The following is a 69,894-nucleotide window of genomic DNA, read 5'->3' as shown; positions in this document are numbered from 1 at the left end:
TCCCTGTCTCTCATGGACATCCAGCCACGAATGTGCTCGAACCATGATCCATAGGGCACTGTGGGGCAGGCACAGGGATGCAGGTTACACACTGCAAAAACAGGACTGAGCCATCTGTGTCACTCTACACACACTGACAGCTTGATTCACATATTATTGATCAATGCTGCTCAAACTAGGTAATGAAATAGAGAGGGGAACCTTTCCTGAATTCATTCTATGAAACTAGTCGCATACTGATACCCAACTGGGAAACACAGATCAAGTAAGAAAACAACAGACCAATATTCCTGGTGAACACAGATACAGAACAGCTTATTAAAATTTAGCAAATCCTATTCAGCATTAAGATTATACACAGGACATGTTGTGTTCACACTTTAAGACTGTACGTCATGAGATGCTGATTTCAATCCAGGGATGTAAGGTTGGTCAACACAGGCAAATCCATAAATGTTCACCACATCAATAGAATTTGCCTTGACGGAGGAACTTGGCTGAGCATCATGAGGGCTGTGTGTGACAAACCCCAAGCCAACATCATGCTATTCAGGGGGAAAACTGGAAGCATCTCTCCTAACATCAGGAACAAGGCAAGGATGTCCACTTTCACCACTGCCATTCAATAGGGCTCTAGAGACTCGAGCCAGAGGTGTTGGCAGAGAAGGGAATCGAAACCTCACCAGTGGGAAAGAAAGAAGCCTCGTTATCACTGTTTGCAGGTGATAGGAGGCTCTGCTGTGAACACCCAAGAACCTTTCCCCAAAAACTCCTAGAAATGATCAATTGAGGAAAATAGCAACATACAAAATCAACATGCAAAAAAAAAAAAAAAAAAAACAAGCACTTTTCTTCATCACGAGAATGAATCTGCTGAGGAAGAATCCAAGAATGCAATTCCATTCACAAAGGTTTCAACAAATACCCAGGTAGAGGAATGTGATGGTGCAAACCTGTATGCCAGATACTTAGGAGGCTGAGGCAGGAGGATCGAGAGTTCAAAGCCAGCCTCAGCAACTTAGGGAGGCCCTCTCTCTAGATAAAGTATGAAAAGGGGCTGTGGATGTGGCTCAGTCATAGAGCACTTGACTAGCTGCTGCAGAGCCCTGGGTCTAATCTCCAGTGCCAAAGAATAATAATAATAATAATGCTGAAGTTATCATGTTTTAAAGTCTATCCAGTCTCAAATCATACTGAAGAGGTATAGTAACAAAAAAGTGTGCTAATATCAAAACATTCACTTAGATCGGTAGATTAGAAGAGAAGACTCAGAGACAGATCCACACAGATGGAGTCAAATGTTCCTCAAGAAAGGCACCAAAAGCAAATGTTGGAGAAAACAATGCCTATTTAATAAATGGTGCTTGGAAAACTGAATATGTGTGGTTTGAAGGATGAAGCTAAATCCTGAAGAAAAATCAACTCAGGAATTAGACAATAAACACTGTAACTACTACTTGAAATCATAGTCCTATCCTCCGACCTGTAGATGCAAGCGTTACTTCTATAAGACTCCTAGTGTTCAGGAAAGAAAACCAAGAGTTGATAAATGGAGAGGCTCAAGTTAAAAGCTTCCACAATGCAGGACCAATGTGATTCTGCAACCTGTATACTCAGAAAAATGAGAAATCATATCCCATATGATTTAAATGTATGACATGTCAGGTATTGTACTGTCATGAGTAAATAATTTTTTTTAAAAAAAGAAGGTTATACACACCAGAGACGAGACAGAGAGAATAGGCTCACAGAAGGGAGCAAAACTTTTTCCAGCAAATTTTCTAGGATTAACATTCAGAACTTAAAAAGAACTCAAAATAAGTTCATTATTATTATTTCTTTCTTCTAATTAGTTATACATACAGCAGAATGCATTTTGATTCATTGTACACAAACAGAACACAACTTTTCATTTCCCTGGTTTGCATGATGTGGAGTCGCACCACATCTGCACTCACAGATGGACTTAGGGTAATGATGTCCATCTCATTCCACCATCTTTCCTGCCCCCATGTCTCCTCCCCTGCTTTGCCCAATCAAATTCCTGTCTTCTTCCCCTGAACACCGCCCTTGCCCCTTTTGGTTCAGCATCTACTTATCAGAGAGAACATTTGGACTTTACTTTTCAGCATGAGCTTACTTTGCATAGCATGATATTCTAAACCTCCATCCATTTACCTGCAAATGCTATGATTTTATTCTCTCTTAATGCTGAGTAACATTCCATTGTGTATAAGTGCCACAGCTTCTTTATTTATTCATCTATTTAAGGGCATCTAGTTTGCTTCCAAGTTTACCTATTGTGAATTGAGCTGGTACAAATACTGATGTGGCTGTGTCACTATAGTCTGCTGATTTTAAGTCCTTTGGGTAAAGACCAAGGAGTGGAATAGCTGGGTCAAATGTGGTTCTATGCCAAGTCTTCTAAGGAATCTCCATACTGCTTTCCAGAGTGGTTGCACCAATTTGCAGTGCCACCAGCAATGTATGAGTGTGCCCTGTACCCTAACCACATCCTTACCACCCTTTTTGTTGCTTGTATTTTTGAAAATTGCCATTATGACTGGAGTGAGATGAAATCTTAGGGTAGGTTTAATTTGCATTTCTCTGTTACTGGAGATGTTGAATATTTTTTCAGGTATTTGTTGATTGGTTGTAAATCTTCTTCTGACAAGTGCCTGTTTGGTTTCTTAGCCCATTTATTGATTGGGATAAGACCAAAAATATTAACACCAAAAACCAAATAATCAAGTCAACAGATGGGAAATCACAAACATTTCTCAAAAGAAGAAATACAATGGCCAACAATTTTATGAAAAAAATTTCAATGTCTTTAACAACCAGAGAAAAGCAAATAGAAACTACACGGAGATCATGTCTCTCTCCAGTTACAATGGCAATCATCAAGAACACAAATAGGAATAAACACGGCAGAGATTGAGTGTAAGGAGCACTTACACACTATTGGGATTGGAAATTAGTACAACAGCATGGAAATCAGTATGAAGTTTCAGGAAAAGACTAGGAATGGAGCCGGCATGTGCCCTAATCATAGAGCTCCTTGGGATTCATCAAAACAAATTCAGCACACTACAGCAACACATGCACCCCAGGTGGACAGCAGTTCAACTCCCAGCAGCTGAGCTCTGGGACCAGCCTTGGTGTCCACTGACTGATGAATGGATATAGAGAATGTGGTTCATACACATAATGGATTTTACTCTGTCATAAAGAAGGACTAAATTTTGTCATTTTCAGGAAAATGGATGAAACTGGAGACCAGCATGCTGATTGAAACAAGTCAGACTCACTGAGTCAAGGGTTGTCTGCTTTCTCTCATATGTGGAAAATACGAAGAAGAAGAATAAAATAGGTATACCACAAAACAAGAGAAAGACCAGCAGAGTCCAGGACAGAGACATATACGCTAAGAACACTCACCATTTCCTTGGATGAACCATTGAAAATACTGTTCCAGTGACTCTGGATTCTTACATTGTTGTGTCATACTCCAATGATAATAACCTGACACAAGAACATCTTTGGGATTTCTCATGATATATATCACCTTAAATTAGGGAAAACGAGAAAATGATAAATCACTCTCTGTCAGTCATTTCCCACCTTGATCTTGATCTTTCCCTGGGAAGTTCTTACTTAATCTTTATTAAAAAAAGTTGGGTTCCTTTAATAAATTAGTTATAGCGGTCATTCACCAAATACACATTTTATAATTATCAATTTACATATAACAGCCGACAGCATTACAATTCTTAATTTGTTAGATCTTGGATATCCATGATCTGTGCTGATAACCCATCAGCCAAGGGGAGGCTGGAGAGGCTGCTGATCACAGAGCACAGTGACGTGCAGAGGGCTGGCATTATTGCCTAGCTAGCCACGACTCTTAGCAGTCCCCTGGATGTGAGCATTCATCAGTGTATGCAGGTGTGCTCCCTACATACAGGCAACACTGACTTGGGTGCTTCCTCGTACCCAGCAGGAGGCTGTGATTGAGGGAGTATTGGCGGACATCTGTAAGAGCTGAACGCTGGGACACTCTAGTGTAGATGTAGTTATGATTCTGGTTACACACGGAATGTGGTTTTCTAAGATTCTGACTTTAGACAGTCATATTACCCCTGAATTCATGTGAGGTTAATCTGCAGAATGGTCCACATCCTTGCACACAAGTGTGGTCTGGTTGTGGCCACTGGGAATCGCAGTCTCACCAATCTACCCAGTGAGCACTCACCCCAGCAAGATCTACAGAGTTACCTAGGCACATTGAAGGGGAAAGCATGGGCTGAACATTAGGCACTGACCTTGGCTTTGGAAGTGAATAGAGACTTGGGGAAGAGTTGGAAGGGGAGGTGAGAGGTCATGAGCCGTGGACCTTCACTCTCATTTAAACATTTGTAACCCCCATCAGATTCTATCCAGGGTGAGCGTTCCCAGATGGGCACAGATCGAATCCACTTGGTATCACCATGGGAGTAAATCAGGCAAAGAATTTCAACCAACCAGTGGGTTCCTAGAGAAGGAAGGGAAAGTGACAGTCACTCACTTCAACCTGGCTTGTGAACAAAATTATGATAAAATACATAACATGCACTTTACCATCTGCCCATTTTAAGCATGCCATCGGGTGGTGCTGAGCAGTGTTCAGCATGTTCCTGCTGTTGCTCAGCCAATGTCCAGAAGCTTTTTGTCTTGAAAAACTGAAACTCTCTGCTTCTTAACAACATTTCCCTACTAATTCCATCTTTCAGGCCCTGGAACCCACCATGGGCTCTCTGTTTCTGTGAACTTGAATACACTTTGCCCCATGGATTCATATAGTATTTGTCCTTTTGTGCCCAACAGACTGCACTTAGCATGAGGCCCAGTATTGACCTATATTGTAGAAGGAGTCAGCCTGTCGTCCTGGTTAAGGCTGAATCTTACTCCATTGTATCAAATCCCCACATTTTGTTTACGTATTAAACAACCAGTGGATTTTTGGTAGCTTCCAACCCTTGGCTCTTGGTTGAGATCCTTCTAATATGTCCCAACTTCCCTAGTCTTTCCAATCTCGTGTCCCTTCAAATGTCATTGACCCCAATCCTCGCCCAGTTTGCAGTGCTCCTGCCCCCAGCCCCTCTCCTGTAGGTGCATGACACATGTCCTTTCAATCCCTTGAATTTTCCAGGCTCTTTCTGATTCCCAGGCTCTGTCCATGCCGACCCTCCTGCTCTACAGTACCCTCCACCACAGGACCTCCATTCCGACTTTTCCTTCCTGTTCAGCTGGTATTTCACCAGGAGGGCTTCACAGGCCACCCTCTTCCACCCCCTTCTCCTGTGCCACCACACAAAACGATTCACTCCTGTATCTCCCTCTCATACCTCAGATGACCCCTGCTGAGCACTTAGTCACTCTGTCCTAGTCTGGATGCAAGTGGCCTGGGGCACTGCCCCTTCTTCCCTAAAGCAGGGGTCCCTGGCATGGAGAGGGCAGGCCATCCATCTGCTGAGTAAGCGAGGAACGCAGCCATCGTCTTTCCCATTGATGGTCCCTGTCCTGTCTCCTTACCTGATTTGGGGTAGGTCACCAATACTGTGTCTTCATCCTTTATCACAAACTGAGCACCTGCTTCTTTCAAAACTTCAGAACTAAAACCAACCACAGGGAAACGTATCCCTTCAAACCACAAGTAGCCATCTGTCATGGTGATGAGCTCTCTGTGCGAGGTGCAGGGGTTCCAGCTGTATCCACCATTGGATGTTGAGGGAGGTACCGGGAGACTGGACTTTGAAGTAAAGTCAAAAGAATCATTAACTTTTCTAGTTGTCAAATTAACTGGGTGATTAAACAAAATTGTGACCAGTGATCAAAATTTCTTTGCATTGAGCAATTTTGGACTCATTCATGGATCCTCAGGATCAGGATGTGAGCGTGAGTTCATGGGTGGGACCCCATAGCAAGTGCTGCAATGGATGGGCCTGATGGATCCGTGGGGCCTGAAGAAAGCCTTTTTTGTGTGTTTATATGTGTTTTGAAGAGTTTTCAAAATAGAAATTTTACATGAAATCAATAGATACAGTGTAAAAATAATAGCTGGAAGGACTTTGTGGAAATGTGGATGGAAGACTCTTGACTCTAAAGGACAAGAACCTGCTTTAGAGTCAGCAGACAGAGGGGTGGACTGTCACTGACTCCAGGGCCCAGTCCTCCCTTTCCTCCTGATTAACCTGTGGGAGTGGGTTGCCTGCTGTCAGGATTTAGGGACTGAGATGAGAGAATTTTCATATCTACCACATCAAAGATCCATCGAAGCTCTGTTTCGTCCTTGGTCGAGCACTCTCAGTGCCCAGGGGACTCAGGGACCAACAGCTTCTCATAGTCAAGAACCCGCCCATCCAGGGGGCCCATAATAGTGACCTACTGATCCCAGGAATGTGAAAGATGCACCTCCATTTCTGTCTGTTCCCATGGGCTTCTGTCAGCTACAAGGAAAACCAGCTGATCAATGACGTAAACCCCGCATTGAAGGCAACGGGGTTTCACGTAGATGTTGATGATCAGGAACAAAAACACTTTCCACTTTTCCTGCTGATTCCTGGGGGAAACAATAGACTGGGCACTTGTGTGTTGAACTAGGAGGTTGGACACTGAATCTAGATCTATGTGGCCACACACTGCTGTGTGCTTCCTGGGGAGAATGACCAACAGTCGGGCACGGGTATTCGTCTGGCTGAAGGCAGAGAGGAACTGAGTCAGGCAAAGCTGCAGGGGCACATGTGCTCTGGACAGACAGAACACTGGGCACATCGAGACCAAGGAGCTACCTTTTATAAAAGGGAAACTGTTTCCTGAGTTTTGTTTTATTACTAGTATTACCAAGAAATTCTAGAGAGTTATGGCCATCACGTGACCCTGTGAGTGCTCAGTAGTTGTGGAGTGGTGACATGTGTCTAAGGCACTGAGCACACTTAATACGTGTCGCCAGTTACACCGTCCACCAATCCCATGAGTTGAATGAGGAGGTGTGGACACCTCCCAGGTGACAGAGTAAAATGGTGAGCTTTCTGATGGTTTAGTGGTGCACTGTGGTGACACGTAATAGTTGGCTTCATTTTGACACAATCATACGCACATGGGATGTCATTTGCTCCACTTCCGTCCCCAGTGGCTGTGATGTTCCTCCCCCACTTTTCCCTCTCTATCCACTAGTATTTATGTACTTATGCTTTACAGAGATGCGTTAAGGTGGAGCCCACTGTGCTGTATTTATAATGCACACTGCATGATTTTGTCCATTCTGCTCTCCATTTTCTCACCTCCGGTCCCTCCTACCCCCTCAGTCTTTTTCTTCTTCTCCACTGATATTCCCTCTATATTTATGATACCAGAGCACCTGCCACACACACTTCTCACCTTTACTTTTTTCTTGGTTCTCCATATGAGTCAAAACTTCTCACCCTTCCCTTAATCAGTTGGCTTATTTCACTCAGCCTGACGTTCTCCAGTTCCTTCTATTTCCTGGAAAAGCCATAATTTCATCTTTTGTTATGACTTAGTAATACTCCTCTGTGCGTATACACCACATTTCCTTAATCTGTTTACCTGTTGATGGGTACCTGGGCTAGTTCCAAAACTGGGTTCTTGTGAGTTCTGCTGGTATATACGTTGATGTGGCTGCATCACTACAGTGTTCTGACTTAGAGATGGATAAATGCCAAGGAGTGGGATTGCTGGGTCACATGGGGTTCCATTCCTGGTCTTTGGGGGAATCTCCATAGTTCTTTCCTGAGTGGTTGTACTAAGTGCAGTTCCACCCACCAAGTGTGAGTGTGCCCTTTCCCCACGTCCTCCCCAGCATTTATTATTTGTGTAAATGAAGATTGTCTTTCTCAGCAGAGTGAGATGAAATCTCAATGTCGTTTCGGTTTCCAATTCTGTGATTGCTAGGGATGCTGAACATTTTTTTATATATCTGTTGTCCATTTATATTTGCTCTTCTCAGAAGTGTCCTTTCAGTTCTTTTGGTAAAATGGTTACTTTATTGGAATGAGTCCCTGTGTCAGCAGTGTGGTGACACTTACATAGAGTTCCTCTGAAGCACCCTCTGCCTACAATTGTCACCAGGAGTGACACAGTCATGCTCTCTGCTGGATCCCACTGTGTCACCCGAGTCCATTCTCAGTTCTGAACTTCAGTCCATGCCCTGCCTGGACCAGTGCATGTCTGAGGGACAGCAGAGTCCAGCACCCACTGGCCTACTGTGATCTCTGTGCGGCAGCACCCTTGTTCCTGGTGATAACCAAGTTCCTGTTCTATAAATGGAGAACGCTGGGTGACCCCTGAGTCACTGCTGCGCTGGCCACAGTTATCCCCAGTGCCCTCGAGTGCAGGCTGTGTATGGTCTGCAGTTGTCCCTGGGGGCACGGGAGGCTCTGACTGTACGGCTACAATCTGTCCTTCCTGTCTAGTCCCTCTGCTGGGACTCTCCAAACATGTCACCCAGGAGTTTCCACAATGTAGTGCTACAAACCACCATGAAATGACTGTTAGGATTCCAAGGAGGAATCCCTATGCACCAGCTTGATCAATAGCAGCGTTTATTTGGGAACTCAAGTGTGGGCTGAAGGGTCCCTTGAGTGACAGATAGAGAAAAATATTCCATCTGGGCAGGTGAGGGGTGGTGCCCCTCCTCTGGGAACACACTTGGGGCAGCAGACCCTGGTGGTGAGCCTGCCGACTCCCAGGGTTTCTTCTGCTCTCCGTCTTCTAGTTTCTCCACCTTTTTTAAAGCTGGATTTTATCAAAGGCTTTTTCTGCTTGTGGGGTGATGTGTAATTCTTGTCCTTAATTCTGCTCTGAGAGGAATTACGCTTACTGATTTATGTATGTTGAATCGACTCTGCATCCCTCGGGGAATCCCACTTGACCAAGGTGCCCCACCTTCTTGATCTGTTTTGAATGCACTTTGTTAATAGTCCATTATGTATTTTTTGGTGTCTATGTTTAGAGAGAAATGGGTCTGTGGTTTTCTTCCCTTTTTCTATGTCTGGTTTGTATATAAGAAGGATATCAGCTTCCCAGAACAAATTTGGGTTCCCTCCCTTTCTATTCCATGGAATGATTTGAGGAAGAAGAATGTAAGATTTTATTTCAGCAATCGGTAGAATTTAGCTGAGAACTCAGCTGGTTTCGGGTTTCCCTTTTTAGAAAGCTTGTAATTTCTGTTTCAATCCCATAGTTTGATATTGGCTGTTTAGGTTTTCGATATCCCCATGTCTCGATTTGGGCAGGTCATATTGTCCAGAAATTTGTCAGTGTCTTCCAGATTTTCCAGTTTGTTGGAGCAAAACTTTTCCAGATAGTTTCTACTGATCCTCTCAATTTCAGATGTGTCTGTGCTGGTATCTCCTTCTGAGTCCGTAAATTAGTGGATTAGGTTCTTCTCTCTATCTCTTGGTTGGTTTGGGTAGGGTTTATCAATCTTCTTGATCCTTTCACAGAACCAACTCTGTTGTATTGGTTCTTTGAATTGTTTTTTATTCTTAATTTCATTAATTTTGGCACTCATTCTAATTATTTTCCATTTTCTAATTATTTTGAAATTACTTTTTTCTTCCTTTTCTAGTGTCTTGAGGTCTAACATTAGATTATTAGGGATCTTTCTGGTTTTCAGAGATGCACACACTTAATGCTATAAACTTTCCTCTTAGAACTGCTTTCATAATGTCCCAGAGATTTTATGCTGTATGTCTTTTTCTCATATGTTTCTAAAGTCCTTTTATTAAATTTCTCCTTTGACCCATTTCTCATTCAGAAGCATAATATTTAATCTCTAGATGTTAAAATGACTTGTTTAATCTTATTGATTTCTGTTTTTTCCATTATAATATGATATAAGGAATGATTGCTATTTTTTAATATTTGCTAAGTCTTCCTTTGTGTTTTAAAATATGGTCTATTTTTTATTTATTTTTTTAAATATGGTCTATTTTGAAAAGTCTCTATGTACAGCTGAGAAAAAAGTGAATTCTATTTTTGATGGATGAAATATTCTAGAGATGTCTGTTAGGTACACTTGATTAATATATATATACCTTTGCATCCCTTCACCTTCAGCCTGTGGGTGTCTTTGCCTGTAAAGTGGGTCTTACATGGTGGGGTCCTGTTTTTTAATTCATTCTGCCAATGTCTGTGCTTTGATTGGAAAGTTAACATTCAGTGTTATTATGGAGATGATCTTTATTTCCTGATATTTTAATTGGTTTCTAATTCTTGATTCAGACTTGCTTCTTCTGTAGTTGACTATTCATCCAGTGAAATTCATCCTGCACTGGTGCTGATGTTGTTTTCACTTCTTCTGCATGAACATTTCATTGAGTGTGCCTGTAGGGCTGGTTCAGTGGCCATGTCTTTGTTGTTTGTTTGTTGTTTTTAGTCTCTGCTTACCATGAGAAGTTTGTATTTCATCTTAAATTCTGAAGGTGCTTTGCTGGATACAGAATTCTTGGTTGGCCTCTGTTATCATTTAGGATTTGTGTATATTATTCCAGGTCTCCTAACTTATAATGTCTGGACTGAAAATCCAGTAGAACTCTAATTTTTAGCTTACTTCTAAATGTAACCGGTTTTTTCTCTTACAGCTATAATTCTATCCTTGCTCTGTGTATAAGACATTTTCATTATAGTGTGTGTTGGAGAGGAACGTTTGCATCTTGTTTATTTAAATGTGCCTTTTGTGTTTGTGTTTCCATGTTGTTCTCAAAGTTTAGAAATTTTTCTTTTATTATTTCATTAAAAACATTGTGCATTCCTTTAGTTTGTACTTTAATGCTTTTTTCTATGCCAATGATTCCTAGACTTTGTATCTTAATTTTGTCCCATATTTCTTGAATATTCTGGTCATGTCTCCCCCCTTTCCTCTCTTCCTTCTGCCCCTCTTCTCTCTCACTGTTCTACCATATCTGGGCTCTGGCCAGCTGCTGTCCCACCCATGTGACTCTGGCCTCTGGAGAGGAGGAGGCGTATTCTTTCCCCTCCACCATGTTCTGGGAGCCAGTTTATTCATTTTTCTTGCTGAGTTTTTTCTCACTTTTTATTGGGGCCTCACAGTTGTACACATGGAGGGATGGGCTGGGACCTATGGACGTGCACACTGCACAACAATATGATTTTCCCATATCCCTCCCCATCTTGCTGGGGCTTTTTAAATAGAGTGATTTCTGGGGGTTCAGTCACTGTTTATTCTCGGCCCTGACCCCAAATGCTCAGCCTCCTAGGGAAGTCTGGATGCGGAGTTCCACTGCAGGTCTCACTGACTCTCTGACTGGCAGCTCTGACTCACCCACAGACCCTGTGCCCTGGGGAAGAGTGGAAAGCGCCAGTTTCTTCTCCTGCCCTGATTGGGCGTGGAAGAGACGACTCAGGGATCACCAGATTTTGTCACAGTTTAATTGGTCTCAGTTCTCTGTCCCTCCCCTGGTGTCCTCTCGGCTCTTTTTCCTGTGGCTCAAACAACCTGTTTCAGGCAAAGCATCCTCAGTCTCCTCTGCTTTGTGGAACCTCTTGCAGGTGCTCAACTGCTCTTCAGAGTGACCCTCGGGGATGTCCCATGAGGGTGTGGTTTCCCTGAACCACCTCATTCCATCCACCAAAGGGGTAACCTGCAGGGATGGAAAGGGTGTTTAAGACTGTAGTTCATGAAGAGTAAAGGAGTCGGGGTGTGAGGGTGGGAATATTCAAGAGGTGAGAGGAGAGAAAATGGAAGCAAGTAGCTCATGAGGGGCTCAAGAGGGAGGGGGCCAGGGAGTGTCAGCAAGAGAAGAAGCTGTTTTGTAGGAGACGGCGAGAGGAGACCCAGCAGAGAAAACACCACCAGGAACCACCCCTGAAAAAGAAAGAGACCCTTAAAAAACACTCAGGAAACCACTACCTCTTAAAAAGAATGCCATGAAATGTATAAGGAAAATCAATGATGAAAGGAAAAACCCCAGAAACGTGTGCATGTGTACCCCGAGTCACTCAGCACCTGTAGCCAGAGCAACGTCCAAAAATATTAATCATAAAAAAGAGAAAGAGAAATGAAAATTCTTAAATTAAAAGCCTTGAATTTTTCCACAGAGGGAGCTAAATTGAGTATTTGTACCCTTCCAGGTCATGCTCTGTCCCTTGCTTCTTGGGTTATGTGCCTCTTAGGTCCAGCTAGGGCTGAAGGTTTGTGACATTATGGACAATGTCACGCACAGAGAGCCAAAGTGTTCCTGTTTCCCTGGCTGTTTGGGAGCCACTCGGTGATGCAGGGTCAGCCTGCAGCTGGGCAGCGCTGGGTCCCCTTTCACTCTATCACCTGAACTGTCCTTGGTTTGGGAATTTATCAATATTGGGATTGTGCAGCTCACTATTTTGCATGGTTGTTCCAAACATTTTGGACCCAGGCAATCAGAAAGGAAAGGAGGAGGGAGGAAAGAAAAGAGAGAAAGAGGGAAGATGCCCATCATGAGGGACAGACAGGGCTGCAGGAACCTTCCATCCTGGCGTTCAAGGTTCACTTCAGGCAGCTCCCGGGTACTTTAGCTTTGGAAAGAAATGACATGGTACAAACACCACCCTGAGGGGTCGGCTGACAGCCGGGAGAGTGGGCTTTGGACAGGTCTTAGTGGACCCAAGGAAGCTGGTTTGGAGACTGTCATTGTCCCCTTGATGTTGGCGATGTCAGTGCCACCAGGCTCAGGCAGGTGCGTTTGATGTGGGTTTTGGAGACAGTGTTGCTAAGACTTGTTAATGACGTGGACGCAGTCGTCACAGAAGAGAGAAGAAGAAAAACCAACCAGGTTGAAGGTTTCCCCTCCTGTGTGGAAGCCGGAACAAGATAAATGGAAAGACGGGGTCCCCCGGAAATGGAGGGGGATGGGGAGAAGGGGGTCTGGGAGGGGGGTCGGGGAAGCCGAGACCTGAAGAATCAAAGTGACCCGTCGTGCTGTGTACCTATGTAAGGAGGCAGATTGTCATCTGTATGTCTATCTCTAAAGCACCAATGTGAGAACCAGGGGAAACAGAAGGAAGACTGGGGACAGAGAGGCTCACGGCAGGGAGCAGAGGGGGGAAGGGGGAAGCAACCCTGGGGACTGAGTTACAGCAACTGGCGTCCCACGCTCGTGCAAAGATGCCAGGATGTGCAGACCAAGGACAAGGCCCGGGTCAGAGCACTGAAACCCGCTGGGCTCAGGTTCACATCACAACACAGTGTTTACCAGTCACAGAAACGGAGACTCTGAGCCATGAACGGTGCTATTCAGAGCCACATGACCTGCCTAGGATCTGGGGTCTGTTTCTGGACACTTCAGGATGACTGACTCAAACAAGAGCAGTGACGGTGGGAACAGTCACTTAGTAGTAGACTGGTGTCTACTAAGCACATTCCAGGTGCCAGGCAGTGTTGGGAGACCCTTCTGTGTGCATCTGTGTCCTGCACCCGCCAAAGCACACGGAGACACACTTACCTGACGTAACTCACCCTTCACCTGCGCTCTCTAGGTCAGCAGTCTCCCTGGCTAAGATCAAGGTACCCACAGGACGGCGTGGCTTCTGCAGACCCTGGGGGAGAACCAGTGCCGGGTCTTCTCCAGCTCCTAAAGGTGTCCATGGCCCCTTCGGTGCATTAGCTCCAACCTCTGCCTCCATCATTACCTCTGATGCTCTGGGTCTTCTCCTCCCTCTCACGAGGACCCTGTGCTGCCATCTGGTCCACCCAGTTAACCCAGGATCACTCCCCATCTCCAGGTCCTGAGTCCCTTCTTGCAAAGTCCTTTCTACCTGGGAACCAGGCATGAGCACAGGTCCCAGGGATTAGGGTAGATGTCCAGGGTGGGGGCTGGGCTCCACTCTACCTCCTGAAGCACCTTTGGCTCCCTCCTGTTAATATCGCCAGGCACCAGCCCTGGTCACCATCATTAGCTCCTTTCTACAGATGAGGGACTGAGACCTGCAACATGGAGTAACTTTGTTCAGGTCAAAAGGAGCAAGAGGCAAAGCCTTAAAACCGAGCTGTCCCACTCCGGGGCCGGTGGTTCTGAACAGTACAGTGTTCTGCCTGTCTGGATCTCAGGACCTAAGGAGAAAGTTGTTTGTTGAATTTGAATCTTGAGAGGAAAGGCAGAAAGAGCATTTGAGGTTAGTGGATGAACTAAGGTGTGGATATGAGGGCCTGGGATGAGGCAGGAGCATAAGCATGAAGCTGTAGGTGGTAAAGGGTCTAAAGAAGGGGTGACATTTGTCTCTCTGCCACCTCCATAGGTGGTAGTCAACCCCAAGTCTGCAGGCTCCCCTTTGCCACTGACAAAGTGCTGTCCAGGACCTGCTGCCTGTATCATCCGATCTTGACGAGGAGCTTGCTCTGTGTCACTTGGTACCTGGGAAAGCTGCACCGTGTCAGAGTGGTTTTCTCCAAACCCACCAGGACACCTGCGATGGCCGTGGCAGGGTGCCAGTACTACATACCCATGGCTTGGGACAAAGAGTCCTCCAGTGTTTGAATGTGTCAGTGCTCAAAGAACAACTTGGTCCTCACCGGAATGTCCCAGACACGGCGTCTGGCTCCCTGAGTGGCCTTCCAGCTTAATGGTCACCTTGAGCCACCCCAAGACATTTTCTGTTGCTGTCCCTGACTTGGTCCAGGTCATCTCCTCTGCCTGCAGAGCCCCCAACCCCCACTGCCCTCATGCCCACTTGCTCTTCCTCCTCTTCCTCCTCTTCCTCCTGCTTGGTTGGTACGTGGGTTCTCACAGGAGCCCCCTGACCCCATCCAGCAGTCAGCCTGCCCCAGTTCCTCCCTGTCTCAGCCTCTGCTCTCCCTTTGGTGGCCACGATCACAGCAGAGTTAAGGCTTGTTCCTGGGCACTCACCTCCTGTCTGTCTCCTGGTGGACTCAGCCCGGGGAGCAGGGGCCACACTCCCACACACTGCTGTGCCTTCCTCACCCCGAGCCCCTTCCTTCTGAATGAATCCACAGGAGCCGGCGTCAGGAGGGACCCTCTGCAGGTGGAACTGGAGGACGTCCTGCACGCAGAGTAAGCAGACTCGGAAAATCACGGGTTGAATGTGTTCTGTCCTCTGCAGAAGATAACAAGAAACATAAAAAGAACCCAAAAGAAGGATTTCACAAAAATGGAAGGGAGGTCAGTTTAGTAGAAGGAGGGGGAAGGCAGGAGGAAGGAACTGGGATGAACTGACCAAGTTACACCAGGTGTGTTCATAAACCACCAAATCAACTCCAATGTTACATGTGACTCTCCTGTGTCAACTAAGATAAATTAATAAATGAAGGAATCCGACAGAGCAGAAGAATGGGATCCAGCAGAGGGAGGGGGGAAAGAAAGGAGCAGTAGAGGGGATTGAAATGGAGAATCTGTTGTGTGCATTTATCAATATGTCAGGATGAACCTGCCATTACTTATAATTATGATGCACTAAAAATACATTTTAAAACCCTGATTGGGTTGTTTGGTTTTTTGATGTTAAGTTTTTTTGAGTTCTTTATATATCCTCATAAATGGACCAAGGAGCTGAACAGACACTTCTCAGAAAATACACAGTTGATCAACAAATTTGTGAAACGTGTAGTTGACACCGATGCTCTGACTCCAGAACCCGTAAGTCGCTTTCATAAAAGCAGCTTAACGATTTAAAATTGAAAACCATTTTCATATCAGGGTCTAACTGGACCCTCCTGGCCACCCTGAGAGGCAGGACTGATCCCCCCACTCTCCGTGGATGAAGGAATAAAGGCCCATCCCGGGGAACACTCTGGCACTGTTACGAACAGGCGGGCATGAGCTCAGAGTGTCACTTACCCCGTGTGGTCTCTGGGTAAGTTACTGAACCTCCCAGCCTCAGTTTCCCTCTGAGGTCAAGTGGAGACGGCCACGGCTGCTCCTTGGGTTGTCAGGAGTTAAACATGTGGCGTGCAGTGGGCACTCAACAGCACATTACCTGGCAGAACAAGTTGGGTAAGGTGATTGGTTACTACAAGAGGGGGATTCATTTGAACTGATTGGTTTAAGCCAAGAGGGGTGTTCATGCTGAACTACATGGTTTCCCAACACGTTATCAACCACCATAAACTACTGGAAGGGTCATCTGGCATCCCAGGCATTTCCCTGTCTCATCTGATTGGTGGCTGCTAGGGGGTGGCTATGGGTCCCCACCTAGCCTGACTGAGTCAGGGACACCTGGCACAGCAGATCTCTCCTGTTATTTGTAGATAAACAACTCAGCAGGGTGGGTATGTGCCTAGGAGTGCTCTGTGGGTCTTTCCAAGGACAAAGGTCATGTCCCTTCCTTGGACAGGCTTTGCTCTGAGGTAGAAGCTGGTTTTCAATGCCTAACCTGGGGGTCTCTGGATGAGTGTTGTTGAATGTGTGTATTTATCAGGATAGTGAGGATAGTTACTGTAACACACAAATTCAAAATTATCACCTTGACACCAAGCATTTTTTTCTGGCTCCCTGTTACAGTTTGGACCTTAGGTTCCATTCCTTAAAGGCTTGGTCTCCAGCCTGGGGTGCTACTGGGAGGCAGTGGAGCCTCTGAGAGGTGGAGCCCAGTGGGCGGTCCTCAGGTCAGGGGTGGGGCATGGTGGGTGTGCCCATAAGGGTTATTCCAGGACCTCAGCCCTTCCCTCTCTCTTGCTTCCTGGCCCTAAGGTAAGTGGCTCTGCTCTGCTATGTGCTCCTGCCAGGATGGGCTGCCTCACAACAGGCCCAATGGTAGTGGAACCTCTGAAACCGGGAGCCAAACTTTTTCTCTTAGTAAGTGATTATCTCAGCTATTTGTTATAGCAACGAAAAACCTTCTAAGATTCTTGCAAAGTCCAACGAGGGTGCCCCTGGTCAGCAGGCAATGTTCCACACGGTTACTCAGGGGTCCAAGTTCCTCCCAATGGGGGGCTTTGGGGTTCTCTGAGGCTTCTTTGCTCTTAACTAGGCAGTAAAGGTCAAGGGGGCCAAGGTTCTTGGAGGAGAGGTATTTTTGCTGCTGTCTTTGGTTTCTGGCCAGGCTAGGAAGTGACGTCCATTATTTCCTCTCACTTCTGCTGACCAGAACCATGTGGTGTTCAGGTCCAGGCAACTCTGGGAAATACATTCTAGTAGGGCACTTGACAAGACAATGAAATTTATTTGGGTGAACCCAGAGCCTTCCCAAGCATAAGAGCATGTGAGTATTTTCTCTGTTCTCAAAAGAATAAAACCCCTAAGAGGTTAAGAACCCACGTTCCTGGGGGAGTTCTGCATCCCCAAGTTGCTTCTGCACATGCTCACAGACAAGGTTATTCAGTCCACATTTATTAAGTGACCCTAAGTCCCAGGCACCCTGTCAGAGACCAGGAATCCAACTAAAATCACGCGGGGCATCTGCTCAGAGCGCTCCAGGGAGTGGGAAGGAGGACACAGAGAGCTGCTTGGAGGGTAAGGGCAAGGACTGAGCTTGGCTCTGAGGGCTGCAGCCTGTGGAGGAGTCTTGGCTCAGAGGGCACCAGGTCCTCAGGGCTGGGGACAGGGAGTGAGGCCAGCAGGAGAGGAAGGGCCTGGGGTGGGGGAGGGCACTCAGGTTGGGGGAGGACCCTCAGGGTGGGGGAGGGCACTCAGGGTGGGGGAGGGCCCTCAGGGTGGGGGAAGGGCACTCAGGGTGGGGGAGGGCCCTCGGGGTGGGCAGGAGCTGAACCCTAGAGGAGGCAGTGCATGGGGTGAGGACACAGATGTTAATCAGGGAGTGAGAACAGGCTGCTCCAGAGGCTGGATTATGGAGGATGGAAACCCAGCTAAGAAGGCCAGGCCATCTGGGGTTTCTCTGCAGAGGGCTAATAGTATTCATTATGGTGAGTCTTACTCACAGCTCCCAGGGACAACCTTAATCCCCACCCAGGGGCCTCTGGCCTGCCCCTCGCCACAGTGTCCATGTACCCAGGGGAGCACAGGATTGTGGAAAAGCCCCGGTGATGACAAGGATGATCCTGACCATGACGATGACAGGGTCCTCGGGGGGTGACAGCGACCACTTATTAATCGACAGGCACACACCAGGTACTCTCTAAGCCCTGTCCAGATTTGAAGTGGCTCACACTTCACTAAGATGACACCCAGCGTTTTTGGAGGCAGGAAACGCAGTGTTGCTCAGGACCTGAAGTCACCCGCCCAACCCCCATCCACCTGCAGGGGCTGCAGGGGGGAAGTCCACCCCCTGACCCTCTGCCAGCCCCAGGCTCATCCCCAGCATGGCCAGCATCAGCTTCTGCAGGGGAAGAATCTGACCCAGAACAGGGGATGGGCCCTGGATTGGGGGCCTGGAGGCAGAGACTGTCCGTCCCTCTGTGTGGCAGAGGCTAACTGCTTAGCAACCACGCACCAGGTTGGTGGCCTAGCAGACAGATTTGTGTCAGCCCTTCTAACCCTCCACGTGAACCATCAGCGGGAAACCTCATTTTGCTGGGAGCAGAGAGCAGGCCCTTCTGCTCTGTGTGTCCCCACACATCCCCCAGGACCTCAGAGCTCCCTGTCACCTGGAGCAACACCTCTGTCCTCTGCCTGGTCGACTCCAGAGATGGGGCCACCAGCCTTGTGCACAGCAGTGCCACCAAAGTCATCTTCAGGCATTTCTGACACCCCCGGGGCGTCGTGGTGCCTCCTTCTCTCCTGAGAACCAGGCTTCGTATTCAGGGGCAGAAGAAGATAGAATAGCACAGAGGAGGCCTGGGCCGTAGCTCAGTGGGTAGGGTGCTAGCCTGGCACACACAAGGCCCTGGGTTCAGTCCCAGCACCACACACACACACACACACACACACACACACACACACACAGAGGTACACATACACAGAAAGACACACAGATACACACATAGACACATAGACACATACACATAGATACACACACACACACATAGACACACACAGAAACACATATACACACACAGATACAGATACACAGACACACACACATACATATACTCACAGGTACACACACACACACCGAGACACACACAGATACATACACACACACACACACACACACACACACAGAGGGTTGTGTTGCTTGGGACTTGTTTTGAGCCAAGAGTGGCCGACACCATTTCCACAGGCACAAATCTCTTACTGGGGACCCTACTCATGGAGTGCCCTGGGTGTCTTTGAGGGAGAGAGAAAGAGGAGAATAAAGGGGATGAGGGAAGAAGGGAAGCTGAGGTCCTGGCCAGGGGAACAGAAGCTGGGACCTTGCTCTCTCCAGGAAAGGTCTTCCCTTCATCTTATGGGGGTGGGTCTCCTTGGAATGAGGATGTGGGGCCAGAAGAGCATTTCTTTTATCTTTTCTTTTCTTTTCTTTTTTTTTCCTTTTTTGGTACCAGGGTTTGAACCCAGGGTACTTTACCACTGAGCCCCATCCCCAGCCCTTTTTATTGTTTATTTTGAAACAGAGTCTCTCTCAGTTGCTTAGGGACTCACTAAGTTACTGAGGTTGGCCTCAAACTTGCCATCCTCCTGCCTCAGTCTCCCAAGCCTCGGGGAGGTAGGGCTGAGCTCCCAGCTGTGGAACAGCGTTTCTTAACACGTGTTTCTGGATCACTGATCTCAGGTGTGACTGAGTGGTGGAAAAATAGGACAACTTCATTCCTCATGTCCTCCATTGCTCATTCGTACAGTAGCTGATCCCTGAGTCTGTCATTAAAGAAATCCATTTATCTTCACTTCAGGGGTCATTTATCAACTTATTTTATCATTTTTATTCCTGTCAGGTGATTCTGGAGCTTCTACTATGGGCAGGTCCCCATTCTAGAATCTGCGGATCCACCAATGAAAAGACAGAGCTCTTGCTTCCACACAGAAGGACGAGGAGCTCAAGGGGGGTGTCCCAAGCTTTATTCACCCGAGTGTACATGTCACCAGTGCTATTACTCAACATATTTCTTTAAATTCACCCCCTTTTTTCATGTTAGTAATTTGCTTTAGAAGAATAGTTAACATCAGTTTTGCAATATAAAAAAGCAGTACTATCTGCGTTACATAGGAAATACCAATAAAAGTAAATACTGTAGGAAAAAATCCATTATTAAATTCCACTAGATACAACTATCCTAGGGGTTTGAGGCTGAGTTCTGCCCTCTTTTTTGACTAAAAAGGGAGACTATTAAGTATTAGAGATGTGATAGAGAAATACCAGCATTAAATAGAAGCCTTCTCTTTTGTGAAATCAGAAACATTGTAAAAACCATTGGAAAAGGATTTTTTCTCTCTGTTTCAAAATTCCCTAATGTGTGTTCCTGTGTGACCTAAGTAGACCTTGTGACCCACGGAAACACAGCCTGTATAACCTTGGTGGCGCCCATTCCACGGTCAGGGAGGCAGTGGCCTGGAGGAATGACACCTCCGGGTCCCCTCCTTGTGTGTGAAAGCCTCCCGTCTCCATCCAGATGGAAACAGGTGTGGCCTTTAGCCCTCCAGGCCAGCGCTCAGTCTGCGTGGGCAGCTATAACACAACGCCACAGGCCGCGTGGCTTATGAAGAATAGAAATGTCTTTCTCAAAGTTCAAAAGTCTGAGATGTCCAAGGCCAAGTCTCTGGCAGGTTCAGTGTCTGAGGAGGACCCTCCTTCCTGTTTCCTCCCTGTGGTCTGCCATGGTGGAAGGGGTGAGCTAGCCAGCTCTCTGGGGTTCTCTTTTGTAAGGGCTGCAGTCTCTGTCCCCTCACCATCTGGTCACCTCCTGTAAGGGTCTGGCGAAGCGTCGGAGGAAGAGACTGACTTTATGCAATAAGCAGGAGGGAGTTTACTGAGGATCCAATTCAGCGCGCTGAGGCTCCAGGCAGGCTCACTCAAGAAGGGAGAGCAGCCCAGAGCCCCGAGCAGAGGTCAAGCCGTGCTTAAGTACACTTTTGGGGGAGGGTGGGGGCTTTGCATACATCAGAACAAATCATCATGAGGCGCGGGAAAATTGAACAACAACTCTGGGACATGATTAGTACATTCATTGGCGGGAACAGATTGGGCAGGGGTGATTGGTCACCCCTAAGCAGGGTACACATTCAAACTGATTGGTTTAGGTCCTGCAATGCCTACGTGCCAGGCTTCACAGAGTCCCAAGTTATTAGACAACCCGGGAGTCAATGGAAATATTTACTGGGCAGTTCGGGTATTGTCCTAACAGCTACAGGGATTTCAAGTTTTGGGGGTAGCAGAGGAATTTAACAATACTTGGTCTTTTACTTTTTAACCCAAGCCTTCTAGCTTAGAAGCTTTACAATGTCCGGTCTTTTACACTTTAACTCAGGCTTTGCAGTTTAGAAGCAGCTTAGAAATTTTACCCTTACAAAACGATGGCCCTGATGTGGGTTTTCGAGTTCTTCTGTTTCTAGCATTGGCAATAACCAGATTCACCTGCTGATGGATCCTGCCTGTATTTCAGTGCAGCTCAGCACTGAATCTTGGTTTCACACCTGAGACTAACTTGGTAACGGGCAAGGTTCCTTTGGTGCCCTCTGTACCAGTCTCTGGTCTGGGCTTTGTGTACAGCATTTACTGAATCTTTCATGGCAGCTCTAGAAGACGCTATCTCCCACCCCAGCTGCTGAATCAGTGGTCCTCATAAAATTAAGATCTCCCCACGGTCCTAATCACAGGCCATGCTGCAGTTAGAACTTGAATCAAGTTCAAATGGTTCCAAAGTCCATGCTTTGTCATTAAATGTATGCCAGGCACCTGAGGCACCTGCCCATGGGCACACTCATTTTTGCATGAAAATCTTAACCAGGTTCTTCCCTCAGGGCTCATGCTAATCCCATATAAAACCTTTGTTTTCCCCTGACCTGGCTATGCATCACTGTGTCCAGGACTCTCCTCCAGCCTTATCCTTAAATCCCACCATAACTCTTCCTAAAGCTGAATCTGACTCCTCGCCCATGCTCAATCCTGTTGTTTGTGACCACGTGGGTGCACCCAGAGGACAGTAGGCTAAGCTAGGTGAAATAAGCCACATCCAATGTTTGGTAGTTCTTCAGGACATTCTTGGAATTAAAAAACAAGCTATTTGCATCTTTTAGTTTCCCAGAAAGAATTTCCTAGATTAAGAGCATCATGTGGCTGCAGACCAGGGGGAGCAGTAAAGTCCTGTGACCACGGACAGTGAGTTTGCGGGTGTGGATGGCTGCTGGGAGCCATCAGCCAAGTAGGTATGACAAATTCCTTGCCAGCTTACTCCCATGCTGTCTAGTGGAAGGACTTCTGAAAGGTGACCTTGCTCAAGGACCAGGGCAGGATCCGTGTTTAGGGTGTTCCCCCTTTAGAATAGGGCAGTTTAGCATAATAGGAGAGTAGGGTGTTTCCCCTTTAGAATAGGGCGGTTTAGTATAATAGGAGATTAGGGTGTTCCTCTTTTGGAATAGGGCGTATCCTGCTGCTGAGTTCCTCTTGAGTGCTTAGGGTCAGACAGTATATTTTGGGAGACAGAAGCCCATGCGGAGTGGATTTGGGAGAGAGTGGATTAGGGCAGAGTGTGGATTTGGAAAGAGAACGTGGATTCCCCCAGAACGTGTTTGTAGACGGCCGGTGTGAGTTCGGGAATAAAGAATTGCTGTTTGAATCTACAAGCTGTGTGGAGACTCGTGATTTGTGCCCAGCCGAGAGACTGCGGCAGATGGCTGTAGCCCTTGCTTACCCACAGGCTGGTAATGACATCCCAGAAGGTCCTTGTCCCTTGGGCCCCATATTACTTTCCATGAGATGAACAGCTGTGACCAGAAGCCCGTTCACCTCCTCTTCTTGACCAGTCGCCTTTCTGTGGCGGTTTTCAGGGTATGGGGGCAGTTCCTTCAGCAAGCCCTGCCCCTTCCCTCCGTCTGCAGAAATAACGTGGTCTCGATGCCTGGAGGATGAGAACAGGCGCTCTGGTGCCCGACCACGGGGGACCTGGACAAGGACAGGAGGTGGGGCCTCTGTGCGGACAGCGGTCACCTGGGGAAGGGCCAGCGTGGCCGGAGTGGGTCCTGCACACACTGGCTCAGCAGACCCCTGGGAAAGCCCGGTGCACACCAGGCTCTGAGCTGGGCCTAGGGAAAGGTGATTGGTGAGTGAGAAGGATGGAGTCCTGCCCTCCTGGTGGTGAACACCTGGCCCAGCAGTGCGACTGCAGCAGGCTCTGAGATCTGGGAGTGTTAAAGGCCTCTCTCCCATCAAACATGGGGGTGGGGGGCGGGGGGGGGAAGAGTGCTGGCTGTGCAGCTGCTCAGTTAGACACAAACCCATGAACATCTAAAGGCCAGTCAAGCTCTCGAGAGCACCTCTCACACCAAGAGGAAATTATTCACATCTATCGCATAAAAGTCATTCACGACCTGGGAATCTTCTACCAGTCACACCCAGTTGTCACTGGGCCTGGGCTTCCAATCAGCAGCACAGAGTCACTTACAGTTGTATTCCCAGGGCAGCGTCCACTACCCCCATCCTATCTGTGAGCAAGCTGGACTAAGGCCTATTTGTGCAGCCCCCAGGCAGAGAGAAGGTTGGGAAGAAAAATAAAAAGGCAAATATTTGTAACAGGAGGGATGATCTGGAATTCCATTTCCAGGGTCCATGTGCAAAGTTTCCTGGAACACAGCCCACCCACTCTCTGATGGGCTGAGGCTGCTTTCCAGTTCATGACAGAGACGGCATGCTGCAGGAATCCCAGAACTTCTAGAAAAAGCTTGCCACTATGAGCTAGAATATCAGATGACCCCCAGGGGCTTGTTGGACAATGTCCCAGGCTGCCATTCAAAGACCATGTGGCAATATTTTGGCCTTATTTCAAGTTTTGAATTACTTTTTTTAAATTTTTTTTTTTAATAATGAAAGAGCCAACCTGAACTTGATGAGGTGATCAGGAAAAAAAACAACAATAAGAAACCTGGTGACGTGTCTACACCACTCTGTTGTGGTCATGGTCCTCCGGTTCCTCTGGGGTAGCAGGTTGTTTATCAACAAGGCTCTCTCCCTTTATACCTCCATGTCTTGATAAGTTATCCAAATGTCCTAGCCCTGTCCAGGGCCTTGCATGGTGAGTGGACGGTGGCCCTCTGGTGGTGAGTCACCTAGAAGTGAGAGCGGTTCGCAGGGCTGAGTCTCCTTATTCACTGTGGTCATGTTGTATACTCACCACGAACACTGAATTAGCAAATACTGAATCACAGCTCCCAGCAGCGGACACCAGAGGGTCAGATCCCTGAAGGCCTCTGGCTACAACACTTTTTAAACCAATTAGTGCATCACCTTGGTTTCTGTGTATGTCTGGTGGAATACACCTTATTTAGTATATGTATCGTTCACATTGAACTCACAACAAACAGCAGTATAATTCATGCCTGAAAGATGCTTATTTCTTCCTAAGTTTTAAAATCAATGCAATCCCAGCAGCTCAGGAGGCTGAGGCAGGAGGATCTTGAGTTCAAAGCCAGCCTCAGCAACTCAACAGGACCCTAAACAATTCAGTGAGACCCTGTCTCAAAATATTAAAAAGTGTTGGGGATATGGCTCAGTGGTTAACCACCCTGGATTCTATCCCTGGTATCCCCACCCCCACAAAAAATCAGTGCAGTCATTTTTTATTCATGACCTACTTCTGAAATGCATACTTATCCCTTGAATTCGGTCCTTTGTTTCCATTTTTTGGTAATATTTATGTTTTAGTTTTAGTGGACACAGTATCTTTATTTTTATGTAGTGCTGAGAGTCAAACCCAGTGCCTTGGGCATGCCAGGGGAGTACTCTACCACTGAGTTTTTTGGTAATATTTATGTTTTAGTTTTAGTGGACACAGTATCTTTATTTTTATGTAGTGCTGAGAGTCAAACCCAGTGCCTTGGGCATGCCAGGGGAGTACTCTACCACTGAGCCACAACTCCATATAGCTCAGTTGGTAGAGTGCTTGCCTTGCATGCACAAGGCCCTGGGTTAAATCCCCAGCATCACCACAAAAATTAATTAATTAATTAATTAATTAATTTTAAAAAAGGAAAGCTTTGATTCCATTTTTAAGCAGATGAAAAGCATCTTCAGAAGCAGACTCCACACTGAGGCTGGAACCCTCTTCATGTTTTCCCCACTGCATCTTCAAACCTAGATCATCACCCTTAGCAACAGCCTCTTCATCATCCTGCTAAATCACATGCTCTTCATGAAGAACAGAGGGAAAATGTGGCCTAGCCACCCACGAGGGGGCCTGCATCTCCCTGGGGACTCTCTTTCCTGATTTCTCAATGAGAGATTTGATGGAAGGAGAAGTTGATGGCGAGGTTGGGAATCTCACTGGTGGGGAATCTGATCCTCTGTCCAGGGACCCTTAAAAGTACCTGTGGCCTTCTCCCCCTTTCTGAGAAATCACAGATTAGGCAGAGCATTTGTAGGCACTTATTAAACTATTAATAAATAAACTAGTAAACCAAGGGAAGGAATTTCTTTTTTCTTATTGATTTTTATACGTATGACAGCGGAATGCATTACAATTCATATCACACATATAGAGCACATTTTTCATATCTCTGCTTGTATATAAAGTATATTCACACCAATTTGTGTCTTCATAAATGTGCTTTGGACAATGATGTTCACCACATTCCACCATCATTTTTAACCCCCTACCCCCTCGTTTCCCCTCCCACCCCTCTGCCTGTACCTCTATTCCTCCCATGCTCCCTCTCCCTACCCGACTGTGACTCAGTCTCAAAGGGAAGGAATTTCATTGCAGATGCCTCTACTATTCCTTCCCCATGCCCGTGGCAGACATCAATAATTGATTGCAGGGCTGGGGCTGTGGATCAGCAGTAGAGCGCTTGCCTAGCATGTGTGAGGCCCTGGGTTGGCTCCTTAGCACCACATATAAATAAATAAAATAAACGTATTATGTCCAACTACAACTAAAAAATAAATTAAAAAAAAATAGATTGCAGAATCCGGATAAATCCCTCTAGGCCCAGATGCAAATGAATATTTTTGTTCTTCTCTTTCTCCTCCCTCTCCTTCTTTCTTCTTGGCCTTCTACATAGAGTACCCTGAGCAACTGCTGCCATTACCCCCCACCGTACCCGGGCTTCAGGGAGAGATTTTTGCTGTTCAGTCCCTTTTCTACGGATTTGATTTCAGATAACAGTGGTTTTGCACAGACAGACAAGAGCCTGCAGATTGAAGGGTAGATCTGTTTCTCTTTAGCTCAAGAGCAAGCAGAGGGCAAGTCTTCACCGACCGCACAAGGAATACCTTAGTAACCGCCTTTCTCCTGTTCCTGGTTCCACACGGCCCTCCCTTAAGGCCTTCCCTCCCTCCTTCCTGCCTCTGTTCCTGGACACACCAAGCTCACCCGGCCTCTGGACCTTTGCATGTGCTGGACTGCTCTGCCCTGGTTTTCTGCAGCCCCCGCCCTGCTGCCTGGGGTCCTGGTTTCAACCTCTCTGTGATGGGGAAGGAGGTGGGCGGGCCATGTCCCTCTTAAGAGAGAACCTCTGCCCAGCCCTGGGGAGTGCAGTCTTGATGTCGGTCCAAATCAGGTGTCCTCAGCTTCTAAGTGCCCCCCGCATCCAGGGACATGCCTTTCCCTGGGCAGTCCATAGCGTGGCTGAGGCCAGGTGTGAAGTCGTGGCAGAGCTGTGTCCAGAGCTCCCGTGGCTCCCCCCGAGCTGAGGACCTGCACAGTAGCTCAGCTGCTCCTCTGTCCACCCGAGCGCCTGCCCTTCCCTTCCCAGTACTGATCCCCAGGAGACCCCCAAGGGAGCTTCAGCTGACCCACCCTCAGTCAGGGAGAGAGCCCCGGAAACCATCTAGAAACACCTCGTCTCCAAGACGTGAACTTCTGGCCGTGCTGAGCCACTCTCTCCCTTCCCCACACTCTCCTTATATCTGACCCCCCATCTTCCTGGAAGGGTTCATCCGGGCACCAGCTTCTCTTAAATGACTTATTTTTTTCTTTTCCCCACAAACTGGAACGTCACTCCCCAAGGAAGCCAAGCTCTGTCCTCGGGCCTTTCCAGGACTAAGGACAAGGCAGGCCGACTGCGTGAGTCTGAGCTGCCAGTGACGCGCCACCAGCCACGGGGGTGTTATTATTTAGATTAAAATTAAGTAATCAGGTCAATTATTTATTAATGAAATCGCATTTACTTAATAAAATAAGTCTGAAATGAAACTCAGTTCTTCAGCCTCATGCCCCACACTTAATCCTCAGTGTCCACACGTGGCTAGTGACCACCATGACGGACGGGGCAGGTCTGGAGCATGTCCACCATGGCAGAAGCTCCTGTTGCACTGCACAACTCTAGGGTAGAAGCCCCTGGGGTCAAAGCCCTGTCATTGTTCCGGTCCTATCACCAGGGACAATGTGGGCCACAGAGGGACTCAGCAAACCTGTCTAGAACAGGCGAGAGGTGAGTGGATGTATCAATGGAAGCCGGAGGAGCTGAGGAAGGAGGTGAGCAGGGTCCTGTCACTCCAGATCCTTACAGCGATCTCCAGGGGCACCCTTGCATGACTTAACCCTGACACTCCGACCCCTTCCTGCCCACCCCTGCGGTCACCCTCGTCTCCTTGCTGTTCCTCAACACTCCAGCGTGTTCCCACCTCGGGCCTTTGCCTGTGCCACACGCTGTGTCCTCAACACTCTTCCCTCAGACATGTCCCTTATGCTCAGCAAATGCCCCAAGGTCCCCAAAGAAAATGGTGTCCCTCTGGGAAGGGACACAGCTCCTCTGCATGGCCATTTCCTCCCTCACGAGGCGAGCTCCGGGGGGTGGGGATGTGTCTGGTTTATCGACGGCTCTAGCCACCTGCCTGGACGGGCAGCTGCACACAGCAAGCACTGACGACACTGCTGTCCAGGTGAAGGACGGGGGGAGGAAAGGAGGAGGGTGGGCAGGGGAAGGACCGGTGAGAGGGGAAGGCTTCAAAGTCACGTGGCCCAGGAGGGTGGGCAGGGCACAGGTAAGGGGCAGGGAGCAGCACCCGGCTCTGCTTGCTCCTTAATGGGGGCGAGTGGAGGCCTGTGAACAGCCGATTCCATGCATCTGCTCAACAGACCACAGAGAGAAAATCCTGGAGGTGACATTTTATTTTGAGGACCTCTGTGCTGCTGAGGCGTGCTGTCCCCAGGGAGGTGAAGGACCCACATTCTCAGTGTCACAGACAGATGGATGTTGGGTTTGCAGGACGGAGCACAACTCCCACCCACCAGGGAGATTCTCCAGAAGCAGCCTGGGCCAACCGGCGTGGAGGCAGGGGGCTTCCAGGGATGGCTTTGCAGTCACCTGCTGAGCTGGGGATTTGGGGGATCCTCCCTCCCCCCCCCTCTCTCTCTCTCTCTGTCTCTCTCTCGATATTTGGTGGGGGATTAATTCCCCAGGGATCAGCTTGCCTAAACCCGATAATCCCGATTTGTGATTTAATTCAGTTCCCCTGAGTATCTTACACCAGGAGAGGGACGTGGGCCATCAGAGGGGAAAACGCAGGCTGGGCTTCCAGGAAATCAGGAATTCACCCCCAGTGGCTCCTCACCGGTGGCGCCCACGCCCAGCCTCATCTAGGAGCAGTTTCTAGCCCCGTGATGGGGTTGGCGCGTCTCCCTCTCACAGAACCAGGGTGTCTGAGATGGAAATCGGAAGGGCGGGAGGGAGGATGGACGGGGTGGGGCTTTGTGACAATCTATCAGGAGAGAAGACTATTAGCTGGGGAGAGATTTTGGCAGGTCGCAGGGGTTAGGACTATGAGTAAGAAAAAGATGCCATTAACCTCTGGAATTTCTGGAATGGCAACTGGATCTTAGTCCCACTCCCATTTCCACACCTCCTGAATCTCATTCCTTAGGCACCCCACTCCATCCCCATCTGGCAAAGCTGCTGCTTTCAGTCTAACCGCAATCCATGCAGCTGCAAAGCCATTGACTACCCTCCTTCCCCCCACTCCATCCTTCAAGGGATCATGGGGATTGGGTCCTCAGCAAGCAAGGGATCCCTGTTGACCAGGTGGGGAGCATCTGGGCCCCAGGACATCCTCAGCGAGACATCATCCTCACAAACTCTGCAAGGAAATGGGGAGGTGAGGTGCCTCGTTGTGAAAAACCACGGCACTGTTTTGAGTACTTCCTGTGTTGACCTTGGAGAAATTACCTCACCCTCCACCCTCCGTGTTTTCATCTGTAAGACGGGAGTCGTAGGTTCACTCTTTCCCCTGTGTTTTTAAGATGGTTAAATGACACAAGGCTTGTGGGACACAGTGTTCCACGAATGGCCGTTGTTAGGGTCTGATGTCACCCTCTCCACCGTCTCAGGGGGTGCCTCTTCACAGATAAGGAGGCTGGGCCGTGAAGGTAGCCCCTGAGCCTGAGTCAGCTGGACAGTGACTGGTGAACCCTGGACAGGACACCCTTTGTACCCGACCTCGCTGTGACTCTACACCAGAACTTGCCAGCCCCGCCCTGCTTTGAGGTCCCCCGCCCCAAGCAGATCTGCTTCCCACCCTCGCCCTCCACCTGTGCCAGTTTTTACTGATGTCCTCTGCACGCCGAGGCTCTTTGGAGCCAGCAAGTGTTCAACGTCATCTACCACGTTTCCATTTGGAGACTCAGAGCGGAGTTGGGGAGGGAAAAAGCACCCAACCCCCCCCCCCCCCAGCACGGCTCCTGGAGGGAGGCAAACACAGCCCCGAAGGAAATCATGAGCGCTTCCAAGGAGAGGGACAGAGACTACAGTGTGGCCAGTGGGCGGAGCATCAGCTGCGCAGGAACCAAAGCCCTGCACACAGCGCAGGTGCTGCATCTGCTCCAGAGCACAGAGCGCGAGTGGGGAGGACGCTGCTGGAGGGTGGGGTGGAGCGGCATGACTCTCACACAGACAGACTCTGAGCTCTGAGGACCAGGGAGTGTCTCTGTTCCAACTCAGAGCCCAGGTGCCCTCCACAGACAGACTCTGAGCTCTGAGGACCAGGGAGTGTCTCTGTTCCAACTCAGAGCCCAGGTGCCCTCCACAGAAACGGCCCCCTCCCAGCCAGGTGAGGCTCAGATCCTTCTCACCTACCAGATGACAAGACACACGGTTGTGCTCCCTGCCACTAGCTGAGGCGCTAACGATAAGAGACCTAGTGCACGGTCCCAGAAGGAGATGGAGAGAGTTCCCTTGAGCTACGGAGGTGTCATGGGTCAGTGCTACCTCAGAGGGCTACACCCTATGTGACGGGAGGGGGCATGAGGGGGGACAGTGAGCCCAGCAAGACAGGTGGAGGCACCTTTCAGGGGCCTAATTCTGAGTTAGCCACGGGACAGAGGAGGTGGTGCTCTGGGCAGAAAGAATGGAGTGAGCAATGATGGACAAGCAGAATAATTGTTTTTTAAAAAACTGTGGCATTTAGTGCATGATTTCTTTTGGTTTTCGCCAAAACTTTGAGGGAAAGCTGTTTTTAATCTTCATTTTGCACATGTGAAAATGCACAGAGACCAGATAAGGCCAGATGTAAACATGACTCTGAATTTGAAGTTCATGGTCTGAGCCGGGAGTATCTGCTACCAGCTAACCCCTCCTCCTCCCCATGACACAAGGTGCTCAAGGAGCCAGGAGGAACAGGAGAGGTGGCAGCAAATCCTGAGCATGGTGGGAAAGGGCCTCTGGACAAGAGGCTTCACAGAGCCTCAAGAGTAACAGACATTGGCCCTTCAGAGTGACGTGTTCAGAGAGGGATGGAATGAAAAGTTCCAAAGCCAAGCAACACTTCCAAGCCCACACCCGGAGAGGAGTGTAAGTACGGCCAATTACACGGGGAGCAGGAAACAGATCCCTGCCGAGCCCACCCCTGTACATCACCTTCAAAGTCAACGGTGCCATCTCCATTGACATCGGCCTCGTGGACAACCTCGGAGATCTCCCGGGGGGTGAGCCTCTCTCCCAGAAGCCTCTGCATGGCCTGCTGCAGCTCTGCCAGTGTGATCTCCCCGTCTCCATTGGTGTCGAACTGATGAACAGAAGCAGAGGGCGCTGGATGAGCAGCAGCGACCTTGAGAGCAACGGTGACAGGGTGACCGTGTCCATGGATCACCAGAGCCAGGCCAAGGGCTTCAGGCACATCTTACTGGAGAATATCAGCACCTCGAGGTCGAGGGTTCCTCCCGGGTTTGCACACATCTCTCCTCTGTTAGCAGCTTTACTGGGATATAATTGATGTGCAGAGAGCTCAGCAGGCTTAACCCGTGCCCTCTGATGAGCTGGGCAGAGGCATGCCCTCATGAAACCACATCAGTCAGCACAGTATGTGTCACCTTGCCTCCAGGACATTCCCTGTCCTCTTAGGTTTCTCTTTGTTGAATGTGGAGCATGAGATCTGCTCTTTTAAGTTTTTGATGCCCAATACAGACCGTTAGTCTGTAGGTGAGTGGAACTCAGTCATCTCCATAACTGAAACTTTGAGACCCATGAAAAGACAGCCCACCTGCCCCTCTGCCCAGGTCCTGGCAGCCAGCTTGCTACAGTCTGTGCCTGTGAGTGTTTTTGGAGGCCTTCTGCACATGGACCCCTGGGCACCTCTCCTGTGAGCTGCCTTAAGAAGGAAATCCTGACATGCAGTATCCTGGATGAACCCAGAGGACGTCCCGCTGGTGAAATAGTCCAGACACACAAGGACAAGCATTTTCACAGGCCAGGCCCTTGATACATGTTTCCCATTAATCAGTGACCTCCAGAACTTCTCCCTGCTCCTTAACCAGCTCCCAGAAAGCCTACTAGGCCCTCTCCTCAGCGCACACAGAGGGGCCAGGGATGGTCCTCAGCTCTGCTGACCTGGCTCCAGCCACAGCCCCTCTGGCCTGCACTCCCCAGGCAGCCTGCAGGGGTCCCTGGCTGCCATCTTGCTCCTGCCAGGGTCTCCCCTCTGCATGTCAGGCTCCGTGTTCACAGTCACAGAGGGGACAAGTCAGATCCTGTCACTCCCCCTGGTGGCTTCCTGCCCAGTCCACGACAGGCGGATGGGCCCTGCCCTCCACAACTCTGAGGCCTCCACCACTTCTGTCCCCTGCTATGCTCTTTCCAGCTCTCGCTGTCACCCTTTGTCACCCTTCCTCAGACACAGCGTCCTGCGTCCTGGTGTGTGCAGTGTCCTCTCCTGGGATGGGACTTTCCTGGAGCAGTTCTGTCCAGGGGGAAATGCATCCGGAGCCTCTCAGGGGATTCTAAGTTTCCTAGTAGCTACATTAAAGAAAAAGTGAGGGGCTGGGGGGCAGCTCATGGTGGAGGCCTAGCAAGCGGGAAGCCCTGGCCCTATCCATCCCACTAGGGCTGGGCCAAAACAAGGAAGGCAGGGGGTGGCCCTCTGGTGGGCTGTGTCCATGGTGCTGACGTGAACAGTGCCTAGACCACCCCAGCACCATGGACCCCCTCACTGACCTCCTTGAAGGCGTCGCGCATCTCCTGGACACCAATCATCCCAGCCGTTTCTGCAAGCAACTTGGGGGTCATCAGCTCCACAAAGTCGTCAAAGTCCACACGGCCCCCCACTGAGGCAGAAAGGGAGGGGTTAGTGGGACTCCATACCCTGACTTCCAATCCCTCGCTTCTCCCTTCCAGTCAGTTCCTGAAAGAGAGCGGCTCCCAGGTCCCCGCCGTCCACAGGTTTCTCTTCTGCACTTTTATTAGTGCATGGCAGCCACACCCGCTAGTGGGTTAGTTTCGACATGCTCATGCCTGGACTGTAGTTTGCTCCTTTTCGGTCCCCAGTGCTTCCTCTCTACCTCCCCTCCTCCCTCCTCCGGGTCCCTGCCTCTCCTGGATCCTTCTGCTTATTGACCTTTAGGTGGGTGCTCTATGGGTGCACATGAAGGTGGAGTTCAGGGTGGGATGTGCACATACGCATCATCTGGTCATTTCATCCTCGGTTCTTCCCTGTTCCTGACCCTCTTCCCTCCCTCAACCCCTACCCCACTGATGTCCCCTCTGTTTCATGGGATCCCCTCCCCACACATTCCCCTGTGAGAACACGTGCTCCCCTGGCCTTCCGAGTCTGGCTGATGTCACTGAGCGCGGTGTTCCCCACTTCATCCATTTACCAGCAGATGCTCGAGTCTCGTTCTTCTTTGTGGCTGGGTGAACCCCCCTTATCTTTCACTCACTCAGCTCAAGCCCTGTGTCCCTCTAACCTGAACCTGGTGGACAAGGCACGCATGGGGACGTGACCGAGTGACTGCACAACCTTGAGCATGGTCAGGACCCCTGTTCCCTCGTCTGTGGATCTGTAAAGAGGGAGTGTGGGTTACATGTGCACCTGAGGCTCTTCCAGATACGAATACAGTCGTGCCTTGGCATCCACTGGGGGGTGGTTCCAGGAACCCCCATGGATACCAAAATCTGCAGACGGTCAAGTCCCATCTCCAAAACGCCATGGTGTTTGCATGTAACCTACCAAACCTCTCACAGGCTGTACCTCATCTCTAAGCTCCGAGCTGCTCACTGAGCCCCCAATCCTCAGGTTGGTGGAGAGTCCTCAGAACCCCAGGAGAAGGACCCACAGCTTTGGCTCCTGTCTCACTCCCAGGTTTCTGAGACGTGGGCGGGGCATGTCTCAGAGGCCCCGACCCAGTGGAAATGCTCTGTGAGTGTTACACTGTGTTGTTCAGGGCACAATGACAAGAAAAAAAAATAGCCTGGACATGTTTAGTACACACACAATTATTCCCCAAATGTTTTCCTTCTGCAGTTGCTTGAATCTGCAGATACACAGAGGGCTGAGCACACCATTCTCACCTGAATTCCACCTTAACTCAGTTACATGCCCAGAAGCAAACCAGTAGCAATTTTACTTCAGTTTCAGTCTCAATGTCACCTCTGGTCTCCATTTAAAAATCGACCCTTTTCAACTCGGGAAGCTGAGGCAAGAGGATGGTGAGCTCAAAGCCAGCCTCAGCAAAAGCGAGGCACTAAGCAACTCAGTGAGACCCTGTCTCTCAATAAAATATAGTTTAGGGCTGGGATGTGCTCAGTGGTTGAGGGCCCCCGAGTTCACCACCATTAGGTCCACATGCAAGCTCATTGATGACATCCAGCACGGCTCCAACCTCACACTCCTCGGATAGACCTTTAGTGGTGACAGTGATGAACCACACTTAATCAGAATTTGTGGGGACTGCAATGTGGCCTGCCTGTCCCTCAACCCTCCTTCCCATGGCACCAGGAGGTAAGGAATGTCCTGCCTTCACTCAGAGACCAGGGACCTGAGACCCAAGATAACTTCACTTTTCAGAGTGACTTTCATTGACAAATAATAGAACTGGGACTTGCACCCAGACCTGTCTCCCCAAGGCCCCTCCAACTACTTCAGAAGCCACCTCCCTGGAGCAGTCTGGACTGCTCTTTTCTACACCCCAATCCTCATAGCCCCCTGTATCCCCACAGACTCCCCCTCCCCCTGCTCCCCAGCCTCTCCCTGAGCACCGCCCAGCCCAGCCCTGCCTTCCTCCCCTGGGTCTCACAGTTCATGCAGACTTGCTGGCCCAGTTCGGTCAATTCCATCTCCGTGGGCATGTAACCCATTGTCCTCATGAGATTCCCCAAATCCTTATGGGAGATAAACCCATCTCAGTCCTTGTCAAACTCAAGGAATGCTGCCCGGAGCTCTGGGAGTGAAGAGAGAAGAACTTTGGAGGAACTTGAAACAGCCAGGGGGGAAGAGTGGCATTCCTTGAAACTGTTGCTGAGGCAGTGACAGAGACTCAAGGGGAATACACCATAAAACCCAGCACTGCAGAACAGCAGTGAGTGGGAAAGGCGCCCGCAGGGGAGCGGCTCTGAGCTGCTCACTGAGCCCCCAATCCTCAGGGTCGGTGGAGAGCCCTCAGAACCCCAGGAGAAGGACCCACAGCTTTGGCCTCATTTTAAGGCTCCCATCTCCTCTCATCCCGGGTTTCTGAGACGGGGGCCGGGCATGTCGCTAAGGACTCCCAGGCACTTAGCTGCCCTGAGGGGGTCTCAGTGTGCAGTGGAGGGGACAGGAAGGGGTGTGAGGTTTGCATGGGAGGAGGTGACACAGACACAGCTGAGAGCCGTGGAGGGCATTTGGGGGGCAGATGTTACCTTCGATCTCGTCCTGCCCCAGGGGTCTCTCCTGGAGGGAATGCAGGGAGGGAAGGAGCAGAGACAGTCAGGGTCCTGCGCTCCTCCAGGAGGCCCGTCCTCCATGTTCCCTTCACCTCTCCTCCTCCCTCGGCTCCTCCTCCCTCCCCAACTCCCATTCCTCAGCTTCTGCTCTCCTTCCTTCCCATCCCCTCTCACTCCTCTTTCCTGTCCTTGAACCTGGATCTGCTCTTTCCCAGACACACATTCCATCCTACGTGGAGTCCGAGCCTCCGCAGATGGACAGGGTGTGATCTGCTGTCCCAGCCCAGGTGTCAGAGGCTGGCTCTGCTGGGGCTCCTTGCACTTAAACATCAGGACGACTCTGGGAGGCAGGCCAGGTGTCATTCCCATCTTACCCATGAAGACACTCAAGAACAGGGAGGTCAAGGAAGCTGTTGAAGGTCACACAGCTCTGAAACAGCAGGTCCCCGACCAGGGGAGGGGAAGTTACCCTTGAGGTTGTGTGGCAACTAGACTCCAGCACCAGGGCTCGAGTCCAGGGCTCCCAACTCCAGGTCAGAAGTCTCTCCAGGGCACCCCACTGCTGTCCCCACCTGCCTCCCCTTCCTCCCAAGAGGGAGAGTCCTTGGGGTGGGACCAGAGCTCAGTGGCATTCAGGAGGGCCACTGAGGGCCAGCAGGACCAGTGCCTGCACCTCTGCGAGCGTCTGCCCTTCACTGCCTGACCTGCTGCTGGACATGGCCTGGACACCTGCAGAGAGCCTAGAGGCTCCACCAGCCTGGCCTCCACCCTCTAGCTCCCTGGCCGTCCCCCAGTGTCTCTCTTGCTGTCCTCTGTGCAGTCTCATCTCTGTCCGCCCTGTCCTTCCTTCCCTTCCTGACAGTCGCAGGCACAGGAAGGGACCCGCCTGCCCTGCCACTTCCTCCCTGGGGGCTTATGGCGAAGGACTCGTGTCTCAGCACCTCGGTTTCTTCACCTGTAACACGGGAGTGAGAGTCTCGGGGACCTCGGAGTTGTTCTGGGAGTTAAATGACATCAGGAGACGGGCTGATGCCGTGTCTGGGGCAGGACATGAACAAGGGGAGCTGAGACCCCTGTAGCATAAAGCCGGGATTGTTCAGGAATCACAGGGACACGCTAAAAGAACACTGAGGGCGGCTGGAGGAAGCTCCTTGGTCAACCAGGCAACTGCAGAATCAAAATCAATGAGGATGGCAGCAAATGATGCAGGAAAACCCAGGAAAGCAGAGTCCACAAGAGGTCAGGGAAGGGTGAGGTGGACGGCCTGATTGCCCAGCTCAACGCGCCCACACACAAATCTCAACTCATTCCAAAGGGAAGAGTCCCTTTTCTGGAAGAGTGGAAAAATCTGGCAGATGCCATCTTAATCAAATGACCCAAAGAAATGTCATCAATAATGTGACAAAATCATGCCCATCTTGAGGACACAACCTCACTTTCATGATCTTCCTGAATCTCGTCATGAGAAGGCGTCAGGCAAGCCAAGCTGGAGGGGTGATTGACAAAATAACTGCCTGTGACCTTCAGAGAGGTCAAGGTCAGGAGAGTCAAGGGAACACAGAAGAACCCCCAGCGGGGAGCAGACTGAGGAGACATGAGCAAACCCAGCACAGACGCCTCCACTGGATCCTTTGCTACAGGGGTCTCCATGGGGACAGTAGGTGGCTTCCTGTCCATCTGTGACTCATAGGAGTGTCACCTTGCTCCCTGCCTTCATGGGCACCTGGTCTCCTACCCATGTGCAGGTCTCCCTTGTGTCCAGATCTCCCATTTATGCAGACACCAATCCTGGAGGACGTGGGTCCCCTGTGACCTCACCTCCATTTGCTCACATCTGTAAAGGCCCAATTTCCACAAAAGGTCACAGTCCAAGTACTGGAGGTTGTGACATCAGGACCTTCTGGCAGGACACAGTTCAACTCCTGAGCCCTTCTTTAGGAAAGGCAGGGTGTGACAAACAATGGTAATGTCCCTCAACGTTGGGTCCACGCCACATGCGGCCTGGGGTCTTGAGACTCCTGTGACCCTCTCCAGGATTCAGGTGCCAGGTGTGATAAGGGGCACAGGCAAGAAGGGCCCACGTGGGTCCTGGGCTTAATCACTGAGGGAGAGATGAGTAGGAGGAGAGGACAGGAGGGGAGGGAGGAGGGAGGCGGCCAGAGGAGCAGAGGGGACAGCTGGGGGCAGAGTCCACCTGAAGTGGGGGGAGGGAGTCGCTGGTGGATAAGTGGGACAGGGCCCAGGGCGGGAATGAAGGGAGCCCAGAGGGACAGGGAGGCTGTGCTGTGACAGCAGACCAGGAGCCACATGGTCACACAGCGTCACTCAGCAAGCTTTATTAGGCACCTGTGTCCTCAGAGCTCATTTGGCCCCGAGGATCTAGCCCATGACAGGGGCCATTCCTCCTTCCCTGGGGTCACCTGCCCACGGGGGCTGCAGCAGCGAGGTGAAATGACAAAGGAGAGTTAGGTGGCTTTGGTCTCCATCACCACATCCATTTTGGCCACATGAACATTGGACACGGTGGCTCTGATGCTCAGGGAGCCATGCTTCAGCTCCAGGGCCCCCTGAGGGGTCTGCAGGATGCACTTCACCACCTTGAGATCCAGGGCCTCCTTCTCCATGATGCCATCAAAGACCTGCTCCAGGTCGTCCTGGGCCAGCGGCCCCCTGAGCACGGCCAGGGCAAACTGGATGCGATGGAGGGCATAGCTGAAGGGGACGGAGAACAGCAGGGCCAGGTGCTCGTCTGGACCCTGGTAGATCAGCAGGCCTGCTGTGCCCTGGAAGCTGGAGCTCGTCTTTGTGAAGGAGCAGTGGACGGTGGACTTCGGGGGAAGCACAGGTGGTGGTCTCACGTGGGCCTGGCCACTCCGACAGCAGAGCCTGGGAGAGAGGAGTTGGGGCCCCGTGTGTCTGCAGGCAGTGTTGTGCACTGCACGAGAGGGACTCATGACTTGGGAGAGACGCTCGTCCACTAGGTACCTGGATTTCCCCAGCCCCACCTCCTACCGTGGAGCTCCGGTTGGCTACATTGATTTGTCCAACATTATGAACGCTAAGCACACGTGTGCAGAGCTAGGCCTACAGCTACCTCTTCCCTTGTGTCAAATGCCATGGCACCCACCAGAGGGCACAGGATGGAACTCTGTCCATCTCTCCAATCCCATGTCACTCAGGGCTTCTCCCACACCCTCCCTGACCCAGCCTTCATCCTGTTCCTTAAACAGACCTACGTCACTCCTGCCAGGGCCGTGGCTACCTGCTCAGCATCCAGGCCCAGGCCACAGGCTCTCCCTCTGGGGCCTTCCCAGAGCACCACCCCCTTTCTTAGGACCCTCCTGTCACTCCCAGCACACACTGAGCCCTGTGTCTTCACAGCTTGGACCTCTCTCCACACCCACTCTGCCGATCCTTGGCTCCCATGTGTGGGTCAAGTGTCTACCCCTGAAATGCTTGCTGCCATACAGGTATGCAGTAGGCACCCATTAAATGTTTATGGAATGAGTGAATGGACACCGTGATGAGCAGGGCCGTGGGGTCTGACCCCCAGGGCTATAGGCCCAGTGACAAGGACAGAGGATCCACAAGCAAGAACAAGCCCTGAGCAGGACACAAGAGAACTCTGGGGTGGTGGGAAGGCCGGGGACAGCAGAGCAGGTGACAGGGAGGCCTCTCAGGTTGGGGTGAGACCAGCTCCTAGCACGACAGAGACTCGACCTGAGATGAAAGATGGACAGCCAGGAGGGACAGGAGCTGTGGCCTGTAAACAACCTGCCCGAAGGAGGGGAGGGCCACAGGGCGGCTGAGTCCCGCCACCGTCCTCTGCTCTTCGTGGAGTCTGTGATTGAGGGTTTGTACCCACACACTAGAGCCATTGGGTGGGTCCTGTCGTGAACTGAATTGTGCCCCCCACCGGCAGCCCCCAGACTCGCATGCTGAAGTCCAACCCCGGTGCCTCTCAATGGGACCTTATCTGTACAGGAGCTCTAAGACGTGACTCATCTAAAGTGAGGTCTGTAGGTGGGGGTGCCCCGTGTCCTCAGAGGAAGAGATCAGCAGGCACACAGAGGGGGACCACCCTGTGAGGACACAGAGGACGGCCACCTGAAAGCCAGCAGAGTCTTCAGGGGACACCAGCCCTGCAGACACCAGAATGACCTTCAGGGAGGAGACAGGAAGGGACTTACATGGGATCCTTGAACGTCACACCTGTCCTGTTGGTGATCTTGATGCCCACAGTACGGGAGCCCCACACGTCCACCACTGTGTCCTCCAGAGAACACTCCTCTTCATCCCCAGCTGGGAGCTTTTGGTCCTCGCTGAGATCCAAGCAAGAAGCTGTGACTTTCCCCCACAGGCACCTCTAGAGCCTGGGCAGCTACTAGTGAGACACAGCAGGGAAGCCCCCGATGCCCCCTGAGGTCCCACCCAGAGCCGCTGCCTTCAAACACATTTCCCCCAGTGACAGATTCAGGAGCTGCTGAGTCTCCCAAGCTCTGCTGCAACCACCTCCAGCCCACCCAACGTACCTGAACTTGAACTTGACTTCTTGGTGGAGCCCTCCTGGGCTGGCAATGGTGAGCTCCTCCACCTCTCCTGAGCAGAGCCCCCCAGGGTCCCTGGGGCTCGAGCAGGTCTCTGTGCCAAGAGCCGACCTCGGTGCCGAGGGCAGAGAACTGACAAGACAGGGCCCAGTCCTGCACCGTGGCAGCTCTGGCCCTGCACCTGCACAGCCTGTCTTGTCTTGTGTGCCCACTGTACCCCTAGGGTCCAGGGAGCAGAGCAGGGCCCTGTCCCGGGTGCCACCTCCTGAGTGCTGCAGCTTGAGTCCCAGAGAGGCTTCACCCAAATGGTGTCACCTGCCTCCATTTCTATCCCCAACTGAGCAAAAAAACCCAGAGGTGGTAACACTCAGTGCTGGCAGAGGGGACCCAAGGGACTCAAGGCATTCATCAGGGGCCACGTCAGGGTGTCCCATGTCTGGCTGGACTGTCAGACCGTCAGGGAGATCTCAGGGAACTGGCTGCCCTCAGGTCCTCTAGCCACACGCAGCCTCCTCAGTCCAGGGCTCTGACTCAGTTTCCCCAGTCTCCTCCTTCCAGGAGGCCCCGTGACCACAGAGCCAGCACAGAGTCCACCAGCAGGACATGGACACCTCACCAGCTCCCATCACGGGGGCTCATCTGCCTCCACCCCACACTCACAGCCACCAGGGCACACGCAGTAGCACTGCCACGTCTTAAGGACCAGAAAGTGGGTTCCCAAGCTCTGCAAGGCCCAGAGTCGTCAGCAACGCAGCTGAAGTCAGTCCACCCAGGAGAAGAGTCCCCACTAACCCCCTGAGGGCGTCCACTTGCTCAGTTATGCCCAATTCTCCTGGAGTTTTCTGCATGCCCCTGTCCAGTGTCTAAGCCTCTGATCAGGCAGAGCCAGGCTCTCATGGAGTCAGCGCCCACAGCTGTAGGGACACTGTCCTGAAGGAACCTTCTGCACAGCACAACTCCTGAAGTAGCTGTGATTTGACATGTCCTAAATGCCATCCAAAGAGCATTCCCGACCCTTCTTAGAGCTGCAGAAAGCACATTAGGTCACTCAAGCCCCTGATAAGTCCTACAACAAAGAGCACTGTTTAAATGTCATCTGGATAGGGGTGACTTTTGCTCTGTGGCGACATGGGAAGTTCTAGAGACAGTTTGATTGTCATGTCTGGGAGGTGCTCCTGACTTCTGAAGGGCAGAGGCCAGGGACTGAAAATCATCTTCCAGTGTCCTGTGGCCCCACAGTAGGGCATCATCCAGCCCACACATCAGCTGTGCTGATGGGCTGGGGGTGGAGGGGCCTGGGCCACCTGAGAACCAGTGTTGGGGAGCCCTGCACCTTGTGGATGGGGCTGGGTGCCTGGTGATCCCCCGTGGGACAACCAGAGCCTTTCCAACCAGCTGGAGTAGGGATTCCGTCTTGCAGGAGAGATGGAGAGGTGGAGGCCTGGGAGTGCTGGGCTACTACCTTCCAGCAGGCGCCCACCACAGAGAGGCCACAGCTGCAGAAGACAGGAGGTGCCAGTGAGGGGCAGGGACACTGCTGGATATGCTGTGCCATCTGCATTCCCAGGTCCCCAGAGCAGGCTTGCATTGCCCTGGGGCCTGGGGCTCCTGATTCTGTGAGATGCGCCCACACTTTCCAATCAGCTCCCTTGTCTCTTCAACTGTCTGAGATCAGCTTTTTGAACCAGGTAAAGATCTCAGCCTTTCTAATGCTCTGAACGTCTCTGAATGACTCAAAGGAGTCACCATCATGGAATTTTGAGGAAAACGCTTGAGAATTAACTGAGAATGATTAAGGACGCCAGCCGTTAAATGATACTTCTGTGTGTCCCTCAGGCTTTATCTACTGACCCTGGAGGGGGGCAGAGCCACTTCCCTACCTTCTCCAGACGGGAGAAGTGAGGCCAGAGAGGAACCTGAGGACCTGGAGCTTCCCACCTTGCCCCCCTACGGAGGGACGGAAAGACAGTCCCCTGGGCTCTGTGTGTCCTCTGCTCATCCAGCCTCAGGCCACACAGGAGCCAGGTGGTCCTCTGAAGACTCCTTGCTCACAACTGGGGCTTCCTGGTACCTTGAGAAGAAAATTCCAGCTCCTCCCTGGGTTTCCTCCCCTGGGCCCTGCCTACTTCTCTGTGCTGCATGGAGACTCCCACAGATGTCCACGCCTTGATCTCTGGAGTGTGAATACGTCACCTTCATGGCCAAGGACCTTTTCAGGTGTGGTCAAGGTAAGACTCCTCAGGTGGGGAGACGGTCCTGGTCCTGGATTATCAGGGTGAGCCTAATGCCACCACACAAGTCCTTCTTAAAAAGGAAAAGAGGAGAAGCTGGAAGCAAGAGGTCAAGGTGGAGGCCACAAGCCAAGGAATGCAGACACTGAATGTCCCTGAAACTGAAAAGGCAATGAGGGAACCTCTCCCAGACCCCTCAGAAGGAATCAGCCTGGCCGACACTTTGGATTTAGCCCCCAAGACTCACTTCAGGTTTCTGAGTTCCAGAACTGTGAGATGACAAAGCTGAGGTTTAAAGTTACTAAGCTGGTGGTCACTTGTTACAGCAGCAAGAGGACACTGATACTGATGCCTCATCTCCTCCACCTCTCTCTCTCAGACTCTTCTCCTGCCTCCCTCCACCTCAACTCTACATATGCAGCACCCTTGCTCCAGGGATCTCCCCCTCCCCCTCCCCAAGGAGAAAGTGTGGAAGTTGACCCTTCACTTCATTCAGAAACCTTCTCTGATATGACCCTTCAAGTAGCTCGACCTGGTTCTCTCAGTGAACCCCAAGTTGTCTGTCAAATTGTGTCCCCCCAAGTTCCTGTGCTGAGGTCCGACCCCAGCACATCACACTGTGCCCTTCTTTGAGATTCGTGTTTAGAGCGGCAGAGTGGAGTGACCTTGCGAGTGCGCTCTAACCCACACACTGGTTTCCTTACGAAAAGGGGAAATTGTCCCAGAAGACCCAGAGAAGGAAGAGCATGTCAAAGGACACAGGGGGAAGACAGCCATCCCTTCCCAGCTCAGGAGGGAGACCTGGACAACCCCCCCATGCCCCCAGGAAGCCAGCCACTCTTCATCCCTCCCCCTAGCCCATTCTCTCCCGGACGGTGCTCACGGTCTCTCTCCATCACAGAGGCAAGTCCCGAGGGACACGGGCCTCTCTTAACCTCTGCAGTCCTCACGCCAGACACAGAGAAAGTCTCCAGCATGTGCTCACGAGCGAAGGCCAAGGGCAGGGCGGGGTGGCCTGACCCCTACCTGGCCACATTCTTCACCTCTTTGAGGATCTTCGTCTTGTTCACGCCAACGTTCTTCTTGGACACCTCCAGGAGCTGCGTCACCATGGCCCTGCTGTAGCTGTCGGCCCGCTGGAACGTGCTGTACCTGTCTGTCCATGCCTGGATGTCATCTGAAGGAAATCACCCAGGTAGGGACAATGAACTCTGGAATTGTGTCCCCTGCCTCCAGGTCTTGGCTAATGTCCATGGTGGCCAAATCCAGCCGGCTCCCTACTTGACTTTACAAACAAAGACAGGTTGGCACTTGATGTCATGAAACTTCTCTATGTTTTAGTATCTGGGTCCCCTGCCTGCAGAAGCTCCACATGAGGACAGATCTGTATTCTTTTCTGTTCATCCACGTCACCTGGAGGAGCAGCTGACACCGCCTGGGTGACGAGCCAATGTCTGTTAAGTGAAGAAGGCAGGGTGCCCCTCACCTGCGAGTGGGCCTCTCACTGGAGGGCAGAGTGGAGAGGCCCAGAGGCCACTAGAGCCCGGCGTGGGAAGTGGCACTCCGGCCCTGCAGGACTCCCACCCTGCGTGCCCCAGTGCTCACCTGAGCCTGGATGATGTGTAGGGTGCCCAGGAGGCAGAGGGTGCACAGGCAGCAGGTCAGAAATGCCCCCAAGAGAGGAGGCAGCATGCAAACCACCCAAGGCTGAGACAGCAAGGGGTGCCCTCCAGGAGTCCCCAGGGTGCACAGGGCGCAGTCCTCCTGCTCACACTCATTGTCCCTCAGTCATTGAAGGGCAAGCCTGGTGCTCTTTGATGGGCCCAGCCCTGCCCAGCGCTGCCAGCCTCGTGCCTCCCTACCCCGCCCCCCAGTGCTCACCTCCGCAGTTGTCGGTGTTGAACAGGGGGAAGTGCATCACCACGGGCCCAGCCGCCCCTCTCAGGATGTGGCAGCTCCTGGGCGCTCTAGACCACTCCTGGAGCGCAGCCTCCTCCACTGGGGGGAAGGGGATGCCGTGGTGCTGGCAGTACTTGGCAGTGGCCCTGATGGTCTGACAAAGGGCGATAGGCTCCTGTCTCAGAATACTCAGAAACCCCCTGGGACCCAGAGGCCCAACAGAACCTCAGCCAGGAGCGCAGACTCACGGCCAAGCAGGCGCTGGCTTGGAGGGGGCAATGCCTTCTAACAAGGAGAAAGCGCCCCCTCTTGGCAGCCCACCCTGGGGATAGTTTTCCTGCTGTTCACAAGTTTGGGAGTGACCCTAGGGGCTAGTCACACTGACTCAGGGGGTGAGAAAAAGAGAGACCAAATGACGGTCTGGACCTCAGCTCTGCCACAAATGACATGGTCCACGCCCATCTCATCAACCCCACAAAAGACACCATGCTATCACCTCATAGTGGGCATGGACAGTGACTTAGACACCCTAGGCCAGTGCTGCTGCTAGTGATGGCAGGTGAGCTACAGGGTACTTTGACACTGTCTAGTTGCTGCATTGGAAGTAAGTGTGGTGGTAGGCTTTCTGTTACTATCACCAAATACACAAAATAACCATTTTATGAAGACAAAAGTCTTACTCTGCACCATGGATTTAGAGGTTCCAACCCCTGATTCACTGGCCTGTGGCTCTGAGCCTGTGGCAAGGCAGTGCTTCATGGTAGGAAGCAGGAGGGAGCAGAACCACTTGCATCTTGAGCCACAGAGCAATGAGAGAGGGGAAGGGCCAGCATCCCACATCCCCTGTGAGGACACACTACCAATGACCCCTGAGCCACCACCTAAGGGTTCTACCACCTCCAGTGTGCCACTCTGGAGATGAGCTTCACAGGGCTCTTGGGGACAGTCAAGGTCCAAACTGTAACAGTAAGGAAAAAGAAGCAAGCCAATCTATCTTTAATATAAATTTTAGTAGATCCAATATGCCAAAAGCATGGATAATCAATATAAAATGGTGGACAAGGTCTTTTATATTTGTTGTCTTCATCCCCTCATTAAAATCTGGGGGGAGCCTCACACGCATCACATCTCTCTTTGGAGGGCGCACATCTGAAGTGCTCATTGTCACAGGCTGCTGGTGGCACCAAGGTGACAAGCAGCTTTGTGCCATGTTCTCTGAAGTTCCACCTTAACAGGCTGCTGTTTTGGTATTAGCACTCCTGCTCCTTTCCGCACCCCCTGGGAGCAGCAACCTTTCTGCTGAAGATCAGCTAAGCACCCGGCACTGTGAGGAGCCTTTGCAGACTTCACTAAAATGGGTGGTGCCATCCCCATTTTGCAGATGAGAAAGCCAAGGCCTGGAGGGTGAGCCCACTGCTCAGGGTTACACCATGAAGATTTGAGAGACTGACTCCCAGGACCCTGGTCTTTCCACCTTTGCCACAATGTCTGGAGATCTTTATTTCATAAGAAATCCTGGAAACTGGAAGCCTGACTAGCCCAGGTGCAAAGGCAGGAGACAGGGGTAGAGTGGCTGGCCCTGGCAACCGTGAGGGCAGAGGTGTCTGTCCACACTGTAGAGATGCCCACTGGTGTCTTTATGGGTGTGCACCGTCATATCATACCACACTGAGTGGCCACCATCGCGTGCAGCATGCTATATTGGAGTGTACTACAGCAGAGGTATGACTGCATATTACAGAAGGGTATATATTTGGTGGGGTACTGGGGATTGAACTCGAGGACACTCATCCACTGAGCCACATCCCCAGCCCTATTTTGTATTTTATTTAGAGACAGGGTCTCACTGAGTTGCTTAGCACCTCAATTTTGCTGAGGCTGGCTTTGAATTCAAGATCCCCCTGCCTCAGCTTCCCAAGCCTCTGGGATTACAGGTGTGCACTGCTATGCGCAGCTTGTGTTTGTATTTTTAAAGAAAATGTTTGCAAGTCCCATATTAAGTGGCAGGTACCACAATAAGAACCTCACCAGTACCGACAAGTATTGACAGGTACAGTTCCTCACCATATAGTGACGCTTGGTTGACAACAGATCACACATCTGATAGTGGCCTCCTGAGAAGATGATGGAGCTAGAAAGTCCCCATCACCTCTGCTGTCACAGCTGCTATGATGCTGTAGCACAAGGCAGCACTCGAGTTGGTGGTGATGCTGGGGTAAACAGACCTACTGTGTTTTCGATTGTATCAAGAACAGCACAGCTAGGCATGGTGGCGCATGCCTGTAACCCCAGCTACACAGAAGGCCGAGGCAGGAGGATTGCAAAATTGAAGGCAGCCTCAGCAGTTTAGTAAGGCCCTGAGCAACTTAGTGAGACCCTGTCTCCAAATAAAAAGGGCTGGGGATGTGACTCAGTGATAAAGTGCCCCTGGGTTAAGTTCTCAATTCCCCAAAAATAAAAAGGCACATACTATGAAGGTGAATGACTCCTTGCTGGTTTCTGTACTTACTCTGCCTTGTACCATTATTTGGGACCTATAAAAAGGTTACTTCAGGTGTCCACCCCAGTGTGCAGCAGCAAACTCCAAAATCTCATGTCCCTGCATCTCTTGCTCACGTGAAGAAGCTACGTGGTGGGTCTGAACAAGACTACCGTCTCAACTGAGCAAGGACCCTCTGCGACATTGGCAGGAAGCTGAAACTGTCCCACTGCATTTCCCAAAACATGCCCCCTGGGAAGCTGAGGGTTCTCTCCGTGTGTAGTTTTAAAGACAGTGTTTCGAAACCCCCGCTGTGTACCAGGCACTGTGGTGAACGCTCCAGGTATTAATTTAATCTGTGTAACAGCCCTGAGAGGAGGAATCCATTCTGCGCTTGAGGGAACTGAGGCACACGGAGGTGCAACAGCCGCCGCAAGGGGCCGAGCGGGCAGGCAGCAGGGACAACCGAGCAGCGCACCAGAGAAAGAAGAAAGGAGCTGGTTGTCGAGGCCAGTTCCCTGAAAACCACGCTTGGGTTTTCTCCCACTCGGCAAGGGCTGCTGAGAGCCAGACCTCGGGAAGCCAAGATGAACGGGAAGAAATGGCCTCGGGTTGAGATGTGCGCACGGGGGAAGCAGGCCCCGTCAAACTAGCACAGGTCAGGCGGGACCCGGAAGGTGCTAGAACCGCCTGCCCAAAGAGGGGTCCAGCAAGGTCTGGGCTGGATCTAGAAGCTCAGAGGCCGGCTGGGCGTCGCCAGACCCTGAACGCATCAGGACCCAAGGGCCAGTGGATTTGCCTGCAGCACCCCACCCCGCCCACTTCCCAGCTGCATCCGGGTTCCTAGCTGCGGAGCTCAGAGCTTGGCCTCCACCCAGGACCACCCAGGGCTCCTCGCTTACCTGGAAAGGATCCCCCGCGCTGAAGTCGAAAGAGAGGATGAGATCAACTTGCCGAATTGGGGGCAGAACGAGCGGGTAGGGGGTGTTGATGGCGAATCCTGCATCCACCAGGTGCAAGAGCTCCCGAGTGTGCATCGCCCGGTCTCTGACGCCACCTGCGGTACCCAGGAGAACAGTGAGTCCTCGCCTGCCAGCCTCTCTCCTAATGTGGCCTTCCTGTGGAGACTGTGCAGCTTGGTGCACCCATGCAGCTGCAGCCCTGTCCTCACGAGCACCTGGAGAGGGGGCCAATGCCCAGCCAAGGTTCACCACTGCCAAGGTTTCAGGGTCCCCAAAGGCTCCTGTGCTAGAAGCTAGTCCCCAGTGTGATTGTGCTAGGGTGGAGGGACTGATAAGAGGTCAGGCCTCCTGGGAGGTTTTTAGGACCTGGAGGCACCATCCTCTTGGGGATTCATGTTGCTCTCACAGAGTGAATTATTAGTCCCAGAGAGAGCAAGTTGCAATAAATTGAAGCCACTTCACATACTTGACCTCTCCTGCACATAGCCATTTCCCTTTTTTATTCTATGGCATGTTATGGTACAGCCAAGCAGGCTGTCAACAGAGGCTGAGCAGATGGGGTCACCTGAACTTGGGCTTTCCACCTCTCAAACTTTGAGTTGTTAAAATCTCTTTTCCTTCTAAAGTACCCAGCCTCAGGTATTTTGTTAAAGCACCAAAAAAAAAAAAAAAAAAAAAATGAATCAAGACAACTTCAAAGCTACACACAGCAATGACCAAGGAGGGCACAATTTGGACCTTCCTTTCCTGAAGAAGGCACCTTCTTGATTTGCACAAAGGCAACAGTGTCCAGAACACAAAGATTCCCACTGTTGTCTTATCACAAGAGTGGGGACCTTTCCCAGGAGCAGGGGCAGCAATGCCCTGGGAAAGGATGTCATCAATTACAAGAGCAGAAGCTTCTGAAGTCTTACAGAGCCATCTCTGGGCCAGAGTTCTTTCTACCCACATGGTGGGGCTCAGCCTGGGAAAGCACAGTCCATGCAGCCAGATCCTATGCCTGACCAACAAAGAATAAAGATGTTGCTGTTTGTGTCTTTTCAGAGCCAGAGAAAACCATCAGCTCTCAGGGACGAGGACTTCACAATGTCTCCATGCAGCCACAGGCCACAGGTCCCTCGCCACGGACCACCACCCTGGGGAGGTTCCTCGCTTCAGACCAGCCAGCCCTGCCAGCCTCTCCCCGGCCCCAGGGAAGGATGAGCTGAGATTTCCTGGTCCCTGTCCCTCCCCATCCCATCCCCATAGGCATCAAGGAGACAGAACAGGGGCTTTCTCACCGTGTTTATGCAGGAAGTTGTAGGTGGTCCCCCATTCCCACTTGGAGCAGCATATAGCAGTTTTAAGCAGAAAAACAAAATAGTCCCAACTTGCAACTAGAGGGAGAAACGGAGAGAGCCAGGGTGAGGGTTATGAGATGGATTTTGTCCCCACTCCCCAAAGTCTACGCTGAAGCCCTGTATGTGGAGACAGGGCCTTAAGGAGGAAGATTGGGCCAAATGAGGTGGTAAGGGGATCGCTCATCCAGGAGGACATGTGTCCTCATTGACGGGAAGGGACACCAGGGACATGTGAAAAGCAGGGCCACACGACACAGTGAGCAGGCCTAGGAGAGTGACCTGGGAGAAGCCACCCTGCTGGTGTCTTGATCTAGGACTCCAGCCTCCAGGACTGTGAGAAAATGGGCGTCTGCTGCTGGAGCCACCCAGACCGTGGGCCTTTGCAAAGGCCACCGGAGCTGACTTGTATCCAGAGACCAGTGGTCCTGGCTGTCCCTCAGGCCTCTGTGGCTGGGCTGCAGATGGTGCTACTGGGCAGCTGCGGTGAGGAAGCAGGAGAGAGGGAGACATCTGGCGACCCTGCAGCTGCCCCTGCAGAGGGTGGGTGACAGAGCAGGGAGCACTGGCGGCATGGCACTCACCCGTCACTGATGTCTGCACTTGCCGTATGGGGTCCTGCTCTTGCCTCTGGAAGCAATAGGCCAGGTATTCCAGGAACTGCTCCTGCTCCTGCTCTTCCAGGGAGATCTCGGTCCAGCTCTGGATTATCTCAGTCATCCAGCTGTGGTGGCACTCATCTGCCCCAGGAGACCCAGGAGGTGTCACACAGGAGAGCCATAGTGCTGTCCACTCAGCCCTTTGAGGACGCCTGACAGTGCCTGCAGTTCTTGGTGGCCTCGCCCTAGGCGGCCCCCTGCCCCACACCCTCTTCTGGCCCAGCGCCCCTCACTACTCTCCCTGCCCCCCAAAGGGCTCCTTCTTCCCATCTCCTTCCCTGTCCCCCTCCTCTGTTCCTCTTTGAAGCTGGTATCTCTAGTATTGGGGTTTGGTCCCAAGCCTTCACCTCTTCCATCCTCCCCCCACCCACAAGGTAGGTGGAGCCCCCCTTCAGAAGGGAGTGCTGCACACACCAGCCGAGCGCCCCAGGAGCCAGGCCGCCTCAGCAGGGCATATGCATCCCCTCCCCAACCTTCACCACACTCCGTGAGGGGGACCTAGCACCATCCCTGCTACAGAGGAGGCGCGGAGGGGTGAAGTCACTTGTCATGTGCTTCCCCATCTATGGATTCCCTACTCTGTGGATCTCTTGTGGCAACCGTCAATCCGTGGGCCCAGCCCCATCCCCAACGTGATCAACTCGTGCCATGTCCTAAAACAAAGGCTAATCAGTTATCAGCACTTAAAAATGGGAAGATTTCCGACAAAGCCCAGTTTTTCTGGCTCTTAACCTGCAGGATGGCTGTTATGCGCATTGGGGTCCGGGTACTTGGGTCCCAACACCAGCACAAACTGTGTGACCCTGGACATGTCACTCAACCTCTCTGTGCCATTGTTTTCTCATCTGGGAAGTGGGGATAGCCTGAGCACCCATTTCACAGCCTGGCGTGAAGACCAAACGCAGCGATGTGACAGACATGCAGAATCCAGCCTGGCACAGTGACAGGGAGCATTCCCACTGTCGAGGGTGCCTCTTCTACAAAGGCCACTGGCAGGGGCAGACACCCCATTAGGTCCCTCCCTTCCTGCGGCTCCCCATCGCCTTAGCCCCCTGCCGACCCTCCCTGGTGAGAGGAGACCTTGAGGGTGAAGGAGGAGAGAGACCCAGCCCTCCCGCATCCCTGTGCACAGACCCTTCCCCTGCGCCTCCAGTTCCTGCTGCAGCTCCCGGAGTTTCTCCTGGATGCTGGGGGATTTAGGATCTTCGACGTAAGCCATCACCAAATCCAGGAGCGCCACTTCCACGCCTGCCCCAGCGATTGCCCTCCCTGTTTAGAGCAAAAAAATACCCTCAGAAGCACATTGACGCCCAGGGATGGGGGGGGCCCAGTGGCGGGGCGGCTCAGTTCCGCCTCCTCCCACATATTTGCTTGAAGTCACACCTGCAGTCAGTCCACCCACTGGTTCTCCCAGGTGCCCAGAGCCCTGGCCCACACACCCCTCCTGGGCCCACCCTATGGTGCGAGTGTGTGGGAGAATGAAGCCCAGTCCCTTGCTCCAGGGGGGACAGAGCCTGAGGGTCAGGCTGTGCTCCAGAGCCCCTCAGGACCAGGTGGGACCTCACCCCTGCCCCATCCCCAGCCTGGAGCCACGGTGAGGTCTGAGTGGCTTTGTTGAGGTGGTTTCTGCGTCTGGCCAGGAGCAGCCAGAGAGGGCCCAGGAGGGACACCCAGGAGGGACACCCAGCCACACTGCTTTTCTGTATGAACAAAATAGATGCTCTTGGCACCTTAGCCCAGAGTGGTGGGGGCTTCTGCTTTGGTGCAGCATGGCCCCCCTGCCCTGCCCACAGTGCGGCCTCTCCCCCCCCCCCCCCCCCGGGCCACGTCCTTGTGCTCCTTTGCGCTCTCCCTGGGAGTCAAGCCTCTCTCTTTTGTGACTCCTAGCACATAGGACATATTTTCCCTCTCAGTTTGCCGATCACCTCGGACTGATCCCACTTGCTGCCTTTGACACACCCAGAGCCCACTGGACAGTGCCCATGGTGCTGGCGCTCCAGGGTGTTGGCCTGGACTCTGATTCTGCCCCTCCTGGCTTGTGGCCTTAGCACATCACTTAGACCACACGCCTCTTGATTTTGGTGGTCACCCGTCTTGTGCGGCTCTCACAGAATGCCACAGGCTGGGTCCTCTACAAGAGCAGGAACTCATCTCCCGCGTTCTGGAGGCCCAGAAGCCGGCACCCCGTGAGCTGCTCCATCCCATGGTGGGAGGCAGACAGCAGGAGGGAGGGGGAAGAGCAGGCCCACTGGCGAGGCCACTCCTGGGAGAGTGACATTAAGCAGTCTGTGAAGGCACAGTACTCGTGACCTAAGGACTTCTTAGGGCCCCACCTCCCAACACCATTGCATTGAGGATCCCGTTCCCGGCCCGTGAACTCTAGAGACAGACGCACAGCCATCCCCAACTGCACAGCTGGCAGGGAGCTGGTTCCTGGGGGACAGCGAGCACTGAAGGATCAGCACCGGTCAAGCCTGAGGTCAGCGGCTGGGTCCCATGCCCAGCGTCCCCAGGGACTCACAACAAGGGGGGTACTTACCTTCCATGGGATGGTACATCAGCGAGAACCTTTCTCTCAGGCTGGACAGCTGGTCTGCGAGAGAGCAGAGGAAGGAGAGGCTCACCAGCTGCGCTGCTCAGTGCTCCCAAGATGCGTGCAGATTGCCTCCCGGGAAGGCCTTCCTGCCAGCGCCTGCCACCAGCGAGGCCCTGCTGCGGCTCTTCAGAGCTGCCTTCCACTCTGCCCTCAGTGAGCTCAGATGCAGCCTTGACATCCCCAATTTACACCACGGAAATTGGCAAACACCAAACCGGAGGACTCTCCTGTTTCCAGGGAGCAAGCTTAGCACTCCCTCCAGATGCGCGGAACTCAGAGCCATCCCCCAGCCATGGCCAACGCTGGGCCGTTGGAGGGGACAGCAGCTCCGTTCAACTTTAACTAACATGTGGTGAACACAGATGTCAAGGAACATCCAAGCAGGACACCTAGAACAGTGCTTGGCACACAGGAGACACCAAAAGTAGGTGTCTGGGGAAGGGCCAGTGGCTCAGATGTGAGTTCTTAACAACAGGAACGATACTTCCGTAGACGCCCAACGGGACCACCATGTCCAGCTACGTGTCCGGCTCTGGTCTGGGCATCTTAGACACATCGGACATTTAAACCTCACACCTTCTGTAGGAGACTAGGAATTGCTGTGGTCTCCACTTCAAGGAGGGAGACATTGGGTCACAGCTGAAGCAGCTTTCCTGGGTCACCAGAGCACACGAGACATAGCAAGGACGTGGATCCAAGCACAGACCTGGATCTGAGCCACTACGGACCCTGCATCCATGCTCCCTGGCCAATGACTCAAGGAAAGTCACTGGCCGTGACTCCGTGGATATCAGCAAAACGCAGTGACTACAGCATCCGCTTCTCAGGAACATCATAAGGACTGTGTGACAGAGCAGGTGTTCCCAGTGCTTTTATCCACCTGGCCCTGTCCCCACTGCTTGAGCAGGGTAAACTCACTGAATCCTCATGATTGCTCCTATTACCACCCCATGTTATGGATGCAGAAACTGAGGCACAGAGAGACTGAGTGACTCTCTAGAGGTCACACAGCACGTGTAAACTGGGAAAACAATTCTTCCAAGGCAGCCTGCACTCTCAGCCACTCTCATCACCCTGGCTGCCCCTGATAAAGGCTGAGGAGATGGCAATAATTTCAAGAAAGACAGTTGCGAGGACAATGACACACAGGTCTTTCATCTTCCACGTGTAGGAAAAGTATGGTGAAAATCCTTGTATAAAATACCTTGAGGCTTTGACCCTTCTGTTCTCCAAATACTCACCCCAGATAAATTTCCTGATTTCTTCAAGGCTGGCTAGAGCACTTCCCCATAAACCTACAGAGACGACAGAAGTCAAGACACGGTGGATCAGAGACCGGGAACTAGAGCACAGACTTTGCATCTGCTAGGATCAGGATCAACACCCGACCCCAGTGCAGACGCCAGCCTCCTCAACTGGACACCCAACGCTCAAGACCTGCAACCCAGAATCAAATGCCAGGACAGCATCAAATTAAAAATCTGCTGCAAAGCAAAGGAGATGATTGAGAGTGCAAATAGAGCTCACAGAATGGGAGAGATCTTTGCCACCTGCATCAGATAGAGCAGAGACAGCATTAATCTCCAGGAAAAATAAAGAACTCAAAAAACGGGCTGTGGCTGTGGCTCAGCGGAAGAGCGCTCATCTAACACGTGCAAGGCCCTGGGTTCGATTCCCAGCACCACATAAAAGTAAAATGAAGGTATTGTGTCCAACTACAACTAAAAAATAAAATATTTTTTTAAAAACAAGAACTCAAAAAACTCTCCACAAAAAGAAAAACCCAAATAACTCAATCCACAAATGGATAAAAGAATTAAACAGACTTTTCTCAAAAGAAGAAATACAAATGATCAACAAATATATGGTTCAACGTTCCTGGCCATCAGGAAATGCAAACAAAACTACATTGAGATTTTTAACTTGCTCTAGTAGGAGTGGCACTCATCGAGAAGACAGGTAATAAACTGGATATGGTGGTGCACACCTGTAATCCCTGTGTCTCCGGACGCTGAGGCAGGAAGATCGCAAGTTCAAAGCCAGCCTCAGTAACTTGGAGAAACCTTGTCTCAAATAAAAAACAAAAAGGGCTGGAATGTGGCTCAGTGGTAAAGCACCTGGGTTTAATCCCCAGGATCAACCAATAAAATACAAATAAGAATAGATGCTGTCAGGATGTGGGGGAAACGGTCCACACATTAATTGCTAGTGAGACTGCAAATTAGTACAACTGCACTGGAAGGAGTGTACAGATTCCTCAAAAGACTAGGAATGGAACCACCCCGTGATCAGCCCTCCCACGCCTCAGTATCCATCCAAAAGGGCTAAAACCAGAGTAGTCTAGTGATATCGGCACATCAAGTTCATAGCAGCATAATCCACAATAATCAAGTCATGGAACCATCCCAGCCATCCACTCACAGACAAGTGGATAAAGAAAATGTCTCACACACACACACACACACACACACACACACACACACACACACACGAGAGTTTTACTCAGCCATAGAGAAAAATGAAACAATAGCATTTGCTGGTAAATAAATGCAAGTGGAGAAGATCGTGCTAAATGAAATAAGCCAGCCTCAGAACGTCAAGGGCCAGGGGTTTCTCGCACACACAGCAGGCTGCTTATGTGAGCCCTGCCATGAAACCACCTCTCCTGGGCCATCTGCTGTCTCATCAAGGAGGCCTCTGAGAGGCACAGATGACCCAGAAGTAAGAATGCACATTCCTGAAGCCCCCGAGTCCTTTCTTTTCCTTCCAGGAACACAGGCGCCGGGCAGAGCTCAACCCTCAGGAGGGACACTCCCATCTCCCCTCCACTTTATAATCTGCTCATCCCCATCGGACCCTGGTACTGACCTCTCAGGAAGGTCAGGTCTCGCTCGGGCTCTTGTCTGACCATTCTGCCCTCCTTGAATTGGCTTCCAAAGTGGGTGGCGGCCACATAGGCCCTGAGCGCAGGGTAGCCAGCGTGGTGAGGGGTGAACTCGAACCAGGTCTCTGGGGAGGAAGCACAGGGTGAGCGGTCAGCATAGAGCCAAACACAGTAGGTGCTCAGGGGAAAAAGATCTCTGAAACACAGACTGTCAACCAGGACACAGTCTTCAGACTGCGTGGCCTCAGAGACTCTGTGGGGATCCCATCCCCAGAGCTTTGAGTCCTTATTCTGCTGGCGGCAGCTTCCTATGCCCACGACATCCTGCTGCCAGTCCTTCCCAAGCCCCCACTCCCATCATCCAGCTGCAAGTCCCAGCTGTGGGAGCTGGAGCTCAGGGACGTCTAGACGCTGGGACACAGAGGGCTCTCTGCGCATGCCAGGGAGTCACTGGGATGCTCCAAGGAGGGAAATCACACCATCAGATTTTTGTTCTGGAAACTTCCACTAGGCAGCCATGGAAGGAGGTGATGTGAGACCCTGTCCAGGATGTGGTAAGGAGGGCCGTGGACTCTGGGGAGGAGAGGCAGTTTTGATGTCTTGGGAAGGACTGGGCTGGAGGGCCTTCTGGAAGGACGGGCTCCACATTGGGAGGAGAGAGACCAAGCAGTGGCCCTGGGGACTACTGAGCCTGGAGAGGCCAGGAGATGTCCCGCACGGGAACCCGGCCCGGGTGGGAGAAATCAGGCGTGTTTGCTGCGTGGACAGAGGCGTGTTCTGCTCAGGGAGCTGGGTCAGGAGGTCTCCATCTCAGGGTCTAAATTGGAACTTCTGGAAAGCCATAGCACCTGGTCCCAGGAGGAAAACACGGTGTGAAAGGGAAGAGCCACCCCCTGCTTGGGCCCTCCAGAGCCCCTGTTAGGACTATCTGAACCACAGCCAGCCAGCGTGTGCCCTCAAGTGGCTTCTAGGACCTCCCTCTCCCTGAGCGCCCCGTCCTGGCTGCCCTCCTAGGAGCCCTTGCTCCTCCGGGGCTCCCCAGGGGGAAGGTCCGAGGCGCTTCCTGGCATTTCACCCTGTGCCTTCGGACCCCCAATCCTCCCCCTCCCTCTGATGTTTGGCTTACTCTGGTTTTTTTCCTTCTGCCAGGCAGAGTGGAGGTCATTGTCAATGGCTGCAAATATCGGGTAGGGCATCGTCCCCTCGTCCACAAGCGTCTTCATGCTGGACAAGTGAGAGCCCTGCAGCTTGGAGGAAAAGTACCGAGGTTGACTGGAGGGCAGAGGGTGCCTGGCTGGCCTCACGGCTCCTCCCATTATGGGGACCTCCCTGCACAGTCACTCTGGGCTGGAATGTCCGTTCTCCCCTTTCATCTTTGGAAAACCATTTCAACAAACGACTCTCAGTGTACAATAGGTGTTCGTTCAGTGGATGGCTCTAAACACAAGCGTCATTTTTTTCTGCACCTCTTTCCTGGGTGCCCCTGGGAGGATCAACTGCAGCCTGACCTGTGTGCCTTGGCCCTGCCCCTGAACCTTGTGCAGGTGGCTTGGTGTGGTCACGAGGTCCAATGCTGGGGATGGACTGCCCTGATTGGTCTCCACACCCACCGTCTGACCACAAAGCCCGGGTGTTCAACCATCTTACAAGGTGAAGATCAGCGGGGCAAACGCAAGGCTTCCTGTGTCTGTCCCTGTGGGGTTCCAGCAACACGCGTGGCCAGGAATTGAAAGCACACATTTAGTTGGGAAATCCCTTGGGAACAGCAGGAGTGCAGCCAGGTGGGAGCAAGGATTTGCCCCATGTGGGATCCCTGAAGGGGCCTCCACACAGTTCCCACATTGCATGCACCTGCGAGGGCAACAGCCATGGACAGGGGTGACAGGGCCACAACTTCTCAAATGCTCACACTAGGGGAGGAACAGTCTGCCTCATAACATATTATTTTGGAGGGGAGTGTCTGGGAATTGAACCCAGGGCTGCTTCACCACCGAGCACATCTGCAGTCCTTTTTATATTGTTATTTTGAGACACATTGTTGAGTGGCTGAGGCTGGCCTTGAACTTGCCATCCTTCTGCCTCAGCCTCCAGAATCACTGTGATTACAGGCTTCTGCCACCACACCAGGCTTGTAACAGAGTTCAGAGGATACAGTACCGGTCTGTTAATGGCAGATCCTATGCTGTACAGTGGATCTCCAGGGCTGACTCACCTCACATAACTGAAACTTTATATCCTTTGAGCAACAGGCTCCCATTTCTGCCTCCCCTCTGCCCCAGGTCCTGCAGCCACTGTTCCAGCCTTGGTTTATGAGAAATAGAAAATCTCCATGATCCACTTTCAAAATACAGTATTTAACTTTAAATGTAAAATGACGGGCTGGGGATGTGGCTCAAGTGGTAGCGCGCTAGCCTGGCATGCGTGCGGCCCGGGTTCGATTCTCAGCACCACGTAAAACAAAGATGTTGTGTCTGCCGATAACTAAAAAATAAATATCAAAAAATTCTCTCTCTCTCTCTCTCTCTCTCTCTCTCTCTCTCTCTCTCTCCTCTCTCACTCTCTCTTTAAAAAAAAAAAAATGTAAAATGACTTTGGATGTAGGAGAGGCAGCTGGAGGGGAGAGCAGAGTGGAAAGTTATAAGCAGGTAACACCAGAAGGTCAAAATGCACAGCACCTTGACAGACAGGTGGTGAGAAGGAAGGGGCCACCTGGCCCCCAGAGCTAAAGGTATATGTGCCAAAAGGCGCTCCACCCAGGGGGACTTTCCCACCACAAGGGACAAAAGGAGGTGGGGACAACTAAAGATATATTTGTTTAAATAACCCAATGGTCATTTCAATGGCTGCTAATACCTAGTGGTCAAGTGCCCTCTCTCCTAATAGCTGTTGGAGCCAAAGTTTGCTGTCAGCCCCACCCTAGGGGCAGCAGGCCGGTGCCCTTGCCTCAGGGACAAAGCCCAGCAGACAGCCTGCTCTGTGTGCCTGCTTTGGTCTTAACTGCTGTGCGTCCTTCTGCACATGGAAAAAAAATCTTGCCCTGCTGACAGAGCTGATGAGCCCCAGAATGTTCCTTATTGACTTCCGGGGATGCAGGACCCCTGATATTTCCAACATGCCGATGACAGTTTGATGGTCCCTGAGGCCTCCTGGAAGTGGAGCCATGCGGCCTGGATCCTCCTGCACCTGGCTCAGTTCAGCAGGTGCAATCCCAGGGATCGGCCCATGATGAGCCCTGACCTGCACCTCTGACACCAGCACCTCAGAGCACAGAGGTCTTAGGAGGAGACGGACACGTTTGTACCTTGAATTGTGACAATGGCGTCACAGTACATACAATTGTCCAAACTCATCTAGATGTACACGTTAAACACGCACGCAGGTCCAATACTGTGTCTATCAATTACCTCTCAATGAAGCTTAAAAGCAGCAGATTAAACTATGTGAGAGAAAGAGAGAGAGAGAGAGAGAGAGAGATCCCGACTCCATTCTCACTCTATTACAGGTCCCCCCTGTCATTGCTCAGGCACACCTGTCCCCCAGGTGACACTCTGGCAAGAATCCTATTCCCACAAGTCTTTTCAGCCACCATCCCATAGTGCAGGCTTTCTCCATCCCTTGCTCCTATGTCTAAGAAGGGGACAGTGTTAGCCCAACCCAACAGGTAAAAACAGGAGTCCATTGGAGGACCACCTCATTTTGGGCTCCCACCCCATGGCCACCCTAACACTCCTGCTCTGAGAACTGCACCCCACATGGAGGTCGCCATGGCACCATGGACATTTGGACCCTAGGTAGCATCTGCCCTGACTCCAGATGACCCGGTGGTGTCTTCAGGCAACAGGGGGCTCAGTCCCGGGGTTGGAGGCTCTGGAGGTGAACACCCGGCTGCTGTGGGGCTGGGAAAACATGTTCTACTAAGTTCATGGAGAAGCTGAAAAATCAATCTGCCCGCACTCAGCCAGGGACAGAGGAGAGAAAGTCATCTTGGGTCCCTGCTGCCCTCAGACGCCCTGGGGTCTTTCCTAGAGAGCAGGTTACTTTATTCTTGGCATGAATGAATCAGAGTCTGATTCTGCTACCTGCAACCAGAGCAATATCTTTCAGCCTTGAGGCAAGAGCCAGGTACCCAGATCTGGAGGCTGAAAGCCTTAAAAGGTGTAAAGGGACATGCTGGCCAAGATCCTCCCTAGTCCTACCCCTGAAGCCCCAGGTCCTCCTCTGGGGGTGACTTACTTCTCGGGTTTGTCTGGAGACGACCAAGTAGGCCCAAAAGTCAGTCAGAGAGTAATTCTTCAACGTCTTCGCTGACCAGACGGCTTCCTGCAGGCTACTATGCCTGTCCCACTCCCTCTGGTCAAATCGACGTTTCAATTCGGCCTCGATGTCTTCCAAGTTCCCGTCCTTGGCATAGAATGAAGACATTGCCCTGGGGATAGAGGAAGCAGGCTAGGCTGTGTGGAGGGCCTGGCTGTGGACCAAGAGGGCTGGGAGGGCCTTCATCAGCCCCGCAGGCCTCCCTTCCTGGGAGATGTGAGTAAGACTGCAGAACATAAAGCTCAAGGGAGGCTTCAAACAGCCTCTGGGGTGATAGTTCCATTTTATAGACAGGAAAATGAGAGCAAGACAGAAGCGACTGATGAGAGCCAAATAGCGTTTTTCAGACTAACATTTATCAAGAGTTGATAGGCGACTGTCACAGGTGTTATCTGTAGATATTTATAACAAACCAACAAAAAGGATTAAGATTATCTTCAATTCACAGAGGAAGACACGGAGGCACAGAGAGATTAAGCAACTTCTGCAAGATCACACAGGTAATGTGAAGTAGAACTGGATTGCTTCCATATAGTCGACCACCTTCCCATTATCTTCTGTAGCGTGCCTGAGAGCATCATGCAGAGAACGAGCCCAGATAGGTAGACTTTTCCAAGGAGGAACATCTGGCCATTCCTAGTAAGGAGACTTGACATCCATTTGTTCAGTCAATAAATAGTTTTGCTGTTCATATACTACTTCCTGAGTGCTGCCCAACCTGGCCCTGTCCAACATGCTCAGCACAGCCACACGCAGTTCTTGAGCCCTTGAAATATGACAACTGTGACTTAAGAATTGGATTCTCAATTGTACTTAATTTTAATTAGCTTTTTAAAAATTTTTTAATATACGTATTAGTTATAGATGGACATGATGCCTTTTTTAAATCTATTTTATGTGATGCTGAGGATTGAACCCAGTACATCACATGTGCCAGGCAAGTGCTCTGTCACTGAGCCACAACCCCAGCCCCAAGTTGAATTAATTTTTCCAATTTAAATTCCACTTGGTTCCTGGGAAGCAGAAGCACCTTTGGAAAGAGGTGGGTCTGGAACACTGCTTCTCAGCTGCACATTCACCGTCACTTCCAACAGGGCTCGAGCTTCCGCACTGGAAAGTGCTGAGTGTAAACTGTGCACGACTCTCAAAGAGAGTCTGAGAGAGGAAAGAAAAATCTGCTTACTAGCGTTTGTACTGACCTGGTGCCAGACCACTAAGGTCTCAGAAGTGTTGGGTTAAAAAGAAGACACATTGTTACAGTTTGTTACAGCTCTTTCAAACAATGCTACTAGAAAATTTTATTGTTATTAATTAATTTATTGTCCTGGGAATTGAATCCAGGGACCCCCTACCACTGAGCGACATCCCAAGTCCTTTTCATCTTTATTTTGAGAGAGGGCCTCATGAAGTTGCTGAGGCTGGCCTCGAACTTGCAAACCTCTTGCCTCAGCCTCCAGAGTTGCTGTGTCACAGATGTGTGCTACCATGCCCAGCTTAATACTATTTTTTGAAACAGGGTCTCCCTGGGTTGCCCAATCTGGTCTCCAACTCCTGGACTCTAAGTGATCCTTCTACTTTAGCCTCACTAGTACTGGGACTATAGGCTTGGCACCACTGCACCCAGCTTGAAAATTTAAATAAAAGGTGCAGCTTAGGCTGTGTTTCTATGGGATGCATTGCTTACCATTGTCACCTTGTTTACAACAGCCCTCAAGCCTGTTAACCTCTCTGACATTTGCGGAAACCAAGGCCCAAGGAGGTGACATAAGGCGCATCACACAGCTCACAAAGGACAGCTCCAGGAATTTAAGGCTTCCTCCCACCCACAGGCTGCAGCACCTGCACCCTGAAGGAGATGTTGCCTCTCCTGGGGCAGCAGCGCTACCTGGGGGTAGCCACAGGGCAGTTCGGCTAAGCCCTGTGCCCTGTGGCTGGGAACCTGGGGCTCTTAGGTGTGAGAGGCAGGACCAGCCTCGCCCCTGAGCTCTGTGACCCTGTTCTTCATGCTGGTTCTTGCCATCCGTCATTAACCTCCTCTCTCACTCAGCCCCCAGCCTGTCCAGCCTCACCTCCCGCACGGAAAACGTGCCCAGGTGGACGAAGGTCTGCCCTGGGCATAGGAGCAGGCTCTGAGTCCCCTTCATCCCTGCCATCTGGGGCCTCCAGAGTGAGCAAGTCCCCCAGGCCTAACGCAGTGCTCTGTCATAAAGGCAGGGGAGTCTCGAGCAGCTGTATTCGTCTCATCCTCCTAAATTGTAAAACCACTCATGGACATGAAGGTTCATCACAGGCACTTACTACACTGCTTGTCCCAGGCCTTCTGTGGTCCAGGGAAGCAGTTCAGTGTTTGTGGCCTATTGCTGGCACAGAGCCCCTAACGCCCTTGGGAGTTCCTGATGACAAGAACAAAGTTGTCCCTTTTGTTCTAATGAAATGACTGTTGGCCCAGGGCTTCTACCAGCTTCAGGATGGGGCTGGTCACCAGGAAGACCAAAGCTTGGAACTTTCAGCCCAGGTCCTCACCTCCAGGGCTGGGGGCAAGAGGGGCTGGATACTGGGTTCAATCCCCAATGGGCAATAATTTAATCAATCGTGTCTCTGTGATTAAACCTCCATAAACCCTAAACCACAGGGTTCAGAGACCTCCTGGGCTGGGGAACTCATGGAGATGCAGGGAGAGAGTGTGCTCTGAGGGCATGGTGCTCCCCAGCCCCCAGCCCCTGCCCTGTGCACCTCTTCCTCTGGCTGTTCCTAAGTTCTCTGCTTCACAATAACTTGTAAATGGAAGCAAAGTTGTTCCTGAGCTCTGGGAGCTGTCCTAGGAAATTGTGGAACCCGAGGAGGAGGTCATGGGAATTTATAGCCAGTCCCTCAGAAGTCCTGGTGGTGCAGAACTTGGTGTGTGACATGGAGCCAGTCCGGTGGGGCTCAGCCCCTTTTGCTGATGGGATCCCACGGCACTCTGGGTAGACAGTGTCAGAATGCACGCAATTCGTGGGACACCCAGTGGTGATGGAGGCTTGGGGAAGAGCGCAGGAAACATCAGGACAGTGGTCACCAGAGAGTGGGAGGGTGGGGAGGCAGGGACTGGGCAGAGGCTGGTAAAAGGAAAGAGTTACTGCCAGAGAGGAGTGAGTCCTGGTGTTCCATCACACAGGGGGGTCCAGGCAGCGAAACTGTATCGTGTCATTCAAAATAGCCAGGAGAGAGGACTGGAAATGTTCTCAACCAGCAGAATTGATGCATATTGGAGACGGTGGATGATCTAAACATCCTGAGGGATAATCACACAATGCACCCAGGTACCAAAGCGTCACACTGCACCGCATGCAGAGATATCATTATTATCTGACACTTAACCCAGTGAGTCCCAGCTTCCCAGATGTCAAACATGCATTAAAACTTAAAGAGAGCTGAGTGCCATGGCACACATCTGTAATCCCAGCCACTCAGGAGGCTGAGGTGAGAGGATCTCAAGTTCAAAGCCAGCCTCAGCAACTTTGTGAGGCCCTAAGCAAATCAGTGAGATCTTGTCTTTAAATAATAAAAAGGGCTGGGGACATGGCTCAGTAGTTGAGCTCCCCTGGGTTAGATTCGTGGCATTTAAAAAAAAACAAAACCTTAGTATAGCATATAATACACAACATATCTACTAATTATATAATAAAAATGATTGTGTATAATTATAATAATAATATATACGATCTAAATTTTATTTCCAACCTATTTTAATACACCAGGGCAAAATTTTTCGAATTTTTACAAAACTGAAAACTTGTGACTTAATGGGTTAAAAAAAAAACAGAAAAAGGAAAGACAGCACATATTTGGTTATCAGAAGGGAAAACCTTCTTCACCCTCCTGACCAACCGGAAGTGCAGCCAACTCACCAAGTTGACCCTGAGACACCCGCGAGGTAAGTGACGACATCCAGCAGCCCGTGTCGCCTCAGCTTGCTCAGGACCCCGAGGCAGGCGATGTGGGCACGCAGCCCTCCGCCAGAGCACAGCACAGCGATGACTGGAGCCTGGGCATCAGGAAAGGCCAGTTAGAGGGTCTGCGCCTGGGGACGAGGCTGTCCCTTGGGCAGGGGTAACCTGTGTCTGTTGCCACCACTCTGGAGGTGCAGGTGGGTGTCCTCCTATTTCCGCCCCTGCCCCACGGGGCTGAGAGGCACCCCAGAACCCTGCACAGGGGCATCGTGGGCCCGGGAGCCTCCCCGTCCTCACCTGCTCTGCCTGGATGCACAGTCCGTGCAGAGCCCTCAGCACCTGGTGGCTGCGTTTCTGCACCGCCACCCTCTCTTCTTCCTGGAGCCCAGGGATGATGAAAACCCCAGAGCTGACAGGGAGGAAAAGGAACAAAACACTTGAGAAGCTTCATCCTGAGAGAAAATGAATAATACTATCCAGTTTATCCAGCATGACGCCGGCCGGGGGTAGCCACCAGCCACCAGCTGGGAGGTGATGGAGCAAAGGTGCAGAGAGCACATGGAACAGGCAAAACAAAGAACCTCAGCTCTCTCAGGGATGACTCGCTACAATTATGATATTTTGGATCAAATGAGTATAAATTCAATTAGCCCTCAGCATCGGCAGGCTTCACGTCTGCAAATTCCACCAACCTCAGGTCAGACACAGGGGAAACTGAGGATGTATATACGTTTTTCTTGCCATTATTCCCTGAAGATACAAGGTGACAGCATTTACATTGTATCAGGCTTTGGAGTCATTGGGGATGATTTACTGTCCACGCGAAGGTGTGCTCAGGTTATGTACCAACACTACACCGTTCTGTATTATGATTACATTATATTATTACTAATTATATTATATTTCACAAACTACATTGGAGCATCCAGGGATTTTGGGAGGTTGATGGTGGTCCTGGAACCAGTCCCTCGTGGATACCAAGGGAATTCTTCAGTAGATTATTAAGATTAATAGCATGGCTAGGCATGGTGATCCACCCCTGAAATCCCAGGGGCTCTGGAGGCTGAGGCAGGAGGATTGCCAAGTTCAAAGCCAGTCAGCAAAAGCAAGGTGCTAAGCAACTCAGTGAGACCCCTGTCTCTAAAGAAAATACAAAATAGGACTGGGATGTGGGTCGAGTGCCCCAGAGTTCAATTCCTGGTACCAAAGAAAGAAAGAAAGGGCAAGGTGCAGCCACAGTGGAAACAGCTTAGCAGCCCCCAGTGTCGAACAGAATTGTCACATGGTCTAGCAGCTTCATTCCCAGGTGCACAATGAAAAGACCTGGAAACAGGCGTTCCTGAAAAAAGTGTGTACCTGCGTTCACAGCAGTACTTCCCGTAACAACTGACGGAGGAACACAACCCAAAAGTCTACCAAGTGACAACAACTGAGCATAGTGAGTTCCAGCCACACGTGGAGACATGGCTCAGCCCTGAAGAACTTGTGACCCAGGTTGGAAACACCACCGCAGGCAAGGGCCAGATCCTGCGTGATCCACCTGTACAGGCAGATCCAGAGACAGGAAGCCGCTCATAGGTGCCAGGGTTGGGATGGAGAGCAATGAGTGACACTCCATGGTGCAGACTTAGCTTCAAAAATGCCCACAGTGAGGTGGAGGCGGTGGTTGGACCACATTGGTATGTTCTCAGTGTCACCAGATGATTCACTTTAAAATGGCTACAAGGGGCAATTTTACGGCGCCTATATTTTTCTGCAATAAAAAACTAAGTAGACAAAACAATTAACACCCGCCACCTATTTCCATCTACTTTTTACAATACGGTTACAAAGAATTAAATTGCATGTGACTCACCTGTTTTCATTGTGTGGGGATGATGTGCAGGGCTGCCCGTGGCTCATCTTGTGCAATGGCCTCTATCTATTTTATTTGAAATGTTTTCCTTGATCGCCGCACGCCCACTTCCCGTTTGGCAACAGGTTGAAGAAGACGGTTTGGGTTCTGGAGGGACCTCTAGCTGGGGGGACGATTCCAGATGAGGGTTCCCTAGAACAGATCAGATCCTGGAGCTGTCCTCCCTGCGTGCTTCGCTGCCTAACCAACATTCCAGTACCCAGCAAAGACCTGGGGTGGGTGGCGGGAGGGAGAGAGGGTAACTCAGTCCTCTGGCAAATTTGCTGAAAGCCCTTTGGGGGAACTGTCATTGGGCTCCCTGGCTTTGTGCTGAGTGTGTTCTTGTCAGTTAATGGCCTGTTCCTCAACCCACAGGACAGAGGTCCTCTCAAACCATCTACAGTAACATGGACATTCCCAGGATGAAGCTAAGCCAGCGGCCAAGGTGTGTCTTGAGCACACCTGTCATTTCTGTAGCCATTGCCCACCTGGAGCGCGGCCCACACACATCCCGGGTCTACTGTCATTGTGCTCCACATCTGTCCACCATCTACCTGGAGGTACAGGAGACTGTCATTCCCTGGTGAGCAGGGTAGGCGACTTGGTGAGACCACACACCCCAGCGTTGCTAAGTCAGCTGGCTGACCCCCCATCAGTCCTGGCCTTGTCCTAATCCTGAAGTCCCTTTTGTGTGAAAGGCCCCTGTGAGGACATCTTATGTCCGTGCATGTCCTGCTAAGATACCAGCTGTGAGAGACCTTGGCAGTGGGTCACCATATGGGTTACTGCCAGCCTCCCTGTGTCCTTTTATCCACTGAACACCCTCCTCCTCCATGGCAGGAACTGGATGAAAAAAAGGAAGGAATTACCAGGGGAGTTGGGGACTAACTGTTGGGGACTAGCAGGGTGACAGGGCTCCCATACGCCATGTAGAATGTTTAAAACTTGGCTTAATATTTTGAAATTCTGTTTTAACAGTTGATCTATTCCTGTGCTAGTGCCTTTTAAGAATGAAATTCTTCGGAGTTTTCTATCACTTATCTGTAAGCTTGTCCCAGGGGGACCCACCCTTCAAGGTGGGTTTGCTGGCGGGCTTCCATGACATAATCACAAGGGGAAAGTTCAAGTTTTGGGTACTTACAGATTGTGGGGTGCCCAGCAGACCCTGAGCTCAGTAGAGTGGAGAGAACAGCAACCAGCAGTGCGAAGCAAGGACAAGGAAAATGCCTGAACCCCACATTTAAAGGAGCCAAGAGGAAGCTAGAGCCCAGCCAATCAGGCAGGAGAAAGGCCTTTATCTTTGGCCACCTGCCTGGGTCAATTGGGTGTGGTGTACCCTTGGAAACTGCCTCCAAGCTGACTTGAAAAAGCCCAACCTACAATTAAAATAGATTCTGAAGTCACATGGATTCTAAGCACTCAGGACAGTGTTGTACTGTAAAATGATTGCTATGTATTTTAACTCTCTTACAGGGCAAACTCCATGTCCCCATCCACACCCCCAATTCCTCTTGTTTTTCAGAAGTCTCTCAGATATTTGCTCATGTTTTGCTGCCAGTAATCTTTTCTTCTCGCAGATTTACTGAGTGTCACTGAAAAATAGATATTATTTTTTATTTGTTTCACTGTCCTAGAGATTAAACCCATGGGCCTCCCCAGCACTTTGATTTCTTTATTTGTTTAAGACAGGGTTACTCTGAGCTGCTCAGACTGGCCTGTAATCACAGTGGCTTGGGAGGCTGAGGCAGGAGGATCACGAGTTCAAAGCCAGCCTCAGGAAAAGTGAGGCACTAGCCACTCAGTGAGACTCTGTCTCTAAATAAAATACAAAATAGAGCTCTGGATGTGACTCAGTGGTCTAGTGCTCTAGTTCAATCCCTGCTAACAACAACAACAACAAAAAAAATCCACAACCTATAAAAGCACTTCTTTTTTTAAGGGCCGAGGGTACTGGAGATTGAACTCAGGGCACTCAACCACTGAGTCACTTCCCCAGCCCTATTTTGTATTTTATTTAGAGACAGGGTCTCACTGAGTTGCTTAGTGCCTCGATTTTGCTAAGGCTGACTTTGAACTCGAAATCCTCTTGTCTCAGCCTCCCGAGCCACTAAGATTACAGGTGTGCACCACTGAATACAGCCAAAAAGTACTTCTTGGTAATACATTTTATAAGAACAACAGAGCCTGGTGTGGTGGTGCATGCTGGTTATCCCAGAGGCTCAGGAGGCTGAGGCAGGAGAATCTCGAGGTCAAAGCCAGCCTCAGCAACAGCAAGGCACTAAGCAACTCAGTGAGACCCTGTCCCTAAATAAAATACAAAACAGGGCTTGGGGTTGTGGCTCAGTGGTCGAAAACATTTTTAGCCATTAGGTTGAAAACATTTTTAGCCGTTATGTGTTGCCAAACAGGGTGTCTTTAGCAAGAACTGGGTCACATAGGCTGGGTTTTCTCATGCGAGAAGCATTTCTTATATGAAATGCAGTCTCACGGTAAGATGGATTTGTCTGGCCAAGGCACATATAGTTTGGCCCATAACAAATGGAACTCCCCTACAGTAGTGGGTAGACATTTACCCCACAAGATGGAAACATCAAGAATGGGAGCTGTGAACACTGGGTAGAGGGTGGGTAGCAGGTGCCCCAGCTGTAGTGTTCAATGACATGGCTCAGACCCCTGAACCTTGACCTTTTCCCTAGTTGTCCCACCATAAAGGGAATTGAAAACCTCTCTGGGGAGCATCTTGGAAAATGATCTAACTAAGCACAGGCCTTGAGATCCTTTTATCTTTAGGAGAAATGAAGAGGGTTTAGATCAGGAAATGATTGAGACTGTGCTTCTAGGCCCCTCTCTAGCGATCTAGAAGGGGGTCTCACCAAACCTGTTGGCTGGTCATCTGTGGATCTGGAAAACAGCTGATTATTATCTTGAATCATCAGTCTTCAAGGGTGGGAGGGAGATTAGGGGAGTTTTGGGTAAATCAATGTTGTGCTGCTAGTTTTGGAGAAACATTCCTGAAGTGATCAATGAGAGAGGCCTGGGGAGGGCTGGGAGGCTGTGTGCTTGGGGAGGCACAGGGACTTTCTATGAGGAAAAATGTTGTCCACACAGAGCTCAATGACACTGGGAGACCCATGACACTGCTCAGTCATGTGACTTCCAAAATTCTCGATTTTCAAAGTCAAATAAAAGCAAGCAAAACCAGAGGGTTTACTTCTGCTTCTTCCTGCTTCATTAGGACAGACACTCTGTTTTCTCAAAGACAATACTGCCACCTCCTCAATGTTCCACCATTGAGTGGGACTCACAGTTCACCCAGCAACATGGATGGCCCAGGGCTAACAATTTCCTAATGGATCATCTGGGACAGCACCATTCTACATGCCTTTTATGTGTGACTCACTGAATTCTCAAATGGTTAAAAAAACACTACTTTTGTTTGCATTTTGTAGAGAAGAAAATAAAAAGCAGAAATTGAATGACCTCTGAGGGCCACAGGCCACGAACAATGTACCAGCCACACCCTCTAAGTGCTGGACATGGATATGGGCACCAACCCTCTGGACCCTTTGGCGAGGGCTTACCTGTCTTAGGAGAGTCAGCCAGGGAAGCAGCACCAGGCCCCTCACTTGCCCCACACTGAGCACCACTGTAGTGACCCAAGCTGTTGCTTTCTTTGTTGCTAAAGAGCAGGGAACTTTCACACTGAAGCAGACTGGCACTGTGCCCAGGACAGCTCTGCCACCCCCAGGCAAGTCATGATAAGGGCCTTGGTGAGGCCACGCTCCAGATAAGAAGATGGCATTGCAAAGTGGGCACTTCCCTGAATGAGCAGCCTCATCACCTCTTAGCTGTTGAGGGGGCAGAGGGCTCACTGATCTCTACCCAGAGTGAGCTGGGAGGAGGTTGGAGAAAATATGTTATGCAAAGCAGGGACTGGCTTGTTGATGGCACAGGTAAAGGCAGTGCCTAGGAGGCTGAGAGTCCTGGCCAAATCTCAGTCTACCTCGTACTAGCTGAGCTTTGTAGCTGGCAACCAAATCCTGATAGCAACAAGTGTTTTCTTATCTGAAAAATAAGAGATCATAACTGTACTAACACGACAGATTTGTGGGGTAAGTGAGGTAATGCGCCAGACGCTGAGGGCCACATCTACCTCATTTTATTCCCTTTTAGGGGGAAAAACAAATAAGCAGATAAAAAAAAAAAAACAGCAAAAAAAACACAGCAAACTCCATTCATTGATTCATTGTGAATTTGTTGCTGGGAAATGGCCCCCAGCCCACTTTGCTATGTGAAGCAAAAATTACTCATAGAATCAGAAAAAAAAACAACTAGGAAAACAATGGAGGTGAGACCAGCCCAGGCTGAAACCCTATACTAGAGTTTGCTTTGTTTCTGGTCACCTGACTGGAAGGCCCCTCTGCCCCTGATGCCACACAGTAGGCTGGTGCCCCAGGCTTGGGGATAACCCTAGCATTGGTCAACCCCAGAGAGCTGTGGTGAACCCAAGGAATTCTTTTGTTATAAGGAACACGTACAGGAAAAGCTCAGAGAAGCAAACATAATGGGAATAAGGGCTTAAAGTTGGACATTTTCAACCAAGTCAGAGAAAGAGAACAATCAAGGGGACCCTCCGATGAAAGGACCCTCCTCATCAAAACAATACAAAACCCTACACAGAGCCACCAAGAGCACCCTTTGAGGGACCCCTTTAATAAAACTGCCACCATCTAAATCTGGGTCCTGCATTCTTCAGGTGTGTGAACCGCGACCTCGAATCCTTTGGTGATCACACGACCCTGTGTCACATCCCCTCGTGGAGGAGGTGAGAGCCTCTTGGTCCAGGTCCCCCAGTGTCTCGTCTATGGCTCCCATGCTTCAGTGGTGGGCACCCTCCCCAGACCTTGCATATGGCTTGCAGCTCCTCACTGTCCTCGTCATAGGCGGCCAGCAGGAAGCCCCTGTACCGGCCGGCCTGCTTCCCCCGGCCCAGGTAGGCACCAATCACCACGAGGTCCAGGGGGTCGTCCACAGCAT

General features: G+C 51.1%; 3 protein-coding genes across 3 annotated transcripts in view; all 3 read right to left on the bottom strand.

Annotated features, from left to right (window-relative positions):
- The window catches only part of LOC143384323 (sulfotransferase 2A1-like), a 7,877-nt gene extending 2,167 nt beyond the window's left edge, over positions 1-5,710 (bottom strand). The window contains exons 1-4 of the mRNA XM_076839354.1: positions 5,575-5,710; positions 4,326-4,534; positions 3,442-3,568; positions 1-58 (exon numbers count right to left, since the gene is read on the bottom strand). The exon at positions 1-58 is cut by the window's left edge and continues 37 nt beyond it. Coding sequence (XP_076695469.1) covers positions 1-58; positions 3,442-3,568; positions 4,326-4,534; positions 5,575-5,710 — 530 coding nt within the window. The remainder of the gene's footprint in view (positions 59-3,441; positions 3,569-4,325; positions 4,535-5,574) is intronic.
- A 23,337-nt stretch (positions 5,711-29,047) lies between these two features.
- Positions 29,048-34,568, bottom strand: Cabp5 (calcium binding protein 5). The gene is made up of 4 exons (XM_076838664.1): positions 34,508-34,568; positions 32,421-32,530; positions 30,849-30,996; positions 29,048-29,073 (listed from the first exon to the last, which is right to left on the bottom strand). The coding sequence occupies exons 1-4, from the start codon at positions 34,566-34,568 to the stop codon at positions 29,048-29,050; spliced, it is 345 nt and encodes a 114-aa protein (XP_076694779.1).
- A 2,876-nt stretch (positions 34,569-37,444) lies between these two features.
- On the bottom strand, positions 37,445-68,516 carry Pla2g4c (phospholipase A2 group IVC). The gene is made up of 18 exons (XM_076839353.2): positions 68,439-68,516; positions 64,819-65,010; positions 63,261-63,372; positions 62,922-63,058; positions 58,951-59,143; positions 55,844-55,964; positions 54,702-54,842; positions 53,075-53,128; positions 51,777-51,830; positions 50,372-50,506; positions 49,163-49,318; positions 48,522-48,617; positions 47,182-47,336; positions 43,783-43,954; positions 42,928-43,078; positions 39,656-39,802; positions 39,314-39,445; positions 37,445-38,009 (listed from the first exon to the last, which is right to left on the bottom strand). The coding sequence occupies exons 2-18, from the start codon at positions 64,863-64,865 to the stop codon at positions 37,589-37,591; spliced, it is 2,424 nt and encodes an 807-aa protein (XP_076695468.1). The 5' UTR covers positions 64,866-65,010; positions 68,439-68,516; the 3' UTR covers positions 37,445-37,588.
- Between the last annotated feature and the right edge of the window lie 1,378 nt (positions 68,517-69,894).

The sequence above is a fragment of the Callospermophilus lateralis genome, chromosome 18 (genome assembly GCF_048772815.1).
Source record: "Callospermophilus lateralis isolate mCalLat2 chromosome 18, mCalLat2.hap1, whole genome shotgun sequence".
Lineage (NCBI taxonomy): Eukaryota > Metazoa > Chordata > Mammalia > Rodentia > Sciuridae > Callospermophilus > Callospermophilus lateralis.
Note: the sequence above shows the minus strand (reverse complement) of the source record. Positions and strands in the feature narration are given on the sequence as shown.

Excerpts from the sequence above, each read along its gene's own strand:
- Cabp5 (XM_076838664.1), bottom strand. The coding sequence starts at position 34,568 with ATGAGGACAATGGGTTACATGCCCACGGAGATGGAATTGACCGAACTG. Across the intron at positions 32,531-34,507 it reads CGAACTGGGCCAGCAAGTCT|TGGGGGGCCGTGTGGACTTT; the intron begins GCATGAACTGTG and ends TTTCTGCCTCAG. Across the intron at positions 29,074-30,848 it reads TGGCACCGTTGACTTTGAAG|AGTTTGTGAGGATGATGTCT; the intron begins GTGATGTACAGG and ends ATTTCCTTGCAG.
- Pla2g4c (XM_076839353.2), bottom strand. The coding sequence starts at position 64,865 with ATGAGCCACGGGCAGCCCTGCACATCATCCCCACACAATGAAAACAG. Across the intron at positions 63,373-64,818 it reads TCCCCACACAATGAAAACAG|CTCTGGGGTTTTCATCATCC; the intron begins GTGAGTCACATG and ends CCTCCCTGTCAG. Across the intron at positions 50,507-51,776 it reads GATGTACCATCCCATGGAAG|GGAGGGCAATCGCTGGGGCA; the intron begins GTAAGTACCCCC and ends TGCTCTAAACAG.